Consider the following 72,089-nt stretch of genomic DNA (forward strand, 5'->3'; position numbering starts at 1 on the left):
TCCAGATGACCCAGAATTCATATTGAATTCATATTCATCTTTTATGGGGAAGACTATCTTTTTCTCACTGTACTACAGTATCACTTTGTCACAAATCAGTCGACACAGTTGAATCTGATATATGTGTGTATATATAAATACTTTGCTGTTTTTCCAGCTTGTTCTATTTTTTGTTTTCATTTTGAAATAAATTTTAGAATTTATTTCTCAATTGATAGCAAAAATTTAATGAAATACGTATTGCATTTATTGATTGATTTTTAATTTATATTTTCACAATACTGAGTTTTACATCACAAAAATGTGGTATTTCCCTACATTTATTTAATCCTCTTCGATTTCTCTACATAATGCTTTGCACTTGTATATTTTGTTAGATTTGTTACTAAGTTATTTTTAGATGATATTCAGTTGGTTGTATTTTAACATTTATATTTTCTATTTTAGAAGATACTTTGTGATTGATTCTGGCCATTGAACATGTAGCCAGAGATGTTCCCCAGTTCAATTAAGTCTGATTGTTTGAATGTGTTTAAGGAATCTCTTCTTGTTATTATCTATGTGTGCTATCAAGTCATCCAGATAATCACTGTTTTTTATCTTCCTTTTCAGTTATTGTTTTCTAAATGTTTTGTTGTATTGTTTATCCCTCAATACGGGGTTGAATAAAAATGGTGGAGTAGATAAGCAGTAATAGTCTAACTACTGAGCTCAGGGGAAACGTTTTAATTTTGGACATAAAGTGTGAAGTTTGTCACTAAGAATTCCATGAATGCAACATGATTATGAAAGTTCCACACCTAGTTTATTGTTTTCATTGTAAATTGGTGGTGAGTTATGTGAATTATTTTCTTTCCATATATCAAAAATAACTATGAAATTCTCTTATGTCTTCTATCAATATTGTTTTTTCAGTATTAAAACATCTTTGCAATCCTGGAATAAATTCACTTGTTTGAGACATAGTAACCTTTTTATCAAATACGTTTTTTGGTGGTACTGGAGCTTGAACTCACGGCTACATGTATCAAATACCATTTTTATGTGGCAACCATATCCTAAACTTACCAGCTATAAATATATGTATATAATTACCCAGTAATTTCATTTCTATGTACATTTCTCTGTCCCACAATGTACAAAGAAGCATGTATAGGGGTGTTTGTAATAGTGGCATTTATAATGGCTAAACTTAAAGCAAACTGTATGTCAACAGGAGAAGGGATAAAGTTCAGTATAACAACACAATACAATAATTTACAGCAGTGAAACTAAGCACTTTAAGACTCATACATCAATAGGGATGGATTTCACAAACACGATGTTCAGTAAAGAATGCATGGTGTAAAAGATCACATTCATACGGTTTATGTGTAGCAAAAATATAAGGAAAATAAAGCATGGGATCATAAACACCAAATTCAGAACATGACTATATCTAAAAAGGGGGAGAATAGTGGAAGCTATTGAAGTCTAAATTATTTTTTATAATTTCTATAAGGAAAGGAGTCTTATTCTGAAGTCACATCCCCAGCTTGTGGGATACGGATCACAATATGATGCATTCAGTCATTACCCTAGAATTACAAATGCTTGTTGGCTCCTATTGCCTACTAAATAGAAATTCAGCATCCTAGCATGTTCTAGAAGGTCTTTTACAGTTAGAATTATTTCTATATTTATATTCTATTCTTTCCTTCCTGCTTACATTATGACACTGAGTAACCAATGAATCCTTTAAATTCCTTGAGTATACCAATTTTTAATGCTTTTATCTGCAATGCTTTATTTCTTCTTCTAACCATCCTTTAAAACACAATTAAAATACTGCCTTTATGCAAATGTCTCCAATTCTCATACTGTGTTACATACTTCACAATACTGTAATATGTTTACATATCTGTACACTCCATTAAAATAGATCATGGCAGGTCTTTGTCTTATTTGTCTGTTTCCCTAATATTTAAGAGTGTTTAATATTTGGAGAATGGTTTACCTAGACAAGCTGTTGAAGTGTTGAAATGTCAAAGTACTGCAGAGGAACAATTTCTGAATTCATGACATAAATAGTAAGTAGCATTAAAATTCATAAAATCAGAATTGTCTGCAAAGACTTCATGAAAGCTGATGGCTATGAGTTTGGCTTAACAGGATGGGTCAGATTTGTAGTTATTAAAGAAAAAGGTAAGCTTCCCAAACTGAACCAAAAAGGAGATCAAAACGTTGAGGAAGGAGAAGCCTCTCTTCACTTTGCAGATCTCAGCATGTATACTACCTCTTTTGTTGTTTGTGCTCCATAGAAACTGTTCACATTTCCTCACTGGTTATGGTGAATTTTCTAGAAGCAGAGAACTATTAAGGTTTCCAATCCATGAGGATGAGAGACAGAATAGGATAATATAGCAGTTAAAGCCAAGCAAGGATGTGCGACCTCGGTTGGAAGGTGGCTCCAGCCTGATTCCACAGGGCCTTAGGACAGTAAGTAGACAAAGTTGAGTTGAGCACACCTTTAGGCTAGCACAACATTTTGCGCCCCCAAGCCAGTCAGTTATGAGTACGGGCTGTCTCCAGGAGGGGGTGCCACTCTCCTGGGCAAGAGAACTCCCATTTAGCTGAAGGCAAGTCTCTAGAGAGGGACCAGCTGTGAACTTTGAGCAGTAATTACGCGCAGCTGAGGTGGGCGTGCCCCTGCGGACTGAGGTAGATCTGAGCAAAGCACTATCAAAAATTTTGCTTGATTTCCATATAATAACTATGCTTATTCTTTTCTGTTTTGGTCCCACTTTGTCATGCTATTGTATATTTCCCTATCTTCTGGGATACTAATTCTACTTTTGTTGCACACTATCGTTTTCAAATTAATCCTAATCTTCAGGGCACCACTGTCTCTTCCAGTCATTATACCACTGCCTGGCATTTCACCACCGCTACTGAATATCACCTTTTATTTATTGCCAGGTAATAACAACTCCTGCTGCTGATTCCAAAGCTTTTTGTGTGTCAAGTTCTATTTGCAGTCAAAGCTTGGAAGAGAGTTTCTTGCATTTTATCACTTTGCATTTGTTAAATGAACACCCCAAAGCAGAGAAAAGTATACTTCGTGCTTTTGAGTTAACTGTAGAGTAACTCCTTCTCTTGGTGTTTAGGGTACCATTCCACCAGTCACTATTTGGACTTCCCTTTTCTCCAACAGCTAATCCTCTATTATTGAAACAATATGAACTCTCCAACTTTCTGCTTCCTTCAGGGGAGACCTGTCCTCATTTGTCTCTGAATCCCCCTTGCAAATAGACTTTTGGTTGGTCTGTGCCACCAAAGCCCTAGGCTGACCAAACATATCTGAATTGGTAGTGACATAACCTTGACTCCAGCCTATATATGCAAAACTCAGACTGAGACTAAATTATTTGAATAGTTTTATTTGGATAGTTGAAATTGGATTTAATTTAATATTCAGTAACTGTGATGGGTTCAGTGCAGAATTCCATGAAGGTACTTTCAACAATGACTTGGTCACCTATCCTTCTCGGTAAATGGAAAACAGCCAATGAACTGAGAGTGGAAGTGACCTGTGGGATGAGGCATTTAATTACCAGTGTTATTTCTGAGTCACAGAGTTTCACTGGATTTGTAAGATGCTGTTATGCTCTCCTCACCTTTTTGCAGTAAGTAAGAAAGAGGACTTATGGACAGATGGTGGGACCAGTAGTTGAAGTAGCCTGTCTTGCATGAGTTTCTCAGACAGATAGTGGATGGTGCATAAATGAGAAAAACGAAAAACAGTCTTTTCTTGATTTAAGCCATTGAGATTTGTATATTTTTTGTTAGTACAATATCAACTCTATTCTCATTAAAATAAAAACAACCATTTTTATTCTTCATTCAACTAAAAAGTGTGTTCAGCATAATGATGAATTTTGGAGTAAGCTATAAACTAGAAAATTTTACACTAATGAATTTTTCTTTCAACTCCATTACTATTTTTCTCTGCCATCTTCTCTCAGTGTGTCAGCTGGCATGTTATGAAGAAATCTCTGTTCAAGTAGAAAAATTGCTGAATGTAAGTAGATTTCAATTGGTTAATCCGACACAATTGTTAAAATAAATGAAATATCTAAGTTACAATATAATTGCCCATATAATGTTAGAAATAACATAGTGATCATATCAGTTGCATGGCACGAGAAATCCAAACTTTTCAAACTCTCCATTTGGTGGGGAGAGTAATGGGAATAAAGTTGGTCACAAGTATGCTTATAATCAAAGTGATCATTATAGGAAATTTGGTAACTAACACTAGCAGTTATATAAATAGACAGAAAATGTTTTCTCATGGGAATCCCCCGAAATAAATAACTTTATAACATATTTTTGTTTATACACTGTACTTAGAGAATTACAACGGAACAAAAAGAAAGATGGAGGAGTCTGTGCTCCCATTTCCTGCGGGGAACAAGAAATGCTTCTCTTTCTCTTCTCCCCACTGTTCCTCTCCTAATAAACTTTACTGTTACTTTTACTAAAAAAAAAAGAAAAGAAAAGAAAGATGGAATGGACATATTTTAAAAACACATGAAGTATTGCTTATGGAACATTTGTATTGCCAAGATATTGAATATTTTATTTATTTATTCATTTTTCTTTTTTTCCCCCCTTTTTTTGTGGTACTCATCATTGAACTCAGGGCCTCACATTGTTAGACATGTTCTTTACTACTTAAGCCACCTTCCCAGTTCAGATATTAAATATTTCAAAAAAAAATTCTGAATGTGTGCTATTATGCTGATATTTAATATTTATCTGAACATATCTGTTATTTAGAAAATACTTGATATAAAATTGAGCGATATGAAATTTTCTTCAAATCCTTTGACTAAAATCTGTGTGTCTTTGCCCTTAACACAGAGAAACTAAAGCAGATAACTTAAAAGCAACTGAGGCCAATAGGAGAAGGGGACCAGGAACTAGAGAAAAGGTTAGTTTGAGAAGAATTAATTTAGAAGGTAACACACATGCACAGGAAATTAATGTGAGTCAACTCCCTGTATAGCTATCCTTATCTCAACCAGCAAAAACCCTTGTTCCTTCCTATTATTGCTTATACTCTCTCTTCAACAAAATGAGAGATAAGGGCAAAACAGTTTCTGCCAGGTATCGAAGGGGTGATGGGGAGAGGGAGGGGGTGGTGTGGGTGGTAAGGGAGGGGGTGGGGGCAGGGGGGAGAAATGACCCAAGGATTGTATGCACATATGAATAATAAAAAAGTAAAAATTAAAAAAAATGTGTGTGTCTTATGTTGATCTTTCTAGTATGAAAAATATAAAGCATTAAGTGTATATTATAATATAGGTGATGAAAGAGAGTTGGTAAAAAAAAAAAAAAATATATATATATATATATATAGCAGCTGAGAATGAGGCATAGCATTCCAGGGTCAAGCAGAGCTGAGATTTATGAACAGGAGTATTGGTAGTAGTTCTGAATATTTCTTCCCTATAGGCATTTTATGATGTCATATTGCAAACTGGCTTTTCTAAAACAGAGAGAGTAACCTTCATGAAGTCTTCCTACAGAAAGATTTCATTGTGATAGTAAATTAATCTATTTGTTTAAAATTGTTGTTTAGATCATTTGAAAAATTGTCTGTTGAAGAAAATCTTAGGCAATAAAATGTCCATTGTCATGACCATTATTTATAATGGTAGTGTTCTGGTGTTAAATGCAACATTCTTCAAAAATACTCATAACAATAGCTAAATATTTAATAGATGTGAATAATGTGCCAGATTTTGTGTTTTACATGAATAATTTCACATAATCTTCAAAATAATCCTTTAAATTAGGTACTACTATTAGTTCCCATTTTACAAAGCAGAAAGCCCAGGTAGACTAACTTCAAGATCATAAATTTAGTCATTGTACATAAATCGAACAAATACTTCTCTGGCAGGACTTGGTAAGAGAGAGACATGTAAATAATTCAAAATGATATGAAAAAAATCACATCCTTGAAAAAGGAACCATGATTTGACACAGAGAAAGGAGGGGGTGAACTTGTTCAAAGTACACTGTATGCATCCTTGGAATTATCACAATGAAATCCCCTCATTCAAAAATAAAAAAAAATAGAAAGTAATGTTTGAGCTGGAAGTAAGATTTCATCAGAAGAAAGGGGAAGTCCGTTCCAGAATCATAACCTGCATGTTTAGTGACAGACAGGATGAAGGGCAAAGAGCCTTGGGAAATGCTGCTGTTTTTGTATGACTAAAATGGAATGTGTGGGGAGGAGAAAGGGAAACTCTTATTGCCCAACTGACAGACCTAAGATTATTCTATTAATCTTTGATTTAAACTTTTGCCATTTACTTCCTTTTCCTGGTCTCTTCTTTCTTTGCTCTGTATATATTTACTGTTTCCACAAAATCTTTCCAGTGCAAATATATTTTTGAAAAAGCCTACAATAGGGTGGTTGAGATGAGAATACACAAGCAAATACTAAATAACTGATGTAAGTGTTTGAAGAGGTAAGAAGGGAAAAGAGATACTATTTCATTTCTTAGGACAAAAGTAGTTTCTGAAGTTAAGTAGTAAATAAAGCTTTCAATATCCTATAGGATCTAGGAGAAAAGAAACTTGATATTGAAATTGATAATTTAAAATTCTAACTAGTGAGTATCAAGTCCACTCGAGAGGTTGGAAAATCCCTAAGGTTATCTAGGGCTTTGGCAATACACCACAACCCTTTAGGGAAACCCCTAAAGAAAAAAAGCCATTTTATTTTTTAAAAATCCAGAGTTTTCTGGGGTGATGTTTAAAGATGCTACGTTTTTTTGGGGGGGAGGGATGGGTTGCAAGTCTAACGATTTATCTGCCAAAATATAAAGTCTAAGTAAAATAGAATACAAAAGAAACTTCTAAGTCAGTGCAGAACATATAGATCGATTCAAGAAGACATGCAATGCATTTACTACAAATGAGAAAAGCATAAAACATGAGTTATGATGTATGTTTTCTACCAAAATATAACAAAATAATGATGAAGAAACACTAATTATTTCTAGGCCTTTCCAGCAAAAGAAAGCCCTGCTATAGAAGTACGGAGGCCAAATCATGAAAGAAAACCATGAGTAGCTCAACAAGCAAAGGCCTGCAGAAGAGAGCAAGTAAGTGCTTGTTTCACTTGTTTACCATCCAAGAACAAAGCCATTTAGGGAACATGTTTGACATACAGGATGTGGTGGCAAAGGCTGATAAAATGGTATTTTTATCCAGGGATATAATAATAATAATAAAACATAGTGTGAGTCAGAAAGAAAGTTATATGTTGGGAAAACTGGTTAGCAGTCTGCAGAAAACTGAAATTAGATCTATGTTCATCACCCTGTACTGGTATTAACTCAAAATGGATCAAGGACCTTAATATCAGACCCCAAACTCTAAAGTTGATACAGGAAAGAGTAGGCAATACCTTGGAAATAATAGGTATAGGCAAGGACTTCCTCAATGGAACCTCAGCAGCTCAGCAACTAAGAGATAGTATAGACAAACGGGACCTTATAAAACTAAAAATCTTCAGTTCAACAAAAGAAATGGTCTCTAAACTGAAGAGACCACCCCTGAGTAGGAGAAAATATTTGCCAGCTACACATCAGACAAAGGACTGATAACCAGAATACACAGGGAACTCAAAAAACTAAACTCTCCCAAAATTAACAAACTAATAAAGAAATGGGCAAGTGAACTTAACAGAACTTTCTCAAAAGAAGAAATTCAAATGGCTAAAAAACACATGAAAAAATGCTCACCATCCCTAGCCGTAAAGGAAATGCAAATCAAAACTACACTAAGATTCCACCTCACCCCTGTTAGAATAGCCATCATTAGAAACAACAACAACAGGTATTGCTGAGGATGTGGGGAAAAAGGAACCCTTATACACTGCTGGAGGGAATGTAAACTAGCGCAACCACTCTGGAAAAAAATTTGGAGGCTTCTTAAAAATCTAAACATAGACCTGCCATATGATCCAGCAATACCACTCTTGGGGATATACCCAAATGAATGCGACACGGGTTACTCCAGAGGTACCTGTACACCCATGTTTATTGCAGCACTATTCACAATAGCCAAGTATGGAAACAACCAAGATGCCCCACTACTGATGAATGGATTAAGAAAATGTGGTATTTATACACAATGGAATTTTACACAGCCATGAAGAAGAATGAAATCTTATCATTCACAAGTAAATGCATGGAACTGGAGAACATCATTCTAAGCAAGGTTATCCAGGCTCAGAAGACCAAAAATCATATGTTCTCCCTCATATGCAGACTTTCGATCAAGGGCAAACACAACAAGGGGATTGGACTTTGATCACATGATAAGTCGAGTACACACAAGGGAGGTATGAGGATAGGTAGGTAACCCAAAAAAACAAGATAGCATTTGATGTCCTCAATGCAAAGGAACTAATGCCGAAACTTTAAAGCAACAGAGGCTAATAGCAGAAGAGGACTAGGAACTAGAGAAAAGGTTAGTTCAAGAAGAATCCATTTAGAAAGTAACACATATGTACATGGAAGCAAAACTAGTAATCTCCCTATATAGGTATCCTTACCTCAACTAGCAAAAACCCCTGGTCCTCCTTATTAATGTTTTTACTTTCTCTTCAACAAAATTAGAGATAAGGGCAAAACAGTATCTGCTTGAATGCGAGGGGGTGGGGGTGGAAAAGAGGGGGTGGGGGGAAGGGAGGGGCGGGGGGAAGGGGGGAGTAATGACCCAATCATTGTATGCACATATGAATAAAGGACATAAAAAAGAAAGAAAGTTATAAATGCAGATATGTGTGTGTGCCATGTATATGTGTTGTGCCATATATGTGTGTACATCTATATACATATATAAAGGCCCTAATGCAATCAAGTTTAGGAAATAAAATGGAAATGAGAAAGTAAGAGATAAAGTGAAGAAAAAGACTAGACAGATATAAACAGGTGTGATTTTTTCCCCCAAAATGGTTGCAATGTTTTCCAGCCTATATGTTTTTGCTGCTCTCCCCTTGAGAGATGAAGTCCCTGTTTCTTCCCCTTTACTCTAGACTGACCTGTGTCTGTGTTGAAAGAAATGCTCATCATAACTTACATCTGACTTTTTGGACACCACTGTGGAACTCTAAGCCATCAAGGTAGTTTGGGGTCATCATCATGTAGGCAAGCTCAGATCACATGTAGATTTTCCAGCTCTCAGTCCCAGCCCAGGTTCCTGTCAACAGTCAGCACCAGTTAGTTTCAGACATGAGAATAAAGATTCTTCCAGATGATTCCTGTGCCCAGCCTACAACCTCAGATATCACGGAGCAGAAACAACTACCTTACTCTTCTATTTCTATATCACTGAGCCAAAAAAAAAAAGTATGGTAGTCACAAAACAGTTATTTTTAGCCACTAAGTATTGAGGTAAATATATTATGCATAAACAAATGACAGAACAAGAGAAAATAGCAAATGGTTTTTATTGCTAAAATTATTGAGGTTGACCACGATTGTACTTTGTCCTCATCAACCTATACCTAGAACTGGGATAGCTAGATCATGAGATCTGAGTTCTTACACTTTACTAACTCTGCCAAGCTCTGTCTCACCAGGTATGCATACTACCAACACTTGCATTTATTATGATAGTAAATTTTATCAATCCCAAAAATACTTTTAAAATCTCAATATTATTATCACATACACAACAATTTCTAGTGCAGCATGTTTGAATACAGCAAAGCCTAAATATTCTTACAGAAACAGCTAATCTGCTGTTCATATATGCAAGAATCAGCTTTATAGCATTTAAGATGAATGAATGTCATCTATCTATATATTGATATGATTAATCTTAGAAAATAATGTTTAAAATGCAAATTGAAGATACTACATACTATGATGATATTTATGTACATTATCTCTATTGTTTAACCCTTCAGAAAACCTGTCGTGTGTCTACCAAACATCAGGCTGTATTCTAGGCATAGGGGATGCAACGTTGGAAAAATATAATGATAAATTTCTTGATCTTGACCCTCCAGAGTTCACATGACTGGTAGTTACCATGCAGCTATATATAGTCAACCAGCAAAGACGAGCACAGTAGGCTGGCACAGTGGCTGAAGTTGTAGAACACCTCCCTAGCAAGCATGAAGTCCTGAGTTCAAACCACAGTACTGCCACAAAACAAAAGGAAAAAAATGTCAGAAATGTGCACAGCACTGACACAGTTTCAGAAGAGAGTCTCCTTCTGGAGAGAGAAGAGTACAGAAGGAATAGACAGAAATTTGATGCATAGCTTTACATTTTATTTATTTAAAACAACTGAAACAAATAATGGCAGCATATTAATGTCTGCGAAATATTGGTGACAAATATATATTACCTTTTGTGCTTTTGTTTGTTTGAAATATTTCATTAAAGGAAAAACTTAAATCAGCCAGTGTCAGTACAACATAGGAACTGCTCTTCAGCTGGTAGGGACATACCTTTCTTACCAAAATGCCACATGCATGGATAAAAACATTTAAAACATCAGTATTACTATATTATAATACATCTTTAACCTGAAGGAGACAGCACAGTATATTGGAAAGAGGTTATATAAACATTGTATCCAAAGAAATTTGAATGAAAATTCTATTTTCTCCCCTTCCTAGTATCAGTGCTTGGCCTTCAGGAAGCTCAATTTCCTTACCCAAAGGTAATTGTAATGAAGCAAACTTACCTCTATGGAATTTTGTTTGAATGAGAGAGAAAGTAGACAAGTAGCAAACATCACGGAATACCGGCACCTGGCAGGCAGCATTCTCACTGCTTTACCTAAATTAACTCTGATCCCCAAACTGTGCATCTGTGAAGCATTGCAGCAAACTCGCAGGGCCTCTCTGGGATATCTGTAAATGTCTGAAGGAAATAATGTGATACTTGGTAAGTATTAGACACTGCTTGATCTTCTAGCTCCAGGTGTCACAGTTTCAACCTTATTGGATGCAATAGACCTATGATTATGTTTTATCTTTCCAAAGCTCTGGCCTTGGCAGTTGAAACAAAATGTCTGTGTGAAAATCTGTTTGAGGAAGAAAATGAGGGTAGTAGTGCTCACTGTGATTCCAAAGTCAGAGAAATTGTGTGATGCCCAGAAGAAAAATGCATTTTATTAATAAGACACAATGTTTAAGAATAAAACAGAAATACTTCATTATTACTCTATTTTGTACAATATTTCATTATCTTATACATTAAGACATTATATTATATATTAATTCATTACTATATTATAATACATTATATTTTCATTTTGCATTATTTTTATTATATTTTCATTAACATTATATTTTCAAGGACACAAGTACTTAAGTTTTTTGGTCTACTTAGATAAATGGCTCTCCTTTTGACCTAGTGAAAAGAATTTCTGGGACATTACAGGCACTACAAATCAAGTTTTAGGCTCCCTGAGTTAGTTCATTTAATCTTCATATTGACCAAAGGAAGTAGTTCTATTATTATCTACATTTCACAGAAACTGAGGCATAGAGAGATTTACTATCAAATCCACGTGCAGGATTTCAATGTAGTCAGTCTGGTGTTAAAGCCTACACCCCAAACATCTGCGTGTCTGTAACAGTGTCAAACTAAACTGAAGAGAAAGGTGAAGAAATATAATTTCAACCAAAGTATTACAAATATATCATTTTAAGCTGGAACTGGAAGAATTTCATAAATTATGGTACAATTATTACAGTAATTATGGAAATTATTACAATTCTGAAGACTCTCAAAGACATACACACTTGGTCATAGGTAAAGTCAGTGTAAGAACCTATTTCTTCCTGTTCCAGTTCCCAATATGCCTGTGTTATAAATGAAGATGTTCTGTTCGGGAGTGGACATCAACACATAAGAAATGTGGGTATTTAGTGAACACAAGAAGACACAGAAAGATTAAAAACTTGAACTTGAAGAGCAGTGATGGCATGGATTTTGGTAGTTGATAAAAACAGTAGATTAAAGGTCAGGTGCTTTCCAACTCAATGTGGGAGATTTACAGTATTTATTCTAAGCGTTTAGAGCAACTGCTCCCATTGGAATGTCAAGTACTTGTCATCAGGAGCCTCTCATTTGAGCTCTTTTCTTCCATGATCTTAAAAATACTGCTTATGTTTGTGCTCCACAACAGATGATAAATATTCTTTTCTTGTGTCTAGCTTCCTTGCCTGCCAGGAGTTCCTCAAGGATAATGCCTTTTGCCTCAGTTAAAAACATATAGTAGGTACTTAAAAGATGTTTGCTACGTTTAATAATAATGAATGTATGGTGTCAGAAAGCTATATAAAAGATATGATGTCATTTATTTAATCAACTCAACTGCAAACTTGTCTCCAAAAATAACTGATTTGTACTTTACATAAGTAAAAATAAATGTGTATCATGTTAAGCCACTGAGATCATAGGCTTATGTGTTATAATAAAGAGCTTTTGTTACTACATCTCTTGTTTAGCCTAAAAGGATCTGTTTTCTCCAAGCCAAAATTGTATCCAGAGTCAGGTTACTGCTTATACATTCAAACTCACTTGTAACTGTTACTCAGATTCCTCTCTGCTTTGGTCAAACTGGGTGATACTTGTCTCTCAGTGCTCAACAAATCACCATCATTTTCCTCACCTGTTTGTCTTTACACATAGCATTCACATTGTTTTGAATATTCATTTGCTTTTTATTTCTTACCTGTCCAAATCCTTCCCTTTCTTTATTTTCTAGCTTAGGCTGATCCACTGTGTTACACCTTTTCTAATGGTTCCACTGATACCCGTTCTTTGAATGTTAATTGCATAACAAAGTGTTGGCTCATGAATACTCTGTTTTTCTTTACTCTTATTTGTTTGTTAATCTAGACTTCCCAGCCAGATTCCAAGCTCCTTAAATATACGAATCAGTTATTGCAGTATCACCATGCCTAACATGGTCCTGATCAAATGGTAGTCATTCAGTATTTCGTGAATCATTTATTCCATTGATAGCAGTCTCACATATGGCTTAATGACAACTGATTCAACAGACCCCAAATCTGACCCAATAGTAGTATATCATGAGGCACTAAGCACTAGTAGAATTGGTACTAAAGAGGAATGAGGGATCCTGTACTTGTTAGATCATCTCTAAAGGCAGAATAAGGAAAACATACTAAGTTCAGACATAGCTCATGTCTAAATGTGAAAAGCTCATTAGTTATAAATAAAGAGAAGAGCCAAAGGACCAGTGTGCAAGGAGCTGAAGCTTGGATTGAATTGAATTGCAATTCTATCTGTCTCATTCATGCCATTTGAATATATCTAAGTTTTATTTTCTCAGATTCAACATCAGAGAATCATTTGGTAGTATCTCCTTAAACGGTAGATTTTTCTACGTACTGTACATATGGTTGTTGAAATCCTAATAATGTTTATATCAGCAGTGGCACCAATGGATTTGGATTACTCTATAATTATAAGATACACATATATTTAGATATGGTTGCTTACAATAATGACATCAATGGGTATAGTTCACGTTTCCCATTTTCTTAGAAACTATCATCTTGATGTAATTGTATGTGACTCACTAATTGCCAATTTTGTAGTGTAAAAGGCTTCTGATGATGTCACAGGTGAAAAAGGATACGGAAGAAGGCACCACAGGGTATTTATTTTAGAGAACAATTTTGGCTGAATATGTCTAATTAAAGAAATGCCCTTTCTCCCTCATATAGTGCAAGAAAATTGTCTTGAAAGAATGAACACTAGTATGTCTTAGAAAAGTGTAACGAGTGCTCTTTATTGTCTTGTATTATTAGATGTGGCATTTTCATTATGTTCAATGATATCTAATCATTGGACTAAGGATAGAGTATGAAAAATAGATGAAACCATATATTAAATTCCAAATCCATTAGGCTTCTTTCCATTTTCAGCCTTCTCTCTTTTCTTGTTGAATTTGTCTATGAGCTGCTTCCCTTCATAATCAATCTTTTCTTCACCATAGACTTATATTCTCCTCTAAGTGAAGACAACACAAGTTGTCTACATGGTGGAATGTATTTACTTTCTCCAAAGTAGAGGAATCTGCTTATTTGCTACAGATACATAAAATTATGGAATTTACTTTTGCTAAACTAGCATTTTTCATTGACTGCCATCAACCTCATAATCTCTTTGATCTGAAACATCTTCCATGACATCAGGAGTTGTATGCGATCAATAGAGAGGATGGAACATTGAGTAATTTGTCCATCTCTTTGCCTTCAGGCATTCTAATGTAATATTGGAAAAATGGAGACTTGTTTTATTGTTGTGCTAGGTGGAGGTACATTGTAGCTTTTTCAAATGTTATTACAATATTTCAAATATATCATACTTGAATTCACCCCCCTCAATCATTCTCATTTTCCTCTCCCCCTTTCCTGGAGTAAGTTCAACAGGTATCATTTTTCCATTTACATGCATATGTACACTGTATTTACACTATATTCACCCTCTCACACCCTTTTCCCACCTCCTCCCTTCTCCCACTGGCTCTACCCTTCCTCCCTCATGCAGGAACTGTTCTCCAATTTTGTAAATGAAAAAAATGACCTTTTTGTTTGCTTAAGATAGCTACAACAGGGAGTTTCCTTGTGACATGTCCATATGTATTATAATCCAAATTGGTTTATCTCCTCTACAAAATGGAGATTTTATTTGCATATTAAAGATAAAACAAATGACTGTTACAGGGTATTCACCTGTAGATGTTTAATGGCAGTGGAAGCATTTTGGATATAAGTCAAGAGTTAGGAGTAGAAATGCCAGTTTAATTCTAGTGAAGCTTATAATAGATGAGTTTTCTATAATCTTTCATTCCCTTGTTCTGCCCAATAAGTTTCTTCTTTTGATATTTTAATTTCTACTTTTTCATATGCTATATCATACCTTGATTGTTGTATGAAACATGAGGGGTTGGCGCTTGGACAGATAGAAAAAGAAGACGTTTCTGTTTATTTCTACCACTCATCTAAGTGTAGAAACATAATGGGGAACTGGTCCTTAGTTGCTAGAATGACAAGCCACCTGTTGAGTGGTGCACACAGAAACCCTTTTGTAACGTGAACTATGTCTTCTTGTTAAATTTATCTGATGTTTGACAGCCTGTGTGGCTACCACTATATTATAGATACTTTAACTTCCAGATTCCTCTACGCTCTATGTGAGAATCCACTAAAAGCATTCTCTGATTATACCGTCAGATCCAAGAAAGACATCTGAGCTTTAATTAAAGAGTACATGAAGAGAAAAATTCCTGGTATCTCCTCGAGTAGACAAAAGTGACATATCCTCTCTTCAATTATGTTCTAGGTGACATTGAGTAGGTTTAGAGAAATTTATAACACAATGGGCCTGGTATGTCAGTAGAATTCATTAGCATATTCTTTTATGTTTCTCAACATAGATCTCTATGTAGTAAAATGTCAGATTATAGACTCAACATAATCATTTTTGGGGATGTGATCATGTTATTTCAAAGTATTCCTCATTTAGGAAAATGTCTTTGTTGTAATACTTCCTCATACAAATTAGATTTGCATTGGTGCTCAGGGGTTATTATTTACTATTGTTCTTGCCTCAAAAAACTTCCAACAGAAACCAGTGAATACACATTTTGTTAACCTTGACACTGAGCAGGAAAGTTCCAATTAAAAGTATGAAGACCTTTCCTTGAGTGCACATCTGGACTGGATTTCTATCTATGAGTAGACACGTGTGATAGAAACAGTTAAGTCTTTGTGGGGTTTCTGGAGTGTAGGATTGATATTCTGTGTAGAACAAGAAGTATAACACACTGTTGGAAGCTTTTACTTCATTGTATTGCCATTTTTTATAACTTTGATTATGGCACCTTTCATTCCAAATGCCTGGAGTTATTTCTCACCTCAAGAAACTGTGGTTAGTTTAAGAATAAAGGATAAAGCAGGTGTTAATCCACATGACCTCTTCCTTTTCTTTTTCTGGCAGTAGTGGGGTTTGAACTTAGGACCTCATGCTCACTAGTCAGGCGCTCTACTGCTTAAACCATACCTCCAGCCCTTCTTGCTCTGGTTATTTTGGAGATAGTGTCTCACTTTTTGTCCAGGCTGCCCTGGACCACAATCCTCCTATTTTAAACTTCCTGCTATGACTGGAATGACAGGCACACCACTGCACCCAGCTTTTTGCAACTGAGATGGAGTATCATGAACTTTTTTGCTCAGGCTGGCTTGGAACCTCAATCTTCAGAATCTCAGTCTCTCAAGTAGCTAGGATTACTGCCATGAGCCACCAATACCTGACATATTTTCTTATATCCTTGTTGTATCCTACTGTCCATTATCTCATGAATATTTCAATAACTTAAGTTTAATATCATGGACTTCAATACACAGCTCCTTACTAAGTTCCTAAAATTACCACAAAAAAAAGAACCACAGATCACAAACAATATAAACCTCAAACAATTAGAAGCTGATGGCAACCCATATGAGAATATTATATTAAAATAAGGATTGTGGAGTGTATAAAATGCTTGATTCTATGTTAATAAGTACAAAGATGGTAAGGCAAATTAGTGTCCATCTCCTGTTCTCATACAGAGATTAGAAAGTATAATCTCTCTGTATGACATCTAACACACTATAGACATTTGATAACTTACTAAACAATTCTAAATTCTTACAGCCACATGAAGCATCTGTAAGAAACAGCTGTTAAGCTATTGGCCACTTACTCATATCAAATTAAACACATAATAGGATTAGAAGTAGAAGTCAAATGGAGGGGGCTGGAGGAGTGGTCAAGTGGTAAGAGTGCCTGCTTAGCAAGCTTGAGGCCCTGAATTCAAACTCCAGTGCTACCAAAATAATAATAATAATAATAATAATAATAATAAAAAGAAATAAAAGGATAATTCAGAAGCCAAATGGAGAGCTGCAAACAACATTGGAAGGCACATTTTGAATTAAAGTTTCTATTTTCTGAGTGGCAAAAAGTTTTCACAGCATGTCTCTTAGTTTTCTCTCCACTCTTGTTTTCAACTAGGCAAAAGGAATGTGTTATAATCATCCTAATGGTTGGTGTGTAGCAGCTAAAAAGTGTTCTCCAGGTCAATATGTGCTGGGGTAGGATGAATAATGTCCTCTCCACCAAATTGCCCATCTCCTAATCTCTAGATCCTTTATGTGGAAAAGAAACTTTGCACAAGTGATTAACTTTGAAATGAGGTCATTTACCTGGATTATCCAGGTAGGACTGATGTAATCACCTGACTCCTTAAAAGCAGAGATATGTTGAAATTGGTTTAATAACTTCCTAGTATTAATATGTACAACAACCTCATGGACTTTCATATAAGATGTGTATTTCCAGGCCACATCTCAGGCATTTTGATTCATTAAATCTAGTGTGGGGTCATAAAGTCTGAAATTTAACTCCACTTAAACAACTGATCAAACTGGACTCCAGAGGCCATTTTTGCTTGATTTTAATTTAACCCAAGTTGCTGTACTTAATATGTAATTTCCTTGTTTCATTTTCCATCTTTACCTGAATCAGCATTTCCAAAATCAGAGAAAAGATAAAGACATCTTAACTTCACTGTTATCAATTAGCTGACTTGATGGCCTCTCCTTAGAAAACTGACAAATTTCAAACCTTGGGTTTTTTTTTAAATAATTATTAGAAAATTTTAATGCAAGTCATGATTTTTTTATTTAGGCTAAATAAATCAATTCAAAGCCAGCCAGTAGCTCGGGATAATTACACTTGGGAATTTTTCAGAATTAACATATGAAACAATAAAGGAAGAAAAGGAAAGTCTATGTTGGATAGTGAACCTTGGTTTTTGACAACTAAATCAGAGATACTTGATCAGGAAGAAAAAATATCCTCTTCCAGGACTTTTATCACATGTCTTTAGGTGTTCAATGCATGTTTTCCATTCTAGACTGTAAGTTTCATTATGGCTGAAAACACGGGCACATTGTTTCATATGATCAGTTCTACCAGCTGGCAAGTGCCAAAGAAAAGTTTCTGAGAAGCAGGGGCATGACTCAAGTGGTAGTTCAAACTTCAGTACTACCAAAAAACAAACCAAAACAAAAAGCTCCAGCAAAGAAATGCTTTTGAGGTAAATAGACACCACAAATAGGTCGTTGGTGGAGATAGATTGGAGACATGTTTAGGAATTAAAATGGGCAGATTGACAAATCTACTAAGAGACTGCAGAGGAACATTCTCAATCCTTATCCTCTTTTTTCTGCTGCTGTTTTTGGAACTCAGGGCCTCGTGTTTCTTAGGCAGGCATTCTTCCACTTGAGCCACACCCCAGCCCCATTCTCAATCTTTAAGCTAAGTTTTCCCAACCAAACACATTTAGTAGAAGATTAATTTAATTTTAAGATTCTATGCTTGGGATGTCTAAAGGAGAAAATAAGCAGTGGCTAACTACAGATACATACAAACCTACAAATCTTCAGTGTGGTGAGCAGTATAATGCTCCCCAAAGATGTCTAGGTTCTAATTTCCAGAGCTTTTGACTGCCATCTTAAGTTGGACTTTGCATATGTGATTAGAGTTATGAATCTTAAAGTGGGAAGAGGAAACAAGATTAAACAGGTGGACCCAGTCTAATCACATGTGACCTTTAGAGGACAGAGTTTTTGCTAAACAAAGAGAATCAGAGATGGTAGCACGAGAAGGATGCAATCTGCTGTTACTGACTTTCTTGATGGAGAAAGGTAGTTGTGAGACAATGAATGGCAGCCTCTGGGATAGACCAGAAACAACAAAAGAAAAACAATATTCAAACTATTCTTGCTCTCATCCCCACTCCTAATCCACGAGATTATAACACTTACTGGTACAATTCTTTGAGACCACATTCCCTGGAGCTGAGAAAGGAGAAAACACTCTTCTTCAACTTCCCATCAGTCTGTAAGACATTTGCTTAGTTGTTAGTCTTTGGTCTGAGTTTTCACTAAAATATCCTATTGAAGTTGCCATATAAACTGTCAGGGGAGGTAAGTGTTGGCACACAACTGAAAATATGAGACTCTTTGACCCTTTGACTCTGTCGGTCACAGAGTGAAAGCTTGTCTTCTTGGGGGAGAAATTCACATCCTGTGCCCCAGTTGCCATTCTCAGCACCTAGCAATCTGGGTTTTCCCCATCTCTAGGGACATTCATCTGAAGCCTTCCCGAGAAGCCAGGTGAGCCACATCTGTGAAGACTGTGGGCCTGGAGGATCTCTCAGAATGGCTATTTAGGACCAACTTTATAGGTTGTACAGTTTTCTATCTCATTTCTTTAATCCTCCTTATTCAACATTAAAGTCTAGTTTCAAATGTGGAGAATTGGAAAAGAGTCTGACTGGCCATTTTGACAAAGATCCAAAAAAATTACCACCCATGACCATAGTCACAGCAATTGTAATGGGCACTATCTAAAAAGAGCTGTGTTTGATGTTTTTCTCAGGGTTAGAATGGGGTTAAGGAATTGGGGAGAGTACATACTATCAACTTGTCCTGTCACTGCAAATGTTACCCTCATCAACTTGATGAGGCAATGTTGTCTATTTACTCCTTTGCAGTTGGTGCCTATGTCCTTTAATACACTGTCATCAATGTGGGGTTTTTTTGTGTGTTTATTACTTTCTTATTTCTGGTACTAAAAGGTACTCAAGGCTCATCTTATACATTGCCTGGCTCAGTCCTAGAATCATTCATTTTTTTGTTCAAGAAATTTTGGTTACTTTTATGGTAAGTGGTTTTAGAAACCAAGATCTGGGTGTTACATGTGCTCATTGACACTGGTGAATCTTTGCTTCTCAGTGTCCTTAAATAGCAGAGTAAAGAAATATATGTGTGCACTTAATCTATTTATACATGTATACACAGATGCATAAATAATTTTGTATGTAATATTTCCCAAGTTAATTAGGTGAGCACTTTTTTCCTTTAACCCTCATTAATGAAGTTATTTCATAATTTACAATATAATTTATACTTTTGTTACATCCTTCGTTTGATTCTGTGATCCCATGACTTATTAAATTACTATGATTTAATAATAATAATAATGATTTTTATGTACAGTACTGATATGCCCCAATTCTTTTGCTTTTAGGTTTTTTTTTTCATATAGGGTCTCACGTGTTTGCTGGGGCTGGGCTCAGACCATTATCCTACTATGTCTGCCTCCAGAGTAGCTTAGATAACAGGCATGCACACTTACTCTTGCATCCTTTTAATTATTTTAAACATGTACATATATTTAAAAGTCAATTTTTCAGCTCTGAAATTATAAGTTTTGGCAAACATAGGGATTCCACATATCTATCATATTTTCATGGATAGTAATTTATCTGTCCTTAAAACTTCTCTGCTTCACTTATCTAACCATTCCATAAGTGGTTAAAAGACACCAAACAGTGACTGATCCATTAAAATCTTTATGGACTTGCCTTTTCCAGAGTAATATATGTAATATTTCCAAAGTTAATTAGGTACATTAAGTACACTTTGCATAATGACTTCTTCTACTTATCTACATACATTTATGATCTACCCATGTTTCTGTGTGGCTTGGTAGCTCATCCCTTTTTATCGCTGAAAAGTACTTCATTGAATGGGTGTTACCACATTTTTGGTTTTGTGGACTTTCTGTTGTTTTGGTTTTTTAGAGACAGTCTTGCTATGTAGCCCAACTTGGCCTCCAACTTATGATCCTTCTGCCTCAGCTGCCTGAGTGCTGGGATAATAGGTGTGAACCACCATGCCAGCTTGATGTACCACTTTTTGTTCATCCACTCAACTAATTAAAAGACTTTTGAGTTGATTCACATCTTTTATAATGAATAACACTGCTATAAAATTCATGTTCAGGTGTGTATGTAGTCATAACCTTTCAAATTAGTTAAGGAAGTATTAGGTGTGCTAGATTGCATGGTAAGACTATAGGGTTTTTTTTGTTATTGTTGTTTTTTATGGCATTGGGGTTTGAATGAAGAGCCTCTCACTTTCTAGGCAGGTGCTCTTACCACTTGACCTACTCTACCAGCAAGGCTATAGCTTTGTAAAAAAACTTCTAAGCTGTCTTTCTGAGTAGTCATGCCATTTTGTATTCTTACTAGCAATGATTGGCAGCCCTGTTGTCAGCAATTCGTACTCCATGACATCTTAATTTTAGTTCAGGAAGACCGATACTAGATTTCTGACCCACAGAATCATAAGATAATAAATCTCTCTTAAACCACTGCATGTGTGGTCATTTGTTACAGGTGCAACAGAAAAAACAACGCATGCATACAGTGCTAATGTTTGAAAAATACAGATTTTTTTTTTACTGAATGCCACAATTTTATCAGTAACTCAGAAACTTGTTTATGTGATAGTATATTCTTTCTCTCACTTTACAAAAAACACCTGCTAGTGATACCAAAACAACTGTTAGTGGTGACAATAGGTAATATAAAGAAATATTAATAATTTTGGATTAAAAAACCTGTGAAGTTCAAGAAACTATTCAAAATGATGGTATAGTATATGTTAAATTAAATACTTTTTAATGTTCATGTCTTTTTCAAATTCCTGAAGTTTACTAAACTTCCTTCAATGCTTTCAGCTCTTCAAGCTACATTTCATGATTAATTTTTTAGATTTATTAAGGTTTTAAGGAAAATAAAGAAAATTTAATAGTCAAATGTATTTTGAGAAATAATCTTACACCTCATATTTTAATTATCAACAATGCAGAACAAAAATATCTATAAACATTAATTTGACCAGATGAGTTCTGTAAGTAATTTATTTCCTGCTACTTTAACTTCTTTTCTAATGTTTCTCCATTTCTATAATTTCTAGATAATTATCTTCCATATTGGGCCACTAATTCTTCCTGCCAACTACTTTATTTCCCTCCATGTAAAATAGGCACTCTTAGAGTGCTTTCACTAAATATTTATGCGAAAGTGAACTTTTATTCCAATTCATTAAGAAAAAAGCAATAATGTACCTCACTTTTAAAGAATGAACACTTTGGACCTGCACTGAGAAGCATGCTATGAGTGAAGTATCTAAAGATACCACATCATGATTTATTTTTAACATTTTTAACTCCATAACCCCCATCAATTTACAAATCTTATATAATACATGCATATACGGAAATGTCACTGTAAAACCCTCTGTATAACTATCATATACTAATAAAAAGGATTTTTTACATAAACAAGATTGCATAAGCGTCGTATATGAAAAACACTGAGAAAGTTGTAATAACGTATATATACCAATATTTAAGTTTATTAGGGGAAAAAAGGAATGCAAACATCCCATAAATGGTGCCATGCCTAATTATGAAATGAGTGGTGGAGTGGCAGAGCAACATTTTAAGCATAGTTTGTGCTTAACATTGATTCACTGGAGATGTAGAACAATTAATGTCCTTTCATTCCTGACCTCAATAGATCATGCAGGTCACTTCTGCTAAGATCAGGGCCTGAAAGACCATAACAGTCTGTGCTGTAGGTGAAAACATTAAGTATCAACTATAATAAGACATCATCTTTTATTGAGTTTACTGTCTAGAGGGAGAATGAGAAGTGCAAGTGTAACTGTAATGTAAGGTAAAATGTAATCACTAGCATAAGATAAATATAAAGGACTAGAGAAATCCCAAAGTAGGAGAAAGATTGTATCCAGATAAGAAAACCAGGTAAGCATTAAGGAGGAGGAAGCATTTGAACTGGACTAAATAAGAATTTAACGGGAAAAGGGAACACAGCAAACAAAACTAGGTATCATAATAGCGATATCTAAGAAACATGAAGTTATCTAGCATAAGTTTTGGGGTAGATTAAGAATGGGCAGTAAATTAAAAGTTTGGCTAGACTTACATTTTTTTGGAATCCCAGAAGTCATACAAAGATATTTCATTGGACAATAAATACCCCTTGAAGATTTTTTAGACTATTTTAGCAAAGATATTTAAAGTAATTAGACAAAACACTACAAACATGACTGGGAATGAAGAAGTTACTTCAGCTGTCTATTCAGGTTGGGGTTTGAAATTCAGCGTGCATGAGAGTTGTGACTGGGGCCAGCCTTTGAGACTATAATTGAGTACACAAATAACCTCAGGAATCTTTATTTGTAGCAAGTCCCTCAGGCAATTGAAGGCACATTGAGGTTTTGGTGCCTAAAGAAAAGCTTGACATTGAGTGTGGCAGAGGAAATGGGTTATAGGGTATAGATGTGATAGACCTGGCACCCTGCCTACAAAACCTAAATTTCTATAAATGACTCAGCCTCAGTTCTGAGACTCACTTAACTGAATCATCAAAAACAGTAAATGTATCTAAAGCTGTACAAAACTAATTCTCAGAATTTCTTCTTTATGATGACTGTGTAACTGAGCAGGACCTTCACATACATGGTTTATGGTTGAATCTAACAAGTTGAAACTAAATTGATACAACTAGAATGTCTTACTTCTTGTCTTTTTAATGTCTCAAGAGCCTACTGGGGCTGCTGAGAGAAATTGTAAGAAAAGGAGGGATACAAGATTGAATTCTTCAAAGGCAGAGATAATAACTAATTCATCTCAATTAGTAAGATTTATTACTGAGGAAAGAAGAAATGAGTGAGTCAATAAATAGATAGGAAAAGTAAGTGACATTTGTTGAAAGTTTTTAGAAGGTGTAATTTTAATAACATCAGTAAAACTATTATTCTAATGTCCTACAAAATATTGTTTCAGGAAGGCTTTATAATTTCCTACCACAGTTACAAACAAAGGTAAGACAAAAAGCCCAAACCTCTCGTCCTTTCTTGTGGAGCCTATACCATCTGTTCCCAGAAAGACTTCCTCTGGCGTTTTCTACTCTGCAATAATCAACAGTCAAGAGATTCTTCAGATGAGGACATTGTGAGGAAGATCTGTTCATCTCTTTAGGGCAATGTTCATTTCTAGTACCATAGTTTCCTAGTAATCATTGAAAAACTTGGCAAAGTATGGCATGAAACTCTCTCAGAAGAGAGACTCAAGGAAAAAGATAGGCACCACAGGACAAACTTTATTGGGCTTAAGAAATGTAGTTGTGAATAAACTTTATATGAAGAAGATTCATAAATACTCCTCCATTTAATGGGAAAAAGTCCTGAGTGCTGATAAGATTCTGGCTTACAAATATCATATGTTCTTTCTCATTTGTGGTGATGACAAGGGGACATGAATGTGAAAGGGGGATGATCTGGGAGAATCAACAGGAGGGAGGTGGGGAAAGGAAAAGACACTGAAGGGTGAAAAGAATCAAATTATGCTATACATATATATGTATATTGTAAAACATATATTTATATATATATATATGTCTGTCTTTTACATGTATATAAAAGACAGAAAAAGGGGGGATGAAAAAGAGGGGGAATAGAAATAAAATGAAGGTCATTAGCTTGTTCAAAGTACACTGTATGCATAAGTACAATTACTGCAATGAAGCCTCCTCATATTATTAATGAAAACTCATTCAGAAACAAAATAAAACTATTAAAATTATTTTCCAATAAGTGATACTTTATAATTTTTGTTAAGCAATATCTTTTCATCAGTATATACTAAGAACAATTTAAATGAATAAGTTTATAAATATACAAGATTAAAAAACCAAGAGAATCTGTGTTAACAGTGTATTGAATTCGGGAAAACAACTATTTCCTGGGATATTTGCTGGAACATAATTATTTTAAAGATGTAATTAATCATGGAGAATTTTTGTAGCAGTGAGAATGCCTTTACTTCAGTAGCAACTGAAGTAATCTCTTCTGTGGAAAGGACAAAAGTCCACAACGAAAGATGTACCATCACTTTAAATTAGTATCTAAACAGTCTTATGTTCAATGTGTTTGACTCTTGAGACCAAATGCATTAGAGGAAAATATATTCCATATGAATTTGACTAGGTGGCATTTCATTTTCCAAAATATGCATAATGTAGTGTTTTAAATTGAAAAATTCAGATGGGAGTCTAGCAGGTGTTTGATTTCTAGCAAAGTAATATAAATGGCGGAGTATTGACATTATTCTTCAATGATTTGAAGTAGATGCTATTTACTTGACTTTTAATGGTATTATAAAATTGCCAGTACTCTACCACAGCAGAGAACTGACTAACAGAACAAATGCATTTCTAGCCACAATGTCATTGCAAACATTTCATCACACACTGTAAATTGCAATTTAATAGAAACAAGGATGCCACCAACATACAAAGGAGCTGTTGTCTGTGGGCCCCTGATTCATTCTCATGTCATAGCAAATATAGTGACTAATTTTTATCTTAACCATATGGAATTTTAGAAACCCTATAATCTAACTCCAGTATAATATACAGAAATATGTATTTGATGATCAGAAATAAAATTTAGATTAAATTCCACATTACCTGGCATGGTCAACTTTGCCTTCTAGTTAGAAAGCAGACAAAAGCTATGTATTGTACAACCTTCCTTATGGAATTAGGCAGTTTTTAAATTATGCATCATATGCCATTCCTACAATACCTAATTATCACTGTCAATTCCACTTAAGAATAATTTTATGTAAAAATATTTCATAATGAGCTCTAACTTTTCCTTCAGAATGAATTAAAATATTAACATTATGTTCTTAGACTACTGCAAATTATAATTTGATATATATGATCTCTGGAAAAATAAATGTCAATGGCTTTTTGGAGTTTTTTGGGGGGACTGGGATTTGAACTCAGGATCAATGATTTTTTGAGATAACAATATTTACCATATGTCTACCATCCAAGGATATACTACTTTATTCACTGGAATTTTGGAAGACAGACAAAATGAATATAAGCATAAAATTAGGCTAAATTCAGCAGCTAAATGCAGACCCTAGACCTTTAAGTAGAGCTATGAAGGCTTCCTCCCCAGCCCTGACAAAAGTACATGAAAGGGGAGAGAAGCAAAGATAGGATTTAAACAAGAAATGCAAAACAGTCTTCAGATGTTGAATTTATAATGAATAGCAACTTATATTTGACATTTAAGTGTTTTTATTAGAAATTTTCAAACTTTAGTTGAAGTTTTTGTGTGTGCCATTTATTGGCTTGGAAATATTTTGACCTTCATATTCTAGGCAACATTTCAAATGAATACCTGAAGGACTGTGAGAAAAGTTGAAGTTATGACACTTGTGTATAACACATGAAAAACTGGAAATTCCAAGAGAAAGATTCTTTAAGCCACTTCTGCTGAATGGACCTTTCTTTTAATTGTATGTAGAAGTGCCAAAACACTATATGGAACCAATTCAAGTATCAATGTCTAAAAGGAAAATGAAAAGTCATTTATTTAAAACAATTGTGGAGATTTTTAGCTTCTATTGATATTTGTTTATGAAATGTCAAAATAGTACTAAGTTTTATGAGAGGAAAATATGAAAGCTCCTAGGTTTTAGGATACATATGTATATATAGTAAATTTTATGAGTGTATTTCCTGGAAGTTGTTCATTCATCTCATCATGCATCATTTATTTCAACATTTACTCAATACTTATGTGTTAAACTCAAGAGATTCAAAGACAATCTTTGTTCTTTGACCTAATGAATCCTTGAGCCTCAGTGATTCAGAGTGATTAGTGAATATAGTTCTTGCATTTTACTTTCAGCCTCATTTTTCCTAATATTCATAAATGAATCTAGAATGTGAACAAAGCTAACAGATATGAGGCTTCATTCAAAAATTGAAATACTGTTTTGGGGTCAATATCTGGCTCACACACTTTTCTACTTAGAAGGAAGTCCTTCTGAGGCTCCCTGGTGAAACAAGTAACTGATCCCCAGCAGGCTGCCCTACCAGGGCACCACACACCCAAGTCAGCACTGGGCAGAGCTGAGTCCCCAGTAGAGAATCCCTAGTGAAGCTAGGGCTCAGGTTGGGAAGTATCTCCTCCATCAAGTCAAACAGTGGCTAGGAAGATTTTATCTTGTACAGAATAGGTTATGTTCTTTAGAAGGACAGTAAGAAGACTAGGACTCAGATGGAAGGCTGGAAGGGTGCTCAGGCTGAAATGAACTAATTGACTGAAAACTGATTATGGAAATGTGGTGAACGTCTCCTGGGGAATTAAAAGTTGGCTATATAATAATGGAGCTTAGTTCAAAGCTACAATTCAAACTTTTCTCAGATATTCAGTCTTTTAAAAACAGTGAGCATTGTTGATTTATCTCCTTGATAATTAAATCCTCTTTTATTTTAATTATTTATTTACTTTTCACTCTACTGGGTATTGAGCTGAGAGCCACATGCCTGCTAGGAAAGTGTGTACGACTCGAGTCATACTCCCAGTCCATAAACACTCCTTCATCATTAGTATTATGTTAGTTCTTTGCCCTAAAACTTTATTTTTGTGATCAATATTGCTTTGAATAATCGTTATAATCTCATTATTAGATTTTTTAGTTCAGATCTCATTTTTTCATAGCCTCTATAGCCTTTCCCCTTTATCTTAAATATGATTTCACAATACAGTTCCACTCTTGGTTTCTATGCACTATGTATGTACATATATGTGTATTCATGTATGCTGTTAATGTGTATACAGATTGATTAATCTGAATAACATTGCCTATCTGAAATAAATCTTCAAGTATATGTACACATTGTAAGCAAACTACATATTAATATATGTTTTGCACACATGCATTCATCAACTTATGATTGTTTTTTAAAAAATTCCATTAAGATTTTTCTTTTTATTTCATCAAATTGGTCTTATTTCATCAATAGTTTATTACTGTCTCTCATTTGAAGAAAATAGATATGCAATAAAGAAAATATGATCATTAACTACAAGGAGGAAAACACAAATATCAAATGTGAAATGGTAAGATAGTACATCAAATTAGCATGGACTTAGAAATATTTATCTGATGATAACTCCCAAATATACTATTCCAGCTGAGACCTCTCTCTCAAACTCTAGACCAGACATAGCAAACTACAGCCTTTAGGCCAAAGTCAGCAACAGTTTGTTTTTGTTTAAAAAAAAAATGTTTAGGGCTGGCAGGATGGCTCAAGTGGCAGAGGGCCTGCCTGGCAAACTTGAGGCCCAGAGTTCAAATCAAATCCCAGTACCACAAAAAAAAAAAAATGTTTAAAGGTTTATTGGAACACAGCCACAGCCATACCTATTCTTTTGCACATGACACAGCAGAGTAGCTGTGTCAAAGACCATATGGCCTGCAAAACCTAAAACATTCACTATCTGGCCCTTAATAAAAAGTTTACTGATCCATGCTGTCCTCATATACTTAACTTTTTCCATGTATTTCCACTTAGATATCTGAAAGACATGCCAAACCTCAAATGTTCAAAACCAAACTTTCATCTTTCCTGTAAAACCTGCTCTAACCCAGTCTTACCCATCTGAGCTGATGGTACATTCATTCTTCTAGTGTTGAAGATAAAATTTTTGGAGTCATTTCTTCACTCCTTGGATTCTCTCACACCCCAGTTCCAGTCAGTTGTAACCTCCCACTGCTTCTCTTTTCAACATATCCAGACTTCTGAATCTTCTCAGCACTGTACTGGTGAAACTTTCACCTGCAACAGTGCCATATCTTAGCTGATTTCTGCCATTGCCTCCTGCTTGGGCTCCCTGTTTTCTACCTATTGTCCTTACAGTTATTTTTTCAATGCACACCCAGAGTAATCTAGCTAAAATGGAAGGCAGACTATAGCCCTTCTCTAGTCCAGACTCCATAGTGGCTCCCAAGTTCCTTTAAAATAATAGCCAAAGTGTTTGTAATGGCCCACAAAGCCTTAAGTTATCTGCCTTGCCCCCATTACCTCCCTGTCCTTGTCCACTCTCCCATCACTTGCTCCAATCCAGCATCTGTGCTTCCTTGCTAATTCTCAGTAATGAGCTCTTGCACCAGGTTTTTGCATTTAGCTGTGTTTTCTGCTTCAAATTTCCATCCCTTTGCTATCCATGTTTCTCATTCCTTCACTTTTTCCGGTGTCTTTCCCCAAGGAGGCCTTGATCATCTTATTTTCTTTTTTTATTGGTTGGACTTGGGTTTGAACTCAGGACTTCGCATTTACAAATCAGGTGCACTACCACATGACCCATGCCTCCAGTTTATATTTTTTAATAAAATAAATTTTGTTGCCATTTTTTAAAACATAACATTTATTGCTTAGATGGTTGATACAGAACGGCTTTCTTTTCATTCTGAATTTGGGACTACAAAGAGGAACCAAAAGCACCAAAACCAAACTTGTGATTCTCTGTTCATGTGGCATAAACCAGTTTTGTACATAACACGTAGCAGCAGTTTTTAAGTTCCCTTTAGAAAAATATGAATTCTGCACATTTGTTATTGTTTTCTGTTTAATGCATGGACTGAAATCACTGAGATCAACTTCCTTCTTTAAGAAAGAGAGCAGAGGAAAGAAATGAAGGTGGGATGAAATCTGTCTGAAGCTGGCATCTGATTTGTCAGGAGCTTCCCTGGAGCTGTTTGGAAAATAGCCATTGAGGGGGTTTTGTTTTGTTTTAACAGCCAGGCATTTCATGTAGTGATTGAATCTCAACATTGTGTTCATCAATCAAAAAGAAAAAACTTGTACTTCAAAAAAACTTTCCAGAAGATTATATATATATATATATATATATATATATATATATATGCTTTTTTTTTTTTTTTTTTTTTTGCAAAAGCCCCTGGAGAAAGAGAAAGAGAATCAGCTAATAGAAACAATTAGCTGATGCAAGCTAAGTTTGCTCTGGTTATTTTATATTTTAGAGATAGTGTCTCACTAACTTTTTGCCTAGGCTATCCTCAAACTGCGATCCTCAGGATCTCGGCCTGCCAAGGAGCTAGGATTGCAGGTGTGAGCCACCAGTGCAGTTTGTCTTATTTTCAGTTGCAAAATTCTATTCCTTCAACATCTTCCAAGTTTTATATTCCTTACCTTACTCTTTTTTTTTCTCCACAGTACTTTGTTATCATGTTACTTGTTTTACTTAGACATCATGTCTATTTACTTTCTACTTCTCCCTGCTAGAATGTAACCTCTGAAGTGTAGGATTTGGGAATCTTTTTCTTTTAACCTATTTATCCTAAACACACAGAAGAGTACCTAGCCCTTACTAAGCCTATGTAAATACTTTGTGAATAGAAAATAAATGAACATTGTTTTCATATTATTCAATGAAAAGCAGAATAACAAAAACAAAATTGTTCAGCTAATCAATGTTCTTTAAGATATGTAAGTATAAATGTATGTGTATCAATATATATATGTTCTTTTGGATATTTTTCCTGTCTCATAGTACTACAATTATTAGGAATGTCTTCAAACTATAACAACACTTTCTGTGTCCCTGAGATCATTGTTGTTCACTCTTTCTTTTAAATACAATGTTCAGTGCAATGTTTCTATCTTACATTATTTTGAAAGTTGCTGATGTTCTATGGTCATGTATATACTATCTTATTCTTCTAAGTCCCCAGTTTAGTAAATTTACAATTTTGTTATTAGATTTGCCCCACATTTTGACACTCCTTAAGCTGATGATAACTTACCTGCTGAAACTTCATGTCTTACCCTAGGTTCTTTACAAATCAGAGCCTGAAGCAAATATTCTAATACTAACCTTTTATTGAGGAAGTACAAGCTTGGGATAGTGACATGGTAGGAAAAACATGATAGTAAGACAAGGAAAGAACAATGCAATGTAGTGGACTATTCTCCTAGCTGTCCTTCTCAACCAGGTGCAAAAAGAAAGACATGCACAAAGACTCAGCAGGTATGTTCTAGTATGCTGGAATTTCTTTGCAAGAACTCTCACTCCCACTTCCCATTGGTCAAAGTTTACCCACAGTTAACATTTCTACACTTCTTCAATTTCATTGTCTGGATATGCAAGAAACAAGAAAGGTGACTCAGCAAGGATGATCTCAGCATGTGGGAATGAGGACCCACCTTGCCCCAATATTTTACATTTGACTCAACTCTAGCAGTCACTGGTAGACTAAAAGGAAGGTGATTTCTTCAGAAATAGGCCATTGAGGGCCTATTTCTAAGACAGGACACAATTTCTGTGCAAACCACCAACTCTAATTGTCATCAGCTCTACTCAGCTTCAAATTATCCTCAGAATAATCTTCGTACTTTCTTTGTTCAGTCCCTCCATGTTCTCTAACTCTCTTTGGTCACAAACTTCCAAATATTTTCTCTCCCTTGCAGTCAACAGTCCTCATCCTGCTCCTCATCAGGCCTTCAGGAGGTCTAGGATCTTGTGTCCTATCATTGCCCCTTGGTCTTTCCCGCATTATTACTCACCCTGGCCAACCCTAGCTGGCTTTTTGTTTGGAGGTCTATCCTGCAATTCAGGATAGTTTTTAGCACTTATCTGCTCTGTCTGTTCTACTTCTGGGTTGACAGGTATACCGTACCAAGTGACCAAAGCACATAAACTGATGCAAATTCATGAAACTTTAAATATAGCCTATCTTCACTTCTGTCCTATAATCCTTTTATTCAACTCCCATGGGCATTCTATAACCTACTCAGCAACGATTGCAACTGTGTAATTTTCCCAACCCACAGTTTCAGTTTATCATCTCACTTCTTTTTTTGTAATTTTACTTTTTATAGTAAGAACATTTAACATGAGAACTACTCTCTTAACAAAATTTTAAGGATTAAGTACAGTATTAATAACTATAAAGACAATGTTGTTCAGCAGAATGTCAATCTTAATCATCTTGCATTAATTGAGATGTTTAACTCATTTTTAATTTCCCATTTCCTCCTCCCCCACCTTCTTATAGAATATAAATCCTATAAGAATTTATAGAATTCTATAAGATTTATTCAAGAACATTTAGAAGTCTGTGTAAGTGTATACTTTTCTAGGAGTAATGCTTTTGCTGCTGACCTGATTCCATCCTGAATTGTCTCCTAGAAAATTAGTTCAACAATTAGCCACTACTGTCTACTCTCTTCCACCTTCCTTTATCCGTCTTCTCAAGCTGCTAACCAGAGTCTCTTCCATCCTGAAATTGAAAAACACAAGAGAGAAGTGAAACAAAGCAATTAGTCACTTTTTCATTTCATTTTTTGTCAGTTACAGACTAGTTCAGATTTCATTATATAGCAAAGACAGTATTTTCAGCAAGATCGTCTGTTTTTTGAGATAATTAGGGAAGACATATCAGGGAATGGAAAAATGAAAAAGAGCAAACTTCAGCTTTTACTGTGTGAATTATTTCACATGATTAAACCCAAAGTGGCATATTCAGGTATCAGCAATACAAGTGATTTGAGTAAGTGTCTAGAACTTGACCAGAAAGCATAGCTCAGTAAGCAAGTTCATGCGCCTTTAGGAGACAAAAACTGAGTGAAGATGAAACCTTAGTATTATGAAATTATAATTTTCTTTTCCATACACTTAAAAAAATGTGTATTCTTCGTCTGGGCACTATCAGCTTATCAATCTGGTAACGTTGCTTGGGAGTGTCTTCTTTGACCTTATTTTCTGTTTGTTCAATAAATTATTGAAAAGAAGTAGAATCTCTGACTTTTATTGTGTGTTTGCATAGTTCTTTCCATGTTGTCAGTACTCAAGCTCAAGAATCAAAAAAGTATGTACAACCTGCTTGGAAGGTTTCCCTGCTCTTCCCAGAGACATCAATTATGAAAGTAATAAACCCTTTCATTCCCTCAAACATATGCATTCCCTAGTTCATAATTTTTATATAAAAATAATAATGAAGCCTGGTACTGGTGACTCACGCCTGTAATCCTAGCTACTCAAGAGGTAGAGATCAGGAGGATTGCAGTTTGAAGCCAGCCTGGGCAAATAGTTTGCAAGACCCTATCATGAAAAATCCTTCATAAAAATAAGGCTGGTGGTGTGGCTCAAGGTGAAGCACTGAGGTTAAGGCCCGGTACCACAAAAAAATAATAATGATGAAACACCTTAGGAGCAGTCGTACGAGGAGCTCTGTTAACCACTCTCCAGTGAAATAATGATTGGTGAAAATTATAGACAGCAACAACTTACTGTCTTTGTAAATTATTTTAAGAGCATACACCAAGTGGGAAGACATTTATTCAAGAAAATCTAAATCTTGGTAAGGATAGTCAGAGGACATCTATGCAAAAAAACTGAGAAGGGAACTCCTTCAATCTTGAAAAAAAAAAAAACCCATGAAAACCCACAGCTAGCATGATGCTTACTAGTGGAAGACAGGAAGCATTTTTCCTGAGATCAGGAATAAGACAAGTTTGCGCATTCTCTCTACTTCTGTTCTCCCACTGTATTAGATGTTCTGCTCAAGGAAATTAGGCAAGAAATATCAGAAGAATTGAGATCAGAAAGGAAAAGTTTTAATCATCTCTTGACCCTGTATATAAATAATCCTAAGAAATATATAAGAAAACAACTCTAAAGGGCTGGTGGAGTAGCTCAAGTGGTAGAGAGCCTGCCTAGCAAGCCTGAGACCCTGAATTCAAGCCCCAGTACCATAAAAAAAAAAGAAAGAAAGAAAGAAAACAACTCTAAGAACTAATAAACTAGTTCAACAAAGTTGCAGAATATGAGGTCAATACACAAAACTCAGTTGTGTATATATATGTATATATATATATTATATATGTAATAATCAGAAAATGAAATTAAGAAAATAGTTCAATTTATAATAGCACCCAAAGAATAATATATCTATAATTAAATTTTAAAAATAAATACAAGACTTATCAATTGAAAACTATAATAAAATATCATTGAAATAAAGTAATGAACATGTAAATGGAAAGACATCCATGTTCAAGAATGGATAGACTTAATAGTGATAAGATAGTTATACTCTATATTAATTTCTAGCACCAATATAACAAATTACCACAAACTTAAAATATTTTAAAGATCTAGAGGAATCATTTTGCAGAAAATGAGATCAAACTAAATTTCAGATGGGAAACTAGAAATTTAGAACTCAAAAATCTTGAAATAGAAGAATGAAATTGGATAAACTAATGCATCTAAATTTTGAAACTGTGAAGTTACAATAATGAAGACAGTGTAGTACTGTCTTCATAAAGACAGACATAGAGGCAAATGAAATAAAATTGGGAGTTTAAACATAAATACAATTGATTTATTTTGGGCAAGGGTGCCACAACAATTCAATGGGAAAGAAAATATTTTTTTTTCTTTCTTGGCAGTCCTGGGGTTTGAACTCAAGGTTTAACACTTGCAAAGCAGGCATGCCACTGCTTGAGGCACACCTCTAGCCCCAAGAACAAAATTTGGAGACAACTAGATATCCACAAAGAATGAAGTTGATCCCTTACTCAGTACTATACATCAACATCTATCAAAATGGATCATAGACCTAAATGTAAGAATTAAATTTATACATTTTTAGAATAAAATTTAGGTATAAATCTTATGACTGTGGGTTTAGCAATGTTGTCTTTATTATGCAAATAAATGTGTCAGTGACAAAATAAGAATATAGACAAATTGGACATTGTGACAACAAAACATTTGTGCTTCAAGTGACACTTTGAGATAGCAAAATTAACTAATAGAATGGGTAAAAATATTTGTCTACCAAATATGTGAATAGGGACTTGTATCTAGAATGTGTAATTACATTTATAGCTCATCAATCAAAAGACAACTCAATAAAAAATTGGCAAATGATATAAATAGATATTCTCCAAATTTACACATAGCCCACAAGCACATGAAGTGATACTTAACATCAATTAGCTAATAGAGCAATACAAATTAAAACTACTCTAAGACACCACTTCTGCCTACTTAGATGGCCATTATTATAGTGACAGATGGTAACTGGTGCTGGCCATATGGGAAAATTGGAACTTCATATATTGCTGTACAAAATGTAGACTGAGTATATAATACAGAGAGGAAAGATAATGCTGTTACAATGACTTAAAAATACTCTTTAAGAGTACAAGGATTATAAGTGAATGTCTATATAATAGACCTAATTTTACCATGAAACTGTAATAATTCTAAACAAACTTAACAAATGTATAGAAAAAAGGCTGACAGAATTACTAGCAGACATTGACAAATTGCCCTCATGGTGGAGATGTTAAAAAACCTCTCCCAGTTACAAAAATATCAAGCAAAGACATCAGAATATATTAGGCCGTAAAGCAAGTTTCAACACAGTTCAAAGAAACCAGCAATAACACTGCATGTCTCACTGATTTGTACAGAATAGATAATAATCAAAACAGAAAGAAGATATGTTTAAGATGCATTTCTATCTGATGGAGGATCATAGATTGCCTATTTTGTTTTTATGATTTATTTTTGTAAATCACTTATTGTGGAGAGGGAGTGAACATTGTCAAATCTTAGTGTGCACTAGCAACTTCAATACCAGTCAACTTCAAGGGAAAGCTAAGTGATTTTCCTAAATTCTGGTAAGTAGTGGGGCTCATGTTTGGCCTCGGATTTGTCTTAGGAAGTCCTGTACTAAGTATATTTTAGAAATGAGATATTGTGTCTTGACTATTCCCTGGAAACTAGACAATGAATTTTGAGCATGGGTAAATGTATGTAATCCTACCTTAAGGAGCGATTCATATGAAGTTACTCCTCCCTTCTTTTCTCCCTCCATACCTCCCTTTGTTCCTTCTTTCTATTTATATAAACCCTGAGTCATGGGGGCTGGGAGGAAATGAAGCATTAATACCATATCCACCTTTATTTTGCTACGGTATTCGTCCAGAAGAAAATGAAAGCTCATTTTGCTGCTGTTTACACAGTGGAGTTGATCTTCTTTTTATTAAGGGGTGGTACACCAAAGGGGTAGAAAATTTGAAGAGCAAAGAGGAAGAAAGTTTAAATATCTTAGAAAATGCATGTTATCTTACATGTGAGGTACAACAGCTGACATTAGGTGACTCTGTGCTTAATGTGTACACTCGTAAGTATATGAAAAACGATAACCTGTTCAAAGTACTCCAGGAATCGGGGGAAGGGGATGCAGGAGGGTGGTTGGCGGGGTGAATGCATGTATGACATAATTGATACATTGTAAGAACCTATGTAAATTACACAATATACCCCCACCCAGCACAACAAGGAAAAAATTTAAAAATAAATGTATGATTTTATCTATATAGCCAACCAATCCTATGAAGAAGGTACACTTGGAATTATAAGAGACTTATTATGTGTTTTAGGATATATTCTTCAGCTATATCTGTAAGACACAGAATGTCCCCTCGTGTGCGTGTAGCCCAAATTTTGTCTTTCTGGAATCTTTAGCCATGGGTGGGTGCATCATTTATAGGAATACTACATAGAAAAGATTAAGCTTTCCCTTATTTCCACATCTGGAGTAAGAGAAGATATATATTTTATATGCCAGATAAAACAGTTCCCTCATTTCAAATATTTAGCCTAACAAACCAACAGTGCTTTCACAAGCTTTTAAAATGCAATTGCAACATAGTCTGTGGGAATAAAAATCCCAGGGACTAATACTAATGCTACTAAAAAAGAGTTTCCTTTCATTACTTTTATCTGTGTCAGTAAAAACAGCAAGTGAAATTACTAGGTGTTTTCTTTTTTTGTAGTTAGCACTAAGTATAATTTTTGAGATGTCACTGTTATTTACTGAAAACTTAAAAGTCCAGTACTATGTTAAATGAAGAATCTAATGAAAAATTATTTTTAAATAGCCTACCACTCACAAGTAAAATCATACAAAAAGAGACATGAAGCTCCCCTATTGCCTCATTTATGTTTGTTGATGTTTTCCACAATGCCAGGATACTATATTTTATGGTTTTTACAAATGAAATGTTAGTTGATGTTTTATAGATAATTCAAGTTCTTTCCCAATATCTTTGGTGAGCTAACGTCCAGTCGCCCCTAATCATGGAAACCCCCACTTGAAACACTGAAGTGTTGCTGAGTATTTGGGTATCAATGCTAGAAAGACCCATTTGTCATTACTGATGATGTGGGTACACCTATCTATAAACTACACGCATTGAAGATTCTAAAATACATTCATGTTCTACCCAGAGAGGTATGGGGACTGTTTCTGCTTTTTTCTAGAGAACACTTTTCCTCATTTTGTTTCAAAATGACTTTGCAGACAGCGAGAGTGAAAGGTGTCTTATTATTGTCTCTCAAAGTTTGCTGTAAATCACATGGTTCCTTTCTTAGAAACATAGAAATTAGGAGCGGGAAAGAACCTTTGCAATCAGCCCCATTATTTTACTGATGAGGAAACTGGAATCCAAAATATGTAAATACCTTTCCAAGGAACAGATTTAGTTAGCAGTTGAGCAAGAACTACAGTCTGTGTTTGTCTTATTCTATCTCCAGTGTTGTTTTCCCACCATACATAATCCTGCTTTACACATATCACGTCCAAATAGCTGGTCAATTCACTCCCCAAAATTCAGTTGGTTTTTTCATCTATTAGCTTGTAATGAGCTTTACAATACTCTCCATTAATGTATTTCATAGGTGATGCTATTTATTTTATTCCTTGGTAGCCACCTTATGAAGACAATAAGGAAAGCATGACTGTTCTGATCTTTTCATCAAAATATGTCATTTTTATTTTAAGCAACTTAATTCTACCTGAGAAACACTGTAAATTCTGTAACTGATCAAGTTTCCCTTTTCTAACTGACTGCCAGAAAACTAAATGTGTGACCTTAATTTTATTAGTGTAGAGGGCACTTTATAGTGAGTTATTCTATTTTCCTCAGTCCTTGGTCTATTTACTATTGATTTTTCTTTTGTTTTTACACCTATTTCTACTTTGTGCTACTGTTTTATTTGATCCTTTAAACTTAAATTCTTCCAGTGAAAAGAGAAATATAAATAAATATATATGGAGTTGGTTTTCCTGTGTAACTTAGTTTTAATGCTTATTTCACAGTTTGTTCTGAATATATCTAGAAAGTCTTTTCTAACTCAACTTGATTTACCCTCTTCAACCTTGGGCTACTATCATTTTGATAAGTTTACATCATGGACAAGACATGAGGAAATTAAATTATTTTGTAACTTGTTTACATAATTTGATTTGCCTGAACTACATCTGAACCTGAATTTAAACCTACAGAAGATAAATAACAGATTTGCTATAAGAAGTATCTCATATAAATGGGAACAGACACGAATTATCATTAGTTTTTAAAAATTCTTTCAGCCAGGTAAAATATGTACTTTGCTGTGGTTTTCCTGGATTAGAAAAGCTGTTCTGACAGCAGCTAAATTTTGGAGAGTTCAATGGTATGGACTTAAGCTTCAAAGGTTGCCTTCCTTCCAATATTTCATATTTATTAGCATTATAAAACCATTTATTATCCACATAGTACATGATAGAGTAGTTCAGAATTCATCTGACAACCCTAGTTCATATGAGCAATTTGTTCAAGGCCTAATAATCTGGTTTTGTTTGAAAATTAATTTACTTTGTAAAGTAAGGTTTGCTGCTTCTGATTATTCTAGTCAGAAGACAACATGACCACAAAAGTAAAATATTTTGTTGGTCTTTGATGAGACTCTTCCCTCAGCTTCTCTAAATATGCAGATGTGTAAGCCTCATTTGTCTGATATTATTGCTTTGATGTATTCCACAGAAAAGAGTCAACCATCCTTCACCAGCATCCACTTCTTCATCAACTTACAATAACAATTGTACAACCCTTCCAGAGAAACCATGATCTTGAGGTCAGAGAGACCCCAAACTAACTTTTTATTTTTTATGTTTACTCATGGTATGGGAAAATCATATCTTTTAATTTTTTGTTAAGAACAACTTTATTGAAGTACAATAGACCTACAATAAAATGCATATATTTGTGTAAAAAACTTACATAAAAAAATACAGATTTTTCCTATTTCTTTGAATCTTCTTTCTGAATGCTCCTGTGTCACATAAAACTTATTTTAAAAATTTGCAAGTATTTCTCTTGCTCATCTGTCTTCATCAGTTTTATTTTCAGGGTGCCAGCTAGGGACAAGGAAAAGTCTTCTTCTCCCACACAATTAAAATATCCTAAATGAAATGCAGGGGGAGAAAAAAAAGGGTAGAAAAAATGACATCAGCAAATTTTGGAACAACTTCAAGTGACTTAATACACATGCAATTTGAGACCACAAAATAGAGAAGAAAAAGGGAAGAAGAAAAAATAATTTAGTAATAACTTTAAAAATTCCAAATTCAATCAAATTATAAACCTGAGCTAAATGTTCACAGAGCACAAGAAATAAGGGAAATGCACTCAGACACATAATAAGCAGAAATATTTTTAAATAGTAAATAGGTGACATTAAAGTTAACCAGACCAAAAAAAACATGTTACATATAGCAGAGCAAAGATAACAGCATTTTTTTCTCATCTGAAACAATGCAAGTGACAAAAAAGTTGAACAACATGTTTGTAGGACTGAGAGCAAAAACATTGCAAAAGATTAAATTTCTGCATAATAGAAAAGCTGAAATAATTCAACTGTAAGTGGAACTGCACTCAAAGAAATATTTGTTTAAGATTATTAAGTAATAATAAGCTACATCAACTATTAATGTTTTAAACATTCTAAATAAAAGGCAGAGATTGCCAGATTAGATTTAAGAAAATCAAGAGAAAAATGTATGTTGCTTATATGGAATGCATTTATATGAATAAAAAATAGGTTAAAAGTGAGAGGATGGAGAAAACATGCTAATATTAGTGAAACGAAAGCTGGATTGACTATGTTAACATGAAAAAGTAGATTCAGATCAGAGCAAATACATTACTAAAGAAAAGAACATTTCGTAATCATAAAAAAGGTCAATTCATCAAGCAATCTTAATAATCTTAAACATTTATGTACTTAATAACATGCCCTCAAAATACACAAAGCAAAAAACTGATAGCATTGAAAGAACTATGCAGACACACAATGAAAGTCAGAGATTCCACCTCTTTTCAATAATTTATTGAACAGAAAATAAGGACAAATAGGACACTCTCAAGCAACTTTACCAAATTTGCAAACAACAGCACTCAGCCAAAGAATACACATTTTTTAAGTGTACAAGGACATTTACAAAGACAGGTGTTACTACTGTGTGCTGTAAAACAAACTGCCAATAACTTAAAAAGAAAGCAAGTCATACAAAGCATGTTCTCTGGCCATAATGGGATTAAATTAGAAACCAATTAAAAATAACTGGAAATTCCTAACATTTATAAATTTAAAATATACTTCATACCTATTGATTTAAATAGAAACAACGGAAATTAGAGAGTGCTTTAAACCAAATCAGAATGCAACAGCAATATATCAAAAGTGGTGGATGCAGCCAAAACAGTGTTTAAAAGTAAACATAAAGCTGTCATATCCTGTATTAGAAAAAGGAGAAAGGTCTTCAGTCAAAGAAAGAAAAGAAGAGAAAATTAAACTCAAAACGTTGGCAGAAGGAAATAATAAAAATCAATCAATAAAATAGAAAACAGAAAAATAATTGAGAAAATTAATTAAATCATTGAAATTTCTCGATGAATTTTTAAGAAGGAAAATAATCAATAAAGTCAGATTGATAAGGAAAAAGAGACAGTGCAAATTATCACCAGAAGGAGTAAGAGGTAACACCCCAGTTCCTATATACATTTTAAAAACATAAGGCAAAACCGTATGGTTATGTTTGTAATTTAGATGTCTTAAATGAACTGGACAAATGCCTGCAAGCATATAACTAGCAAAGTTCATTCAAGGAGAAATAAGCAACCAGAATAGCCTTACAAATGTCCATTTGTCCTCACCCACCCACCTGCTGTGTGTGTGTGTGTGTGTGTGTGTGTGTGTGTGTGTGTGTGTGTTAATAACACTTAATATTGACAGCTACAATTTTAGAAAAATTTAAAGCATGTATTATGGTATTAACCATGAGGACTATACTGTAGAGTAGATTTACAGAACCTATTTATCTTTTTTAAAGACTTTGTACCTTTGGATCAGTATCTCCCCATTTCCCTTTTTCCTGCCCCTGGCAACTACCTTTCTATTGTCAGCTTTCTCGTCTTGACTACTCAAGCTTCCTCATATAAATAGGATCACACAAGATTTGTCCTTCATATCTGGTTTATTTCACTTATTGTAATGCCTACTATGTTCATCCACACTATCAAATGTCAGGATTTTCTGATTTTTTAAATCTGAATAATATCCCATTTTAGGCATATACACATTTTTCTTACCTATTCACCTGTTTATGAGCATGTAAGTTGTTTCCATATCTAATCTATTGTGAATACTACTGCACCAAGCATGGGAGTGCAGTTATCTCCTCAAGATCTTGACTTCACTTCCTTTGAACATATACTCACAAGTGGGAATGTTGCATCGAAGCAAAGTTTTGCACTTTCTTTTTTGAAGAACTGCCATTCTTCTTCCCATCCATAGTGACTAAAACAATTTTCATTCCTATACGTAATGTAAGGGGGCTCTATTTTCTCCACATCCTTGACAACGCTTATTATCTTTGTGGTTTCTTTTTAAAACACCCACCTTAACAAGTTGGAGGTGACTGTGGTTTTGATTTTCATTTCCCTGGTGAGTAGTGATATATCTTTTCATATACCTCTTGTTCATTTGTATATGCTCTTAGGAGAAATTTCTGTTAAGGTCCTTTGCCCGTTTTTTTAATCTGGTACATTTTTTGGATATGAGTCCCTTAACAGAGATAAAGTTTGCAATTATTTTTTTCAGTAACATGGATGCCCTTTTATTCTGTTGACTAGATACACAAAAGAACCTATTTCTATTAGATTTACATACAATTCTAGAAAATCTGACCTAATCTAAAATGATAGAGAACAGATCAGCAGTTTCCTGGGCCAAGGAAGGACAGTGGGGAGGGAAGGAAGGAATTACAAAAGGGTATAAGGAATTTTTAGATTTATTATGTTCAAAAAATTGATTATGGTGATGGTTTTAAATAATATATAACAAAACATCTAAAGTCTTGTCAAAACTCTTTACACTGTACACTTTATATATTTTATGCACCTATATTTACCATATTTTTCTTCTCTTCTTTTTTTTTTTTTTTCCTTTTTTCAGTGCTATGGATTGAATTCAGAGCCCCGTCCATGCCAGGCAAGTGCTTTACCATGGAACCATATTCCTAACCATTTATCTTTTATTTCCAAATTCTTGATGCTATGGCATCTGGGTCCTTTCTGACAGTGGATGAACTAACTCTCCCAAGGCTATCGAAATTTTAGAGATAAAATTTGAAAGAGGAGCTCCCCTTTCAAAGGTAATTTAACAATCCACACGCCAAACATCTTTCTGTGTCTGGCTTTTACACTCCAGGATGCAATATCCCACTTCCTTAAATACTAAAGGCCAAGCATTAGGTAACTGGGGACAACTCCTATACCCTAGAGCCTACTGAAAATTTCAAACCAGCCAGTCTTCAGTCTGCTTATCATGCCTTGCCTTGCCCATTTCATGGAAACCACTATCAGTGCTGTTACATGGTTTCTCATTCCCTTTACCCCCCAATTGACCTTGAGACTTCCCTGTGTGGACTCACATGGCATGGTATGCCCCTCCTCTTGGGAACTGTAAGCAGCAAACCATCTCCTTGATGGCAGTTTTCTTTTGATCTGTTGGCCTCACTATGTGCAAATAAATACAAAATCCCAGGTACATTTTACAGTAGCTCCATTTTTTTATATGTAAATAAAATAAATATTGTAATTAAAAACATAAATTTTACAATTTTTTCCTGTTTTTATCTTCCCTCAGAGAGAATTCTGTTTCTTGAAGTTTTAGAGTATTCAATAGAACTTTCTGCAATAATGGAATAATTCTTCCTCTGTGTTATCCAATATGCTAGTGATTTGCCATGAGTGGCTGATGAGCTCTTGAAATGTGATGATTTAACTGAGTAACTGAAATGTTAATTTAAGTCCATTTCCACCAATTTTAATTCAGATGTCATAGTCACATAGCCGGTAGCTGTTACACTGGACAGTGAGCTCTGGGGGTTGTTAATATTGTGTGCTTCCCCAGAGCAGATTCTTCTCCTCTATTAGCAGAAGAGGGGAAGTATTTGATCCAACAAAGACTTCAACTAATTATGGCTATGTTTTAGTTCTTCTGGCTCCATTTTGATTTGCTTTTACTCACAGAGCATAGATCTTCATCAGTCGCAAATGAATAGTTGGTGGGACTAAACTCCATTTTTGTTTTAGCTGTCTGTCTTAGCAGCCCATGTTACCACTGAAACCTCTTATCTACCTTGTCACTTTTTTTTGTTGTTCCTTGTCCTGTGCAATTTAAGGATCAGCAAATGCTTTGAGGCAACAGTAAGTCTTCAGGCTCCCCTCTCTGATTCCTGTGGTTGCTCTATCTTTGATCCCTCAAGTTCTGGTTGACACAATTGTTCTCTGGAAACCTCAAAGAGCTGGTGTTTGTAGTTTATCCAGCTTACATATATTGTCTCAGCATGAAGATTCATTGATACAAGCTCCATTACCACAAGCAAGATGTGGAAATGAGCATAGGACTAATTGTAGAGTAATAACCTATCAGTTGATAACAACAAATATCCCCTCTTCTCCTTCCTTAACTTAGAAATAGCACTAGGTTCTGATGTGATGGTAAGATCTGATTTCTTTAAGCTTAGGAAATGTAAGTAGTAAAATTTAAATTCACTTAATCCTCACTGCCATTTCTTCTGCTCAAGTCATCTTTCAGTCAACTGGTAAGTACTTCTAGCTTACCATGGCTTCTTTCAAGCCTCTCCCCTTGCTAAGATTTCTTTGGAGATATGTTTCCTCACTTCAGACTTGGTAGTCTATGTCCCACATTCCCAACTCTATCCTCTGAAAGTTTAAAGCAGAATTAGTCACTTGATATCCTCCTGTCCCCAAATGCTAATCTCTTTCTGCTTCTTCATTTTCCATGCTGTCTCTGAGAAAATGTTCTGAAATTCAGGTCTTATGGTATCACTTCACTGTTTCATAACCCTCCATTATCCCCCCATCATGCATAAAAGAAAAACCCAAATGGAACATGAGAGCCTTCCTGTGTGGTCATAGCCTCCCACTCTATTTGCATTTTGAGCTTTATTTTCGCATGTATCCAATAAGCTAGTTTTTCCAGAATTTTTTCATGGAGATGAAGTTTTAAATTTTTTCCACAACATACTACATCTTTCATGTCCCACAGTCTGAATCATGCTCTACTTTCTTCCTTAAAGGCTTTTGCCCTCCTCCTTTCCCAGAAGAAAAGTACTCGCCCTTCAAGGTGCATTGAAGCATCAACTATGTTGTGAGACCTTCATTCTGGTGTTCTTCTCCAGCTGGTCTGTTACCTCCTGAGGCTGTGCAATTTTCTTATTCATCTTGTGTCATTTTCTTCCTTAGCCCAGTGTTTGACAAATAGTAATTGTTTTACAACTGTTTGTTTTATGTGTAACTGAATCATAATGAAAAATACAGCTTAACTTGATTCTTTAGATAGAAAAGCAAGTATTTTGAACTTATATGTAAGACCCAGAGACAACTATTTTGGTAAGGTGGGTCTTTCAGCACTTGTCAGCTCACAGCATGTAGGCAGCTGCTAGCTTTCCCTTATATCATGAGCTAATCCTAGATATCATAAAAGATTTTGCCATTTTTAAGCACAACATTTTTTTAAAAATTTAATCCTTTTAAAGAGACTAAGTTGTAGACATTTACATATAGAGGAAGTCTATGTGGAAATCTAGTGTCTTTTAATTTGAGCCAGAAGCTGCATCTATATCTTGGAATTACTTCTGAATTATCATCAGACTACATTACAAAGTACCTCTAAAATTCCTTAATAAGCTAGCTTGTGTTTAGCTGGGAGTGAATTTTATTTAGCAGCTGAGGTCAGATGTATTTTGGTTGCTTTTTAGATTAAGTTATTGCTCTAAAGATCTAAGCTGCATCATAATTTTGAATGCAAAACAGGCATCTGCTTTTGCCTGAAGCAGTGGAAAAAAGAGGTCTCAGAATACTTCATATAAAGCTTCCTAAATGTATGCTGTGCTATTAAATTGATGAAGAAATACCAAAGAGGAAAAATAACATAAATGAAAACACTTTTAGGGTATACCCAAGGACAACTAAGTTGGAATGGAAAAAATGGAATAAATGCAGTTACACTTGGAAGAACTACAAAAAGAAAATAGGATGTTGATGTCTGCTTGAAAAGTAGAAGGAGTTGGTGCTGCTGTCTGCATTGTAGGAGGATACAGCAATGTGAACACAACTTTGATTAAGTTATGGAAAGTGAGAGAAGACGTAATCCCATGGCAAAAATCACCAAGAAGAATCATTCAGTTCCAAACCAGAAGGGAAACCAGGGCCTGCTGGGGTGGAGGAGGGTGGGTGGTGGAGCACAATGGGTCTCTCAGGTGTGGGCAAAGTCAGTGTCTTAGTGTTGTCTTCCCAGCCCCCAAAACTGGACAAATCAGCAGAGTTTTTTTTTTCCAATTGCTTCACACAGACACTCTCAAAAAGAAGCTGTTCAAATCCAGCCTACAACAGACCAAAGCAGAGAATTACTGGGGTTGAGATGCACCACCTCTTCCCCACTCAGTTTCTCTATAACCTGGGAGCACATGCAACTGGGCCTTCCTATGTAAGAAGGAAATTGGATGAATGAATTCTGGGGTTCCCAAGCTAAATTATAGGGGCAAAAGAAAGTACTTTGCTGCATGATAAGTAAGAAGGGCTTTGGATTATTACAAAAGTGATATATGGGAAACCAGGAAGGCCCCCGGGCCACCAGTTGCCTGTGCCCAGACGGCTTGGGAAGACGTGGACAAGGTGAGGTGAGCATAGTGGTACGTGGTACTCCCACAGACAACTCTGGGCCAGAACAGCATAGCCCCCGGACAGACCGACCTCCACCCGGGGAAAAAGAGAAACTGAGTAATAAGCAATAAGGACACGTAGCAAAGAGGGTAGGGCGTACTGAGCGCCAAAGAAGGGGGGAAGGAAATCCTTCCCAGAATTGTAAATAAACAAGCCAGGCCTGGCCGGAGAGGCTCTGGCAGGAGTGGGGGCATGTGCCCAGCAACCAGGAGCTGGAAAGCTTGTGAGAGTGGCAGAGGGAGGAAAACTCCACAGGAGAGGGGGAAAGACCCCCCTCAGCAACCAAGAGTCTCCCAAAAAAGAAAAGTCCAGGACCTGATGGAATCTCTGCTGAATTCTATTAGACCTTTAAAGAAGAACTGATACCAACCCTCCTTAAACTGTTCCATGAAAGAGAAAGGGAAGGAAAACTGCCTAACACATTTTATGAAGCCAGTATTATACTTATCCCAAAACCAGGCAAAGACACCTCCAAAAAGGAGAACTATAGGCCAATCTCCTTAATCAACATTGATGCAAAAATCCTCAACAAAATAATGGCAAACCGAATTCAACAACACAACAAAAAGATTATTCACCACGACCAAGTAGGCTTCATCCCAGGGATGCAGGGGTGGTTCAACATACGAAAATCAATAAACATAATAAACCCCATTAACAGAATCAAAGACAAAAACCACTTGATCATCTCAATAGATGCAGAAAAAGCCTTTGATAAGACCCAACACCATTTCATGATAAAAGCTCTAAGAAAACTAGGAATAGAAGGAAAGTACCTCAACATTATAAAAGCTATATATGACAAACCTACAGCCAGCATTATACTTAATGGTGAAAAACTGAAACTATTCCCTCTAAAATCAGGAACCAGACAAGGATGCCCACTATCTCCACTCCTATTCAACATAGTACTGGAATTCCTAGCCAGAGCAATTAGGCAAGAAGAAAGAATAAAAGGAATACAAATAGGTAAAGAAACTGTCAAACTATCCCTATTTGCATATGATATGATCCTATACCGTAAAGACCCAAAAAACTCTACTCAGAAGCTTCTAGACATCATCAATAATAGCTACAGCAAGGTAGCAGGATATAAAATCAACATAGAAAAATCATTAGCATTGCTATACACTAATAATGAGCAAACTGAAAAAGAATGTATGAAAACAATTCCATTTACAATAGCCTAAAAAAAAATCAAATACCTAGGTGTAAACCTTACAAAAGATGTGAATGACCTCTACAAGGAAAACTATAAACTTCAGAAGAAAGAGATTGAGGAAGACTACAGAAAGTGGAGAGATCTCCCATGCTCATGGATTGGGAGAATCAACATAGTAAAAATGTCTATACTCCCAAAAGTAATCTACATGTTTAATGCAATTCCCATCAAGATTCCAATGACATTCATCAAAGAGATTGAAAAATCTACTGTTAAATTTATATGGAAACACAAGAGGCCACGAATAGCCAAGGCAATACTCAGTCAAAAGAACAATGCTGGAGGTATCACAATACCTGACTTCAAACTATATTACAAAGCAATAACGATAAAAACAGCATGGAACTGGCACAAAAACAGACATGAAGACCAGTGGAACAGAATAGAGGACCCAGATATGAAGCCAAACAACTATAACCAACTTGTCTTTGACAAAGGAGCTAAAAATATATGATGGAGAAATAGCAGCCTCTTCAACAAAAACTGGTGGGAAAACTGGTTAGCAGTCTGCAAAAAACTGAAACTAGATCCATATATATCACCCTATAACAATATTAACTCAAATGGATTATGGTCTGATCTTAATATCAGACCATAAACTCTAAAGTGATACAGGAGAGAGTAGGAGGTACTCTGGAGTTAGTAGGTATAGGTAACAACTTTCTCAATGAAACCCCAGCAGCACAGCAACTAAGAGATAGCATAGATAAATGGGACCTCATAAAACTAAAAAGCTTCTGTTCTTCAAAAGAAATGGTCTCTAAACTGAAGAGAACACCCACAGAGTGGGAAAAAATATTTTCCAGCTATACATCAAAGGACTGATAACCAAAATATATAGGGAACTTAAAAAACTAAATTCTCCCAAAACTAATGAACCAATAAAGAAATGGGCAAGTGAACTAAACAGAACTTTCTCAAAAGAAGAAATTCAAATGGCCAAAAAACACATGAAAAAATGCTCACCATCTCTAGCAATAAAGGAAATGCAAATTAAAACCACACTAAGATTTCACCTCACTCCTGTTAGAATAGCCATCATTAGCAACACCACCAACAACAGGTGTTGGAGAGGATGCTGGGAAAAAGGAACCCTCTTACACTGTTGGTGGGAATGTAAACTAGTACAACCACTCTGGAAAAAAATTTGGAGGCTACTTAAAAAGCCTCCACTCTTGAGAATATACCCAGAAGACTGTGACACAGGTTACTCCAGGGGCACCTGCACACCCATGTTTATTGCAGCACCATTCACAATAACCAAGTTATAGAAACAGCCAAGATGCCCCACTACTGACGAATGGATCAAGAAAATGTGGTATCTACACACAATGGAATTTTATGCAACCATGAAGAAGAACAAAATGTTATCATTCGCTGGTAAATGGATGGAATTGGAGAACATCATTCTGAGTGAGGTTAGCCTGGCCCAAAAGACCAAAAAGCGTATGTTCTCCCTCATAGGGGGACATTAGATCAAGGGCAAACACAACAAGGGGATTGGACTTTGAGCACATGATAAAAACGAGAGCACACAAGGGAGGGGTGAGGATAGGTAAGACACCTAAAAAATTAGCTAGCATTTGTTGCCCTTAATGCAGAGAAACTAAAGCAGATACCTTAAAAGCAACTGAGGCCAATAGGAAAAGGGGATCAGGAACTAGAGAAAAGGTTAGATCAAAAAGAATTAACCTAGAAGGTAACAGACATGCACAGGAAATCAATGTGAGTCAACTCCCTGTATAGCTAACCTTATCTCAACCAGCAAAAACCCTTGTTCCTTCCTATTATTGCTTATACTCTCTATTCAACAAAATTGGAGATAAGGACAAAATAGTTTTTGCTGGGTATTGAGGGGGTGGGGGGCAGAGGGAGGGGTCAGAGTGGGTGGTAAGGGAGGGGGTGGGGGCAGGGGGAGAAATGACCCAAGCCTTATATGCACATATGAATAATAAAACAATAAAAAAAAGTGACACGTGCATCATAGCAACATACACCACTAATCAGTAAGTGTCTATTACCAAGGTGAACAGGAAAGGCTGCAGAAAATCTTAGTTGGGGCAGGATGCATGATTGGAAGCACTGAGAGCCTTGTAGAGAGATTCTTGAACAATTAAAAGCTAACCACTCCCCACACCAAGAAATGATGGGCTTCCCCAGGAAAGCGAGGAGTCCTTTTCCACCTGCCATTGAGGCTCAGTAGCATTGTTTTTGATGATTTTTAAATTCAGTGAAGAGTGATTCAATATGTTATTCTCAGTTAAGACATGATATATAAGAATGAAATCATGCAAAATAATTTTGTCTTGTGATATCCTCACACAAATGATGGTAAACATACCAGTTTGTGCTGTGCATTTGGCATTGGAATACAATCACCAACTGCTTATCTCTTTCAGCCTATTTGGATCTCTTTGAGGCTCTTTACTCTGAGATTCACTAACTTTAAGTATCTGACAAAATGACATTTGCCCCAATTCTCAGTTTTAGACAGAGGTCACATTTTACTCTGTATTAGTGATTTCTCTTAGCTCAGGTCCCAGCCAGCGTGTTACATTCCACCATCAATACTGAACCACTAGATGATGAGTGTGTTAAGATCCTCTGAGGACCTGCGCAGCTTCGTAAGAATTGTTTTTTTTTTTTTTTTAGAAAGCTGGCTCCTGCTCTGTGCCTTGAGTTGTAATAGATATTCCTCCAATTTATCATGTTTCTGTGACTTGTCCCCATATGTTATTTGATTTTTAAAATGTGTGTAAGATGACAAAACTGTTAGAGCCTTAGCTGAGTCAGTATTAATAGTTGTTGCATTAACAGCATTCTCGTGGCAAATAAACCGTCATTTAATATAAACCAGCAGAGAGGGAAAGTAAAAAAGTCACCTGGCATTAAAATCTCCACCTCTAACAATAGTTATCCCAACAAATAAGTCATTTTTCAAAGGAGTAACATAACCTAAATTTAATCCACTATTATTTATTACTATGTGGAGAAATAGATATTTAAAAGATACAAAAACGCCCTCTCAGTTTCTCCAAGCCCTTGTGAAGAGTGGACTTTTTAAGAGGCTTAACTTAATGCAAACATCCCACACTTACTGATTAAATGAAAGGCAACATGAAATAACACTCTATAGCACATTTTTCATTCATTGCACAGAGCTGGCCTGAGGCTTGTTTTAAAAAGTACCAGATGGGTTTTTTTTTTCTTTCCTTTTTTTGAGAAATATATTTGTCTTTGTGTGGTGACAGATGCTCTTTGAAATTACAAAGTATGTAATAGCAGAGCTTGCCATTTGAAATCAGGAAATTCAATTTTTCCCCAAGTCACATCCAAATGACAAGGCTCACTGTAAGGTTCTTTAATGTGATCACATTACAGGCCTGCCACTTTGAATTTTGTAGCTCTGCCAGAAGAACTGGTTAATTCTAAAAGGCAAAGGGCCCATTTAAGCACTGTTTTCTTGTTTCCCGTGGACTGTTAGGTGGTATTAATGTAAGTTACCGATCTAAGCCATAGTGTAAGAGCTCTGACATGTTCTTGTATCATTCCTCATAAAAGAGGATGAGTGGATGGGACAAATGTTTCACTTTCTAGATATAAGTAAAAGTTAATATGCATAAGAGGGGAAATAATTATTGTACTGTGGAAGTAGTTCTGCACTCCTGAGATGATATCATTGACTATGGTGGCTTTAACAGTGAATAAATACAGAGTTACAATTATAGAATATATTCTACTGGTTGAAAAGGTAAAAAAAAAACTTGATATTGCACTGTGTTGACAAGTCTGCATGGGAAATAGCATTCTTATACTTGGTTGGTAGATAAATAATAGCAGCATTTAGAAATGCTTATCACATATTGTCTGCCTAGCACCCTTCTTTTCTTCTAAGAATATTATCTTGCTTTCAGAATTCTTCTTACCTCCCTCATCCACATGTATCCAGTAAGACCTATTTTTTTATCCCATGCCTTTTTAGCTTACAATCAGATTAAAAATAAGTTAACACCTGCACACACAGACATACATCAAGAACAGTTCACAAATTAGAAATAAGGATATTTTGAAAATTATTCACTTAGGAATGTGTGTGTGTGTGTGTGTGTGTGTTGTATATACCATAAATACCACAAGATGCATAAACTCTGAGAAATTTATTTAGTGAGGCAAAAAATCCAGCATTTCTGTTTGGAATTTTTATTTTAATTTTCAATATTTATTTGAAAAAAAAAAAAACCTTTATAGATTCCAGCAATACCAAAATACAAATTGCTACAATTGCACTGAAGTAAAGACCAAACTGGCAAAACAGTAGTAACAAAATTCTGTGGTGATACTGTTATATATTTGCTTTTCTTTTTACTAAAGGAAATATGTTTTCTACTATACTTTTGCTTGATGCTACTGGGAATTGAACTCAGGGTCAAGCCCTCTACCACTTAAGCCTTGTGCCAGTTCTTCTACTATACTATGATGTTTTCCTGGAACAAGCTATGAGAATACATTGATCCCTACATGACAGGTAACAGTTATTATTGCATCCAATACAAATGCATTCATCACAAAAGTTTTGGGGGGCTCAAAATATAACAGGCCCTAGGAGGACTGCTAATGTTCTCACTTAAAAGCAGCTAAGCAGCTTCTTTTTCAGTATAAAAACTTTTGATTTAAGTACTATGATGCATTCTAAATTAGACTTTATATTAATTAGCATTAATTAAAATAACAATATAACATTAAAACACCATAAATAGTTAATAGTAAGGGATTAGCTTAAAAGTAGAGGAGAAACTGAATAGAATTTGAATGTCTCTGGAGAAGAGAGCTGGCCTAGAGATGTTGGTAGGATCTAAGTAGATGAGGAAGAGAGTAAACTCAAAATACATGATGATCAGAAGGCTCTAATGATTTGCTCAGCTCAGACTTTTGGAGGGCCATTGAGCAGACACAGCAGCTGACCTGGATGATCCCAGCTATAAAGTCAAAGTCATAAGGCTTACTTTGTGAATTGTATGATTGTACCAAATTTTAAGAAGCCATAAAAGACATGATGACATGATGTACTAAGCCAGGGAGAAAGCTACTTTACATAATTCATTCTGAAGGGTGACAGAGGCATATACATGGTGACAATGACAGAAATTCATGATCAATCAGTTATTGCAATATACTAATATTTATTCAGGTCTTTGTGTGGGTAAAATACCTAGTGTTTCAAAGCAAAATATATTACTTCATTTAATTTTCATAAAAACCATAAGGAAGATCTAAGTAAACATTCAGGAAATATTTGTTGAACAGATGAATGAGGGAAATAGATGGACCTTCCTGCTGAAAATTTTCTTTAAGCATGTTTTCCTACCAAGCACACCTATATCCCATTTAAGTCCAATACATGATTGGCACAGATTTCATTCTTAAACTTTACATCCTCAATGTACCACACAGTGCCAAAATAGAATTATGTCCTTTAGTAGTACAAGTGAATAAAAAATAATACACATGACTCCAGCATGGTAGATATGCCACAGTAGACATGTCTGCACTTTGCTTCCACATACCTCATACAATCTGTTTCTCAGGGTTTTCCTTTGCTGTGTGTTCACCCCTTTTAGTTTGATAATTCAGCCATTTAATTTTCTGTTTGGATCTCCCTTTTCTTTTCCTTCTCAGGTGTTTTTTTTGACATTTTTATTTATCATTTAACATTTTTATTCAATATTTTATCCTTAATTGTTATACATTTTTATTTTTTTCTTTCTAACTTGATATTTTTGTAATCTTTAACTAATGTATCTTTGAATTATTTATAAGAGGATATAAATGAATGAATAAATGTATGAATTAGAAGGTGAAAAAATTTATGACAGGCTGAGATGGAGTCATGACTCAAGTGGTAAAGCATCTGCCTCACAAGTGTGAAGCCCTGAGTTCAAACCCAAGTACCACCAAAACAAAACAGAAAAAATGATGACAGGAAGTGAGAAAGAAGATAAAATATCTATGTCTAATGATCAAGTAGACAGTCAGCTATCTGAAGACTTAGTTCACTCAAATTAATGGAGTTCTTACTGCAACCTCCAAAATCCTTCTCTACCAAAAAGAAGTAGAAAGAATAACATTCTCTGCAAGACTGAACAAAAGTCATGTAAGATTTTTCAAGTGAGTTTGCTTGTTCTTTTTTAATTTGACTGACTTTCATTGAGAAACAAATTTTCACCAACAAATCTCAAATATGAAAATCACATGGAAGGCTATATGTACACCACTTACTAATTAAGTAGCATTCCTTTTCTATGGTTGTGAAATTATACACTTTCTTGTGTAGTTCAGTGTACATATTTATAATATCCAATTTCCTTCAACCATGCTAAACCCATCTCCTTCCATATATATTCTATGGGATAGAAAGACTGTACTCATTGAGAGACTCAAAGGAGGCTTCACAGAGAAATGAAGTATACACTTTTGCTGGCAAGAAAATAGATATAGCCATATCCCAGTTTGGTGATATGCCAAAAGCACATAACTTGGGAAGCTTTTGCTATTGCTCATGAAAAATAACTCTTTTGAAAAGTGATACATTGCCTCTTAAAAGCTATAGAATTCTCACAAAAAATCTATAGTAAGTCATAAACAGAATGCAAAAGAAGCACTAGGTAAGCACAAGACCTTTGCTGAGAATGAGTGATTCCAAGGTGAACCTAATCTGTAACAGTCTCTCAACTAGAAGAACTTTCCACCAGAAAACATTTGAAAGTCATCAGAACAGGTACTTAGAGTTAAAACCAAGTGTTCCTCACCACAAATTCAAAATTTACTTCCACCTCTATGAATTTAGCTCACTATCTCCTGATAGTTTGGGCTCACTTTGTCAAATTCTGGCAACTCAGGATGATTGTCTATTTTATTTGCCTCTAGAGAGAAAGCTCTCACCCATATACAGACATCTGTTTCCTTTTAACACTATTGCATCTTTCTGGGCTTGCCAAATTTGTCAGTTTAAATATAACATTTAAAATATTCTTTCAATATGACAACCTAAATATAGTTAGTGATAGAAAAAGTAATACTCTAAGCAAAATTGGGTAAAAATATTTTTTGAGAACAAGAAAGCAGCTCAAAATGCAATAGATATACATCACACTCAGAAAGAAATTGAATCTGTGAATTCTTACAATTTTGTTTAATAAAAATGTCTTTTAGATAGGATCAGTTATAATTTAATGAAAACATACTAATGAGGAAATTCCTCATTCTAAAGAATGCTATTCATTGACTTAATGTAATTTGTCATGAATATTAATATAAAGTAAATGCTAACAAATTAAAAGCAAACTTAGCAGCTAAAATGTTCATGTGAAACATTAAAATTATTTTGCAAATTAGTTTCTAGGTTCGAATTTTATTTTTTCAATTGGTACAGATTTCTGACACTATAAACTCAGTTAAGTTGTCCCCGTAGACAGAACAACTATCTTGCCCTGGAGATAGCTTGGAACTTCTGATGCTAAGGGCTTAGAGCTCACGTCAGGACATGTGGCATGTGTTGTCCTCACAGAGCTGTAGGTTCAGTGGCTCACTAAATATTGTGATATAGTCATGGACTCAGGATACTTTGGAAGTCTCATTGTGATAGCTTATCTTCAAATATTCTAAAAAGTAAGGGAATGCTTATTTTTAACATCAGAACAGAAAGCTTCAGGTTGCCCAGTAGAAAGTAAGAGTGTGTGTGTGTGTGTGTGTGTGTGTGTGTGTGTGTGTGTGTGTGTATGTTGAATTTAAAGCAACAAACTAAACTTTGTTTCATTTCTTAAGTAACATGGCTACCAAACACTGAAAACTTCTTTTGCCACCACTTTAAGGCATACTTAGAATAAGAAAGACAGTTAGGAAATTTAACCAGAATGTACAGAGAGAGTAAGTGCCTGCAAAAGTGAAATGGCTGTATTTAAGAAGGAAATGGGAAGAGACCTAAAAAGGTTTATTTATTTCTATTGATCCTAGAAAAGAATTAAGGCTAGGGATTCCAAATACCACTGGAAATGACTGCCTATGGGTGTCATTGCACAATACCTAAAAATTAAGCCTCATTGTCAGATGCAATAGCAATAAACAGTGAGAAGGTTAAAAATGACTATTCAAAGAGCTGAATCTCAGACACCACCAGTAAATTTCTCATTTTAAAATCATGATTGTCTAAAGTTGCAGGAACTGACCCTTTATGTATAAAGATAATTCACCACTCCAGCAATGTCGTCTGGACTAGATAGCTTGATTTCCTTGCTTCCCAAGTATAGATACATGACCATTTGATCATTACTTTATATATTTTTTAAGTTATGTAGTACTTTGATTTAAAAACAAACTTTCAAATGGAAGCAAATTGTAAAGCAGGTCGTAGGTTTCTCCATACCTTCAGTTTTTAGGGGAATCTATCTAGCATCCTGTTTGCTTTCCCTGGCCTCCTGTGGGCTCTCTGTGCCCGACTCACATGGCTCTACCTACTTCCTCATCTTTAAGGGTAAAGTTCATATCTTTAAGTAGTTGGGGAAAAATAATCTATTTAAAATGAAACGGATATTTGAGGTAAGACATTAAGATGTAGCTGTTGTTGAATCACAAATGTAAATAGTGAGATTTTAATTCTCACCCTGTTTTAGGAGAAAATGAAGCAACAAGGAAACATTCAATAATTGTAGCAGACAGAAGAAAGTACTGCATAAGTGAGCAACTAAAAGTGAAAATAAACTTTCTAGACTCATAGCTTCATTCTGATCTGGCATTGCTTGTTTTGTAACTAGGAGAAAGAGAAAAGTTTAGTGTCGAATTTCTTCCTTGAAACTGAAAATTCTGACAAGATTTATAGTTTTTTGTTTCTGTTTTGAGGTGCTGGGTATCAAATCCAGGGTCTTGCACATGCTAGACAATAAAGTTTTTGTTTTTGTTTTTATTTTTTTAAGAATTTATGCTTTTTAGGAAAATCAGGGTCTATAAAAATGGGTCCTCTTTTGTCAGACGTGGTTTCAAGATTATCACTTCATATTTGATCTACCTGACTCTTTACCTTCTCATCTTCTAACCCCTAGAGTCACCCTTAAACCTTCATGTGGCTACTCAGCCCTGGCCTGCACATCATATCTCAAGAGTGGCTGTCTCAGCCCTGGTCTAGTTGACCCTTGAGTCTCCAGGCCTGGATCTCTGCTTTGGAGTCCCAGTTTCTATCCTTGTCTCTTTCTTTCCCTTGGGCCTGGTCCCAGACTTAGGCAGTTCTGCAGCAGGCCCCTGAGAAATGCCTGCTCCACAGTGCCTGCTCATTTGACTTTATCTCATGCTCCAACCTTGACTGGCTTATTATTAAGAAATTCAAACATCCTCACAATCATCTCCCTTTCCTGGTCCTGTGTTTTCATGGATGTTTCTATTTAGTTTTTTCTTTGTCCATCCATCTTCCAACTTCCCCCAGATTCAGGGATTTGTCCAGATCCCCACCCCCACCCCCAGCTCCTGACCCTTCCTGTCAGGACCAACTGCCATCACTGGGAATTTTCAACACTTTTTAAAAATCCAGGCAAAAGGTAAGTCAATGGGTTTAGTTTTAGCTGATTATTGAACTTCTATTATTTTATTCAATACTAAGATTGATCCTATGTATTAAATCATAAGTCTTTAACAATGGTGATAGAAAAGTTGAGCAATATAATTTTACAGAGTTTGACCCCCAAAAGGTTCATAAATGTTTACAGTTTTTTTCCTAGACTATTGGTTTCAGCCATTCTTTCTGGTAAGAGAAAAGAAATCTCCCATGTGTTACAGAGTTTGTTCCTCTATATTACAAATTTGTTACTTGTTACTCTGCTTACTAGACATAACATAAGGTCTCTTTCTTCCTTTCTTTCCTTCCTTCATGCTTTCTTTCTTTCTTTGACAAATTTCATTATGTAGCCCAAGCTAGTCTTGAATCTATGATCCTCCTGCCTCAGCCTTCTGACTGCTAAAACAGGTGTATGCCACCATTCCCAGCTATCAGAACATAATAGAATTTTACTCAGCCATGAAGAAGAATGAAATCTTATCCTTTGCAAGTAAATGGATGGAACTGGAGAACATCATTCTGAGCGAGGTTAGCCAGGATCAGAAGACCAAAAATCGTATGTTCTCCCTCATATGAGGACTTTAGATCAAGGGCAAATGCAGCAATGTTGTTGGACTTGGGTCACATGACAAGGGGAGAGCACATACAGGAGATATAGGAATAGGTAGAAAACTCAAAACATGAAAGCGTTTGATGTCCCCACTTCAGAGAAACTAATGCAGAAACCTTAAAGCGACAGAGGTCAACATGAGAAGGGATCAGGAACCAGTGTAAAGATCAGTTAGAGATGAACCAAGTTGGGTTGTAACACATGAGTACACGAAAGCAGTGCTAGGAATCTCTCTGTATAGCTATCCTTATCTCAACTAGCAAAAACTCTTTGTCTTCCTTACTATGCATATATCTTCTCTTCAACAAAATTAGAGACAAGGGCAGAACAGGTTCTGCCTGGAAGCGAGGGGAGGTGGGAGAGAGAGGGTGGGGACGGGGACAGGGGGAGAAATGACCCAAACAATGTATGCACATGTGAATAAATGAATAAAAAAAATTCTGAATGCACTCAAAAAAAAGAAGGTCTTATTAGCAGCAGCATGCCTACAATAATGTCGGGACAGAGAAAGCAAGTGAGTCGTCCACTACAGAAGTTCTGAACATTGGTCAGTGAAGAGCTACACAGAGTTGGAAGAAATAGAAAAATAATTTCTTGCCATTCAGCAAACATCTATGGGCTGCAAAAAAGGCTTGGGAGTATTTTCAAAGAATTTTTAGGAAAAGCTAATTCATGAAACTAATTTTGTGTCAATGATTCTTTGTCAGAAAATATATCATGATACCAAAGACTCATACATTCCACTAGTGAGTACGATTGTGGGTTGTGGAGTCATCATATCAATTTGCCTCAGTACCAAGGTGAGCAAAGGTAGGGCTTCACATCTTCACAAGATACTTTCCAAGTGAAATAAATTCATCAGGTATTGATAACAGTTAGTCAAAGTGAATCAAAACTTGGAAGATTTTCACAACAATTTTCTCATGCATTGAATGACTAATAAAACTCTTTTCTAAGGTTTTGTAAGTTTTGATAGCATATATCTATGCTTAAGTTCAAACATGAAGATCAATAATACATGAAATAAATTCAGGTTGTAGAATGAGAAACTATGTTGAATTGTGTTTTATTTTTATTTAGCTGTTGCTACTGATTTTCCAAGGAAGACTTTTTTAAAATGTCATTAAATTCCATTTGCTAGTATTTTCTTGAGAATATTTTGCATTAATATTCATAAGGGCTATTGATCTGTAGTTTTCATGAAATATCTGTCTGGTTTTGATATCAGGGAAATGCTGGCCTCATAGAATGATCTCTGTCTTCCCCCAGTAGATTGTACACTTCACCGTCGTGCTCAGTATTGTCTTCACAGGACCTGACTTACAGACGGACATGTAATGTGATCAAGTAAAATTTTTGAGTGGATGCATTCATGTGTGAAGAAATGAATGTATAATTTGATCATTTTTCTGCAGATGTAAAAATTCATTCTTAATATAAGTTTTAAGTACCTCAGATTCTGGAGTTTTCTACATTTGTTTTATCCTCTAGAAACAAGAAACTGTTCTTTTCATGGTACATGGTTTCATGCTACTGTAAATGTCTCGTGCTGCTCCTTCTACCTCAAATGTTCTAATCCACTTGGTAAAAATGGCAGTTTTCTGTGCATCCGTTAGTAAGCTACTCAAAGCCCAAGTCCACTGCTGAACCCTCACTGAATATCCCCTCCACAGAGTGAAGCATCCTCACTCCCTTCTCAGCTATGGTCTAACCATGCACACACTTATCTGATCTCATGATATCATGTGCAGATAGATAGATAGATAGATAGATAGATAGACAGATAGATAGATAGATTCTATTACACAAATCTCAAGGGAAGGATCCAAGATTTATTACTCTTTGTTTTCCAGAGCTCTCAGAGGACCTGGAGCACATCAGTATTTCAGTAAGTGGAAGCTGCATATCATTGTAGACATCAGAGGTAAGGATGAAGGAGGAGAGGGCTAGTGAGTAGGACCTCATGAAAAGAAGCCTCCAGAGATATGAGAATGCATGGGAGAGTGGTTTATCTAGAAAAAGACTAATGTTAAAGTTGGATATAAGAGGGGTAAGAGAGAACACATTTGATAAGCAAGTGGAATGCAAATGTAGTTATAGAACAGAGTAATAATTGCTTTATTTATAATAAGCCTAATATTTAAATATGTTCTAATGGATATATATGGAAGACATATATATCCTCTCTCCAGGCTCCCACTCACATACCAAAACTCCCAACAGAGTTGTTTTAAATATTGACATGCAACAATTATGAACCACAATTTTAATTAGTCCTGCATTAATTATCATAAAATTTAGAATATGACCCTCTGACATGGTCATTATGGGAGACATTCCCTAACACTGAACTTGAAAGACTACTCTTATAAAAGCATAGCATTAAGCAGACAGTTTAAAGTGTCAGTTACTATTTGCAACTCAAAAGAAATAATTTTTAAAATACAAACGACAATAAATGTGAATCATTGACCTAAGTACCCTCCTCACATACCTGATACATACATGTTTGGCAAACATGCTGGACTCAAAACCTCAAGCCCAAGCACACTGCAGAACACATATATGTGTATATGTATGTGTAGATATGGTTTGCTAGATGGTTACAGATGGATTAGACAAGGTCTAAAATTAATTCTATAAGCAGAACAAGTAAAGAGCAACATGGTATGTAGAGATGTGGTTAAGATCATGGGGTCTATACTCAAACTTTTTTACTTTAAAGCCCATTGTACCCTTTTCTACTACAGGGCTTGGAAAACAGTTTTCTCATCTGTACAATTTGAGATTACAATAATAGCAAACTCAAACAGCAATCGTGATGTTGAAATAGCATAATTTTGGAACAGTGACTAGGACATTGTACAGGTTCAGTATATATGTATTATTATGATAATTAGTTCTACGTACAGGAACACTTATTGCAGTACTAAATTAGAAGAGTGAACTAATTTGTAAAGATTACTGTTATTAATAAGATCTGCGATATTGATATACAGATTTTCTACTCTGTACCTCGTGCTGAGCAAGATGCTCAAGGTGAGTAATTGCATTTAACTCCACAATAACACTGGGCATGGGTATGACTAATCATATTTCATAAAAGAAGAAATTAACACTCAGAAGAGTTGCATAATTTCCTCAAGATCACAGAGATAGTTGGTGCAGTGTCACATTTCAAACCCAGGTATGCAGGTGTGTTTATTCCCAAGCTGGCACTCATTTTTCCCCCCAGGTTGGTCTCAAACTCACAATGTTGCTTAGGCTGGCCTCAAACTTGTGATCCTCCTGTGTCAGCCTCCCAAGTGCTGAGGTGACAGGTGTAGATCATGGCTCCCACTGTACCAGCACTCTACATACTATTCTATGCTCGTGTTCAGGTTCTGATGGAAGGGAAGAGGAGTTAAAAATAAAAAAAAATAAAAAAGTTAAAAATAAACCTTTATTAAGTGCTTGTAAATCATAGGGTTGTATGTCTTCTTCAATTTTAATAAAATTAATTTCATAACCTGGGAAAGGATATATAAATTATTTTTAAAAAAAAGGTCTACCAGATATGGTTTCTCTAAAACAGCCTTGTGTTCTCAAAGGGAACAATTGACCTTTGTGCAAAAGTTGAGATGATGCTCTCAGTTCAGTGTTAGGCCACTTTATCTGGGCTTTAAGAGTTTTTCACAGCAAAATACTTTTAGGATAGAAAACTTATTCCCCTGTTCCATGGGGCCATGGATGGTATACATTTGAGGAAGGGACGGGAGGCATATACACTAGAATCAGGAAAGCTAAGGAGATGCCTAGAATATAAAGAGATAAGATTTGTGGAATTCTGGATGACCACAGGTCAACACAGAGCCTATCAGAGAACAATTTAAAGCTGTAATTAATATTACTCTTCAGGAAGCATGGAGCTAGCCCTCAGCAGAAGTACTATGCTGTGGAACATACTCTATTCCCGCAAGTAATTCAATGCAAAGGGCCCACCAAATTTCCTATGCCCTGACTCTCTATCTCGGCCCAATCAGTGTCAGAACTTCCCATGAGTGGGGCTCTTGTGGCAGCTCAACTTGGAATTAATGCCTCTGGTTTGAGAAACCTATCATCCATCTGACCCTCTCCCCTCACTTCATAACAAACTTTCTTTCTTTCCTACCCCACTCATCATTTTTGTTCTGCCAATCAAAGTTGTTTTGACAGTTTCCAATGTTTCTCAAAGATGGATCCCTGGTCTGTTCACTTCTTTCCTCTCTATTATAGGTTGTATAACCCTACATTTCCTAGTCAGATTCAAAACCTGGAAGGTTGCTAAGGGAGGGGGGAGCTATTAATACTTGAAAGAGAAGGCACTTACTCCATGGTTGGGTAGACAGATAACAGGCCAATCTGAAGCAAGTAGGAATTAAGGAGAATGAATTATAAGAAAACCATTTAAGAGTTTGTTAAATATCCAATCCTACAAAAAGCATTTTATATTGGTAATCTCATCTAATCCTTACATTCTGTGATACTGAAACGCTTATATTCCCAACTTTACATGTGAAGAAACTGAGGCTAGAAAGATCAAGTAAGAGTCAAGAAAAATCTATAGCATTTGATACTGAAATGATGTGGTACCCTGTGTCCTGACTCCACATCAGGGTTGGACTGTAGAGTGTGACATTAGGAGACTTGGTATGTCCTCTTTCTTGATCTGGGTGCTGGTTACTTAGAGATGTTCACTCTGAAATGTCAAGTTTTATGACTTATATGTGTATTGCACTCCAATAAATATTTTAATTTTTAAAACTCTTATAATAATTTTACATATAATTTGTCCAGGGTCTCAGTGGAAGAACTGGAGTTGAAAGCAGATTTGTCTGCCTCCAGAGCCCAAATATTAAAGTTGAGTACAGGGCCTTTTATAGTTTCAGGGTATACTAAATAATGTAATGAATATGGGGTTGAATCCTCCAAATTCTGATGTTGTTACTGTCTGTTCCTCAGGGAACCAGACTGGTTCCTGATGCAATGAAAAAGAAAGGCAAGCAATCACTTCAGGGAGAGCTGTTATGATAGATCTGAAGAAGAGGATGTTGAAACTGAGATAGTCTTAACAGCAGTAACAATAGGAACCAAGTCTTGATTTTCAGGGGCCTCATAGATTGTCGAAGAGTAATGGCCTGGCACCCAAAATTAAGTCTAGGTTTTTTTTTAACTCTGTCCTAAATCTGGGCCCAGAACACTAAATTGAACTAAAATTATATAAAGTTGGGCTGGACATAAGAGTGGAAGTAGAGCTAAGCTTTAGTTCTGTGTTATATTGTCTACCAATCCACCTCAAAAAAGAAAAGAAACAAAATAAAAAGAATCCAGAAAACAATGCCCAAAGGTAAAGTTTTAAAAAAAAAAATGGTAAGAGATGCCTCAAAGAGAGATAAAAAACAACAGGGCACAGTAGATCTGAAACCACAGGGAAGAAATCAGTATAAGAAGGTTCTGTTTTGGTTTGGGTTTGGGTTTTTTGCTGGGTTAAAGTTTGGGAAGATTTCTGAGGTGCTATGATTTTATCCCAGGGTAAGAGCAAAGTACAAATGATGCCACCTTGTTGAACTCAGGTAGCATCTCAAATGAGATGCCTTTCCTCTAAATATTAGTGACTATAATGATACTGTCCTTGTTACACAGGGGAAGGTGGGCCACAGAATTTTCCATTCCCTAAAATGCCTAATAAGTCTTTGCAAATCCTTTCTGTTCAACCAGTGTGTGACATAAGACACACTAGTTCCAATGAAGCCCTTTTCAAAGTATCTGACATCCGACACCTGATTTTCACTTCTAACAAATACAGGAAAATATGGAAACTCCACTAGTTTCTTTCCCATAGATGTTTTCCAAGTTTCATAGACAAATAGTCTCCATATTTTGTCTGCTGAAATATTTATTTCAATGTCACTTGGAGTTTGGCAGGTTTTAGCTCAGCCAGGTCATGGTTTTCCTTCCCTTCTGCAGAAGTTGCATAAAACTTCAGGTCAGAAAAGTCCAACATGCTGGTGGGTCTCAGGAGCACTTCCTCCTACTTTAGTGCCCTGAATTACTCTGCGTAGTCTACACAGAGCTCATCTTATTCCCATTGCTTTTTCTGCCCAAAAAGAGGCCCTGTCTCTTCAGAGATGACATAGTGAGACCCAGTCCAGAAAAGTAACGTAAACCACACTTTAGTAACTGAAACTTTCAAACTCATGCTGCCCAAAAAAAAAAAGGAAAGTCAAAATTATTGTTGGTTATCAAATGCAATCAGAACAGGGAAGAACAGAGAGAAATCGTAAAACCTAAAACTCAGGGTTTTTTTTTTAACCAGAATTTTTAATTTATTTTTTAAACTTTATTTTATCATTTTTATATTTACTTACATGTGTATATATTATTTGGACCACCTTCCCCCACCCCACCTCTGGGCAGAACCTGTTCTGCCCTTTTGTTCTCCAATTTTGTTGAAGAAAAAACATAAAAGATAATAAGAAAAACATGGCATTTTTGCTAGTTTGTGATAATGATAGCTTTACAGGGAGATTCCTTATGTTGTTTCCATGCATATGTGTATTACAGCCCAAACTGGTTCATCTCTACCAGACCTTTTCACTACTTCCTAGTCCTCTTACCATAGTATCCTATGCCAGTTTAAGGTTACTATATTTGTTCCTATGTAGTAAGCATATCAACTACGTTCAAGTTTTTGGTTTTCTTCCCTTTCTCTATCCCTTCTGTGCATGTTCTCCCCTTATAAAACTCAGTTTTGTGTCTGACACCATGAAAGGCATCTTGAAAGATTATGAATATGATAAGGTGATCATAGTGATCTGTCACTTAAAAGGTTATCATAAGGGTGAGAACATTTGTATATAAAGAACTCAGTAATATGTGCCAGACAAGGTTCTAAGCACTTTACTTGCATTATTTATCTGTATTATCTTTTATTATTTACACTACTCAGAAGGTAGGTACTCAATCCCATCTTACAGTTGTGGAAACCGAAATATAGAGAAATTTAAATGTCTTGCCTGCAGTAAGACAGCTGCTGTAGTAAGTCTGGATTTGAATCCAGGCATGATAGTTCTGTTGACCTCTGCTTAGAATGTTAGCATTATGCAGAGGATTTCTGAGCTAGGTCTTAGCTGGTGGAATTTGGCCAGGTGGGGGCAGCAGGATATATTCCATGCTTCAGTCTCAGTAATGTTTCTAATACAACAGAACTTATTTTATTTTCTTACTTAAAACTCATTAAGGATCAAGTTCAAACTTTTTTGTAAACTTCTTTTGTTAGATAGCCTTTCATGACATGGTTTCTGCCTATCTCTCTAACTCGTGTTGTTTTATTTGTTTTTTTGCTATTTTGTTTAGTTTTTATTTCTTGAATATATCTTATGTCACTTATGTACTTGTCTGTCTTCCAAAGCCTAGAAGCCTGGAAGGGGAAGTTTCATGTTTGTTTTCTCTCAGTACTAGGGACTAATATTCTAAATACTAAATTAACTAAAGTGTAGACACCTGTCAATCAGAATAGACATCTGAAGTAGACAGCCAATAGGAAGACTATGTCATTGCATAGCCACCCAGATTGGTGCCAGACCAACAGTGGGTACATACTATTTATGAATGAATACATGAATAAACAAATAAATGAATAAATCTTAGAAATTATAACATTAGGATTTTTGTCTTTGTTTCAATGTTTCTCTTAGTTCTTTTTCTTTATTGCTTCTGTATTGTATATTTTAATTTATATCTTATGTATCTTTTAAAATGATCTTAAATTCCTTCAGTTTAGGAAAAGGAATAAATAGAAACATAAAACTGATGATGAATATTAGCTACAATTTAAAATGATCACCCCAATGACCACCAAAGTCATAGCTGGCCTGAAAAATAGCTGTGGGTTGTAATTCTTCCTGCTTTCGCATATCAACCTTTCCGGCTACCATTGTGCCTACAACTCATTTTAAGAGATTAATTCCTTAGAATTAAGGTTCGCCTTTCACAGATTAACTACTCAATTGCAAATTATTTTGGAATGGGTATGTATTGAAGAATTTAATTATTATTAGATCATTAGTATTAATTAGTGTTATTTTCTCTCCATTCAATACCTTGATATTTATTAAAAGACTACTTTAAAAACCAAACAATCCAAATACTGTACATTCATTGGAGTAGAGAGGGACAGGCTCTAAAACTGTGTTCTAAATGATAGGGACAAGACTTAATTGTATAAAAAGGCATAAACCCAAGAATTTTATAAATGAATTCCTGCTCTCAGAATTTAGTATTTGATAAGCACTTGACTGCAATGTGTAACAGCAAGATTCAGGAAGCAACATTGGACCATGGACTCATGTGGCAAAGTTATATCTAGATGGGGGATGCAAGGGCATTTTCAAGGCATTAGGTGCCTGGGATGAGAAGGCAGACACAAAATGAGGAAGATTCTTAAAAGTACATGACAGGGAACAAAAACTATGAAGTTGCCATCTTTGGGCATAAGGAAATGATTTGTTTGTATACAACACATTCTTTTGAAGGCTGGAAACTGCCCTAGCCTGTGGTAGAAAATCTTTTCAGCATGAAGGGTTCAAGCAAAAGGTGTTTTTGGTCAAACACTTTGTCAACCAGAACACTTAACCAAAGCACTCTAATGTGAGAGCATTCCAATGGTGATATTGTGGCATTTCACTTTCATAATATGTGAGAGAAAGGGGGGAAGAGGAGAGAAAAAGAAATGCTGCAGTGAAAAATAATTCTCTTCAGAATTAAAGATAAACATTTGACTGACCTTAGATGCACTTACACCAAATTTGTAAATTCCGTCATAACTCCCCTCCAGGACTCATAGCTACTCATGTCAATGTTGATTTATAGCTATAAGGCTGGCCTTTATACAACTATTTTTTTTCAAACAAGTTTCCCAATTATGTCACTTATGGTTGAGCTGATAGCAGCCATGGATGATTAAAGAATTGTAATTTTCAATATGTGTGTGTGTGTGTGTGTGTGTGTTCAATGAAAAGGCCAAACATCCTTTGTGGAGGTACTCCAGGAAATTCCAGTTTCATTCTGAGTATCTTTACAGTAGGCATTCTACCATGGAGATGGAAGATTTTCAAAGTGCTCTCTCCTAAGAGGACGAAAGTGGCTTATTGAGGAAAAAAATCTATAGTTGTATACTTTCTACCACACTCATTTTTTTTTTAATCTTCTAAATTAGCAGGGAGCTCTGTTTTCTAACCTCTGGTTCTCCTGTGCTCACGTAAACATTCACCGGTTCCATTATGGCATCTTAGGTTCTGTCTTAACTATTCAATAGCCATTATAAAGGAGATGAATTGCTCCCTTGACACATACACTAAAAGTTTATTCAGGCTTTTATCCTTTAACATATTGTTAGTTTACCAGTAAAAAACATCTGCTGAAGTTAAACTTTCTTAAATAGGATAGTCTTTTAAATAACTGAATTTATGGGTATCCAAGTATTTTATTTTGAGTCTTACTTTTGAAACTAATTTTAAACATATGGACTGGGGGTGTGCCTCACGTGGTAGAGTGCCTGCCTAGCAAGCATAAGGCCCTGAGTTCAAATACCCCAAAATAAATAAAATAGTCTTTTTCTACCTTTCTACTTTACCAAGTATAATATAAGAATATTGTACATCTTCCTCCAAAAAGTTCCTTGGGGACCAGAACTAAGGGAGATTTAGTGATGAATTCCTTACTCCTGTCAGAGTGGCCAACCCATGACCTATTCCTGCATATTGTTAGGGAGAATTTTACTGAGTTTTTCTTTGATGACTGAGAATTTTCTCTAGGTTTATTTCATGGCTGTAGTTACAGAAGATAGAAGATACTGGGGGAAGTCCCAAACCATTATGAGCAACTTTTTCACTTCTTGTCCTTCCCATGTGACCACCAGTGTGTTCCAGAACCTGGAGTCCTGCTTCTATACTGACCAAGCCTTCTCACCCCCACAATGATACCAGGTCTTAAAGGAATGTAATGGTCTTAGGCTACCAGGCATTTGGAAGAAGGTGTCTCTCTCCTTCAGTCTATTTTCTCTTATGATTTGTAACACCATTCTATACTCTCTCCCATAGACTTATCTTCTCATTGCCAACATTCCTTGGTTACATGATGTCTTAAATCTTTATTCCATTGGGAATATACTTTTCTATTTTGTCCAATCCTCTGCAGAGTGCTCTTTCCAGTTAATTGACTTCTCTGAAGTCTGATTCTGACCAGAAGGTAAAACATTCTTTGCAATCTATTGAGATGAAGATGCTCCTCCCTGATGACCCACCTTACCCTTACTCCACAGCACTGATTCCTGTAGCTGCCCTTTCAACTGTTTTGCTCCACCCCCTCTGACATACAGACTACTAAGGCCTCTATGACACTTTGCCATTCTGAGCTTTTATCAAGGATTCTGACACTTTGCTCATAATCTTCCTTTCTATTATAGTTGCAACCATCATCCAGGGGAAATCCAAACATTCATGAGGATTATCCTTTCCTCGCTGTAAATTTGTTGGATTTGTTTCATGGAATCTTTCCTGTACTTCAGCAATAACTTTCAGGGCTATTTGCTGAAACACCTGACTATCTAAAATAGCTACATCTCCAAAATCACTGATGATCTGATCACAACACCGTTTGCTTCCTGTAGTCTCACATAGTTTACCTCCCACGATACATCCTCTGATCACATCTCACCCTCCAGTACCCCTCCACGACCTTCCTTTCTACAGGCCCAAAAGGTTCTTATTGACTTCACTTCCATCTGCATCTTAGAGGCATCATTTCAACTACTCTCTTGAACATGGCTTATGCCTTTTCCCCACTTTGAAGTTGTTGTTCCATCATGCACTGAATCTACTGGGATACTTGGTATGTATACTTTCTCATCCCCAGAAATGCCAAGCATTTAAAAACAAATGCACCATTTTTTAATTGGGTCCTAATGAAAATAGGTGACCTCCAACCTCAGATATTTGGGAATTTCCCACAGCAGTTGTTATTTTGCCTCATCAGTTCAATCTCTTACTCTCTGCATATCTACTCTAAACTTTTACCAATGAAATCCACTTCCCAGTCAATTTGTGTTCAATTTCTCTCTTTTAACAAAAGGCAAAATATAGATTGTAGGAACGCATTCTCCCAAGTTTCTCTTTTTATATAATATAAATCATCAAATGCATCTGACTTAGGTCAAGTCTCAGAAAACAAAATACCCCATCTCATAATCAGAACAAAACACCCTTGTATTTTGGATAATAGACATTTGAGCTTTTTCATACTTTTTCTAACTCTATAAGTGACAAATTTTTCAGGATTTTGCTCTTGGTTCTTTGCTGAGAGTATCAACTAACTCCTATACACTGCCAAATTTATGTTGCTAGCTCACACCAGACTCCTGAAACACATCCCCATATATTCAGTACCCTGATGCATAGTTCTAATTGATATTTCATAAACATCAGGTACAGCAGGTGAAAACTGAGCTGATTGGTTTTTTTTTTCTCTCTTCACTCACCTATGTAGATGTAGCCCTCATCTCCTCATCTCATTCTAGGTGTCAAGCATCCTCATCAGGACTACAGTAGCCTATACAGAACATGTGTGAGAATTAGAAAAATAGCCTTTTCTACTTGATTTCCCTATGTCAGAAACAAAATGTTTGAATGTGAAGATTTTATCAAAATGAACATTTTTTTCCTAATAAATATAGAAGATCATGATGCATGAGTCTTGAATGTAGCACTTTAGGGCCTTGCTGTATAAAAGTCTTCAGTCTTGGATAGTAATCTGGTCTACCACTCACCCAATATTCTATGCCAAATACCTGGAAATATTCCTAGACTTCCTCATAATTGCTAACATGTGGCCAATTAGAGAAAAATGCTTGTCCAGAATACCATTCAATAATAACACCATCTCAATGTTATGCTCTGCCCTTTCTCCCAAGGCCCTATTTTAATTCCTTATCACTGTTTTCCTAAATCAGTGTATCAGTTTCTTAACACCAGCCTGGTTCTTTTCTAATTTGTGTTTAGTACTGTCCCCAGAGTGATCTTTTCATGTCTGTGGTGGACAAATATGATTATCACACTTAAAAAATAAACTAGAATGATTTATGTTCCAAATGATAAACAATGTAAAGAAATCTTTACATTGCAGCTTCATTTTTTACAACATGAATACAACTAATCACCACCTAAGCCAGAGACTAGAACATTACCTATTTGCAAATTACCCCAGTGCCCCCTACACTCACTGGGCCTTCTCCAAAAATAACCACCAACCAGGAAACTGTTTTTGCCTGGCTTTGAACTTTTTACAAATGCAATTTTTTGGTATTTACTTTTCTGTGTCTTGTTTCTTTTACTCAACATTGTAATTAAGGCAGCCAGTTTGGGCAAATAAAAATAAGGGACACCTAGTTAGATTTAAACTTGTAATAACCAGTTTTTGTGTAGCTCTTTTTGTGTGTATACAGTACTGGAGATTGAACCCAGGGTCCTGTGCATGTGAGGCAAAAACTCTACCACTGAGTTACATCATCCTTGGATCTTTTAAGAAAAATATATCTATACTGAGCTTCCTGAGTATATTATCTGGAAATCCTATTTCCCAGAGTAATCCAGTTTCTACGTATATAACAACAGTTCATTCCTTTATATCAACTTATATTTCATTGTGAGAACAGACACAGTTTTGATGGACATTAGGATTATTTTCCAGTTTTTAGCCATAATCAGTTCTGCTTATATGAACATTCTGTTTACAACTTTTAGTCAAACATACATAAATTTCTGTTGGGTGCATATCCAAAAGTGAATTACTAATTTAAGAGGTATGAATGTGTTCAGCTTTAGGAGATACTAGCAAACAAGTTTTCAAAGGTTTGCACCAATGTGTACTCCTATCAGCAGAGTATTGAGGTATCTCATCAGGGTTTTAATTTGTATTTCTCTGAGGGTAACTTTTAATGTGTTGATAGCCCTTGGATATCCAGTTTTGTAAAAGTCTAGTCAAATTTTTTACTCTTTCCTCTTTTAGATTATTTCTTATTGATTCATAAATTTCTTTATATAATATGGAAAAAAGTTTATTGCAAATAAAATATCATCCCCTCCTGTGACTTATCTTTTCATATATTATTTTTTGATGCATAGTTTTCATCATTTATAGTAGTTTTAATATCACCTAAATAGTTGGTACTTATTGTATTCTGTTTAATAAATATTTGGCATCTTCGGGGTCATGAATCTACTTTTCTGCTTACTTTGTGATGCTTTCCTATTTTGCCTTTGTGTTTAGATATCTGATTCACCTAAATCTTGTTTTTGTTAATGATGTGAAGAAGGATCATGACACATTTTCCCCATGTGGGTATCAATTTTTCCTATAACATCCCTTATGGAAAAGTCCTTCCTTCCACACTCTACTTCAGCATCACCTGTGCCATAGTTTAGTCCATGTATTTATGTTTGTGTCTAACCTCTCTTGGTGACAGCCCTGCTATCTTGATTAGTGCTGCTTTGTAAGGCTTTGTATTTGATAATATAAATCTTACAATGTTTTTCTTCCTCCTTGGCTGGACCCTGTACATTTATGCATTTCAAAATCAGTTTGGCAATAACAATGACATTTTAATTTCCCCAAATTATTAATGGCTTCTTACCACCTAATATGATAAAAATCTAAACATCTTAGTATAAACTATAAAACGTCTTATAATCTGTATCTGGTTTCTTGCCTAGCCACATTTCTGGCCGCTCTCTTCCTTGCATCCCATATTATGATAATCCTAAACAACTTGGTGCTCTTAAATATGGTACTGTTGCTATAAAGGCATCCCATGATTTTGTGTCTTCCCACACTCTCTTCCTTCTTTTTGGAATGCTTTCAACCTATGTCTGCCTGTAACATTCACAGTCACCCTTTAAATCTCTATTCTTTAAGTTGAATGGATAGGATGATCCAGTACATGTGAAACTTCCCTGAACCCTGTAGTAAGGTATACACATCTTTCCACAAAGGTATATAGTACTTTGCACATACTGTCATTATAAATAGGGTCACATCACATTACACCAGCTGATTTAATTACTAAAAACTACTAAATATTCAACAAAGAATTGGTGGCAAATATCTAGAATCTCACTAAATATGAGTTAAAGTAATGATTGACAAGCAAATGTTAAATATCAAAATAACATATATTCATGTACATTTATACATAGAATAATTATAATTTATACTAAGTATATACTTGGTCTAGACATTGTGCTAAGAAAATATTGAGAGATATACTCAAAGATGTATGGCTGGGATTTTTTTAGCATTAAGTAATGCAGAATAATTGGAAATTATCTAAATGCTCAATGATTCTGGATTTTTTTGCTTTTATTTACTTCTTTTTCTTTTTCTTATTGCTGCTTTGGGTGGGGGTACATTGTAGCATTTACAAAAGTTCTTAAAATGTATCATAGTTGAATTCTCCCTCTCCATCATTCTCCTTTATGCCCTCTTTCCCCCCCATTCCTAGACAAGGTAAGTAAATAAGCAAAGTCATAGGATAGAGTGCT

The 72,089-nt window shown here is 35.4% G+C and overlaps 1 long non-coding RNA gene across 1 annotated transcript; it reads right to left on the reverse strand.

Annotated features, from left to right (window-relative positions):
* Nucleotides 1-9,038: 9,038 nt before the first annotated feature.
* LOC141417355 (uncharacterized) lies at nucleotides 9,039-39,179 on the reverse strand. The gene is made up of 5 exons (XR_012441890.1): nucleotides 39,016-39,179; nucleotides 32,054-32,171; nucleotides 10,768-10,946; nucleotides 10,104-10,216; nucleotides 9,039-9,267 (listed from the first exon to the last, which is right to left on the reverse strand). It is a non-coding gene; the product is annotated as an uncharacterized lncRNA (long non-coding RNA).
* Between the last annotated feature and the right edge of the window lie 32,910 nt (nucleotides 39,180-72,089).

This window comes from Castor canadensis, chromosome 2, assembly GCF_047511655.1.
Source record: "Castor canadensis chromosome 2, mCasCan1.hap1v2, whole genome shotgun sequence".
In the NCBI taxonomy this organism is placed as follows: domain Eukaryota; kingdom Metazoa; phylum Chordata; class Mammalia; order Rodentia; family Castoridae; genus Castor; species Castor canadensis.